Below are 72,089 nucleotides of genomic sequence, written 5' to 3'. Positions count from 1 at the left end.
AGTATGTGAATAGTATATAAACTGTGTTACATCTAGACAGTGGAATATTATTTGGTATTAAAACAAAATGAGCTGTCAAGTCGTGAAAAGATATGGAATGACCTTAAATGTATATTACCAAGTAATAGAAGGAAAAGTAATAAGGCTACATAATGTATGATTCCACCTACATGAAATTCTGGAAAAAGCAAAACTATGGAGCCATTAAATATATCAGTGATTGTCAGGGCTTGGGGAGAGGGAGGGATTAAAGGATGAATCAAAGAGGATTTTAGGGCACTGAAAATACTTTGTATGATAGTGTAACCAAGGACAGATGTCATAGATTTGTCTAACATGTAGAATGTACAATACCAAGAGTGAATCCTAAGGTAAACTCTGGACTTAGGTGATTATGCAGTAATGATGTAAGTTTATCAGTTGTAATAAATGTACCATTTTGGGGTGGTAATGTTGATAATGGGGAAGGCTATGTATGTCTGAGGTCAGGGGTATATTGGAAATCTCTGTGTCTTCCCCTCAACTTTATTGTGAACTGAAAAAATGTTCTTAAAATATTTCTTATATAATATAGGAAAGCAACAAAACAAACAACACAAAGGGACACAAGGAAAGTTTTGGAGATGATGGCTATGTCCATTACTTTTTGGTGATGGTTTCATGGGTATACGCATATGTTCAAATTCATCAAGTTGCATATATTAAATATGCACAGTTTTTTTGCTTATCAGTTATACATCAATAAATCTGAAACACACACACATGAACATTTTGTAAAAAGAATAGAGGGTGATGACTGATTTAGGCTTGGTTCGGAAGACTTCTGGTGAAAGCTCTGCAATAATTTCTTCAGGCTGCTGTAACAAATCACCACAATCTTAGTATCTTAATACAACACAAATTTATATTCTCACAGTTGTAGAACCAGAAGTATAAAATCAAGGTATCAACATGATCCACTTTCTTCCAGATGCTCTAGGGGAGAACTTGTTCCTTGCCTCTCAGCTTCTGGGTTATACAGACGTTCCTTGGCTTTTGGCTATAACGCTCTAATATCTGCCTCCATGGGTACATTGTCTCCCCTTCCTCTTATGTTTTGCTATGAATGTTTGTGTCCTCCCAAAATTTATATCTTGACAACTTAATGCCCAATGTGATGGTTTTAGGAGTTGGAGCCTTGGGGAGGTGATTAGGTCATGAGGTCAGAGCTCTTAAGAATGAAATTAGTTACCTTATAAAGATACAGAGAAAACTCTCTTACCCCTTCCATCATGTGAAGACATATCTGGAAGTTGGGAGTATGCAACTCAGAGGCACACGTTCACAGGGACTGAACCATGCTGGCAACATGATCTTGGATTTCTAGTTTCCAGAATAGTGAGAAATAAATTTCTATTGTTCATAAGCCACTCAGTCTGTGGGTTTGTTTTTCTTTTGTTTGTTTGTTTGTTTGTTTTTTGTAGCAGTCTGGCAGGGCTAATACATGTTTGAAATCTTCCTTTGCTTCTATCTCATAAAGAAATATGATTGCATGTAGGGTCTACCCAGACAATCTAAAGTGAGATCCTCCTCTTAAGTTCCTTAATCTAATCACATCTTTGGTCATACAAAAGAATATTCACTCTTTTTCCTTATAAGGTATTACTGAGAAGTTTAAAGAAATAGGAAATGGACATATCTTTTGAGGGACCACCATTCAACCTGCTCCAGGCTCAATTTTACTTCTATTTTTCTTTCATTGGGTTAGTGATAAACCAGGAGAGGCCATGCTGGAAGAAGAGAGGGGAGAAATTTTTCTCTTTTCCCCGGAAGGCATTTGACTCGTTGCTTCCCTCATTCATAACAGCATATCAGAATTGTGTGCACAAGTACAGCTAAAGGCAAACTTATAAAGTTCAAGTAATTTGTGTTCATTCTTTTATGGTATCCTTCTCCTGTTTTAAGGGATTTATTGCTATTTTTGGGAGGGAGCATTTCCAAGCAATTCATTTTGACCCCACCTTTCTAAGGTTTTTCTGGTTTTAAAGGGTTTAGAGAATGACTGATAGCAGCTTAAGCGCCTTCCCCTTCCAGTGATATCTGAATTTTAATTAGAGATTCACACACCTAGAATTTCAGAGATTGGTGAAATAAAGCTCAAGATCCACACTTTATAGATGGAGACATGGGGACTCTGAAAGGGTAAGTCCCTGTGGTAAATCCTGGAAGATAGAAAAAAAAATATGAGACCAAAAGAATGAATTTCACATTAGTGGTACTTTAACCCTCAAGAAACCAAGAGTGTGTGTGTGTGTGTGTGTGTGTGTGTGTGTGTGTGTGCATGTGTGTGTGATTTTGTGTAAGTAGTGCAGAAAGGAGAAAGTATATGGGGTTTTCCCAGGATGTTATATGGAAATTAAAGCTGGAATAAACCCTTAAAGCTGAGTCAAATTCCTAGACTGTGCAAATGAAATGACAGAGACTCATTGGTGAAGTGGCCTAACCAATATTACATAGCTGTTTAGTTGCAGAATTAGGTAAAACTAGAATTTCGTGTCTCATTTTCCAATTCAGTGTTTCTTTTTGTGTACATTGTAAATAGCTATTTTTACTACCAATTCACAATATTAGTCCTGAAAGTTGGCAGTAGGGTACCTGTTTTTGCATTGACACTTATATTTGAAGATTCAATGCTGTCATACCCTTGTCTCCCTCTACCCTCTAAATCTATCTCTGTGGTATGAGAGAGCCATTGATTATCAGTTATTGATGTCCCTCCTTAAGTAGCACTTTCAGACCTGAATATATAAGGAAGTGATCCCCATCTTGGGGGCTAAAGCTAAGTTATCTAAAGTGATTATTTCCATAGACTAAATCCTCTAGTCAGTTTTCCCTCTCTATATTATCAGAGTTGCAACAACTCTGTTGAATTTGTTTGCAATTTAAAGCATAATTGACACACAAAAAACTGTACACATTTAAGTTATAAAAGTTGATTTTTGACTAATGTATACTCATGAAACCATCACCAGAATTAAGGTAATAAACATACCCATCACCTCCAAAGTGATTTTCATATTCTGTTGTAATATATCCCTCCCTTCTTCTACTCTCCCCTCTTGCTTTCTCCTCCTGCCCTTGGTTTGGTAGTGTTAAAATCTTCCAGCCTGGATCCATATTTGAGCCAAGAGTAGGAAACTTCCCTTGGGCCTTGCTTCCTTCCTTCTTTGAATAGAAGCCAGAATTTCCCAAAGACCTTTCTTTCCAGCTGTATACAAATAACTCCCAGAATAGATCAAGGGCCTTAAGAAAGGAACTGGGACATTGGAACACTTATGTAAGTTGCAAGGAGGATTCTAAAATTGCAAATTACTTGATAATAAAGAGATATTTGGGGGAAAATGTGTTTCTTAAACTTTTTTTTCTATTATAAAATAGCATACATTTGAAAAGTAATGAAAAGAAGAAAATCCACACAGTTCTATTACTTTAGCTAAACAATGTCAGCCACTTGGCATGTTTTTATCCCTGTCTCTTCCCCCACCACAAAAAAAATCTTTATTGGAACTTACTTTGAATACAACTTTTGAGTTTGGATGGTAACCTTCTTTTCTTTACATACCCTCAGCACACATCACTATAATATAGCCATAAAAGATGGAATGTATATTTGTTCTCAGGTCTCAGAGAAAGAATCAACATGTCTTCTTAGAGGAAGTGGCTGCAATATGCTATTAAGAACAAAAGCTCGATATTGTGGCTTTGTTAGCACGCGCTAGAGAATTAGAATTTATAAAAATAGAGAAATGTTTATTCTCTGTGGAACAAAAGTTTTCAGCAAGAAAGAACAATTCCCAGTGAAATCTACCTGTTATATAGCCAAAGGCATACCTTTGAGGGGTGTGTGTGTGTTAGGGATGAGAAAGCTAACTTTTTTTATTTTTTATTTTTTAAGTATATTTTATTGATTATGTTGTTGCAGTAGATTCCATTTTTTTCCCTTTGCTCCCCTCTGCCCAGTACCCCGCTTCCTTCCAGCAATCCCACTCCCCATATTTCATGTCGATGGGTCATGCACATAAGTTATTTGGCTTCACCCTTTCCTATATTATTCTTTTAAATTTTTTAAAAAAATATTATTTATTTATTTATTTAAAGTTTTTAGAGATAAGCGAAAGGAGAAAGAGAGGGAGAGAAACATCATTGTGTAGTTGCCTCTCATGCGCCCCCAATTGGGGACATTGAGTGCAACCTAGTTGTGTGCCCTGACTGGGAATTGAACCAGAGACACTTGGTTTGCAGGGCGATGCTCAATCCACTGAGCCACAGCAGCCAGGGCTCCTTTATTATTCTTAACACCCCCCTGTCCATTTTGTACCAACTGATTATGCCTCTTAGTCCCTGCACCATTTCCCCATTTCTCCCCCTCCCAGCTGATAACCCTCCAAATGATCCCCATACCTATGATTCTGTTCCTATTCTGGTTTGCTTAGTTGGATTTTGTTTTTATTTTTTAGATTCAGTTGTTGATAGTTGCGAGTTTGTTGCCATTTTAGTGTTCATAGTTTTGATCTTCTTTTTCTTAAGTAAGCCCCTTTAACATTTCATATAATAATGGCTTGGTGATGATGAGCTCCTTTAGCTTTACCTTGTCTGAGAAGCACTTCATCTGCCCTTCCATTCTAAACGATAGCTTTGTGGGACAGAGTAATCCTGGTTGCAGGTTGCTTTTCATCACATTGAATACTGCTTGCCAGTCCGTTCCTGCCTGCAAAGTGTCCTCTGAGAAATCAGCCAATAGTCCCATAGGCACCCCCCTGTAGGCAACTCTCTGCCTCTCTCTTGCTGCCCCCAGGACTCTCTCTTTATCTTTCAGCTTTGGCATCTCAGTCATGATACATCCTGGTGTGGTCCCATCTGGGCCCAACTTGCCGAGGACCCTCCATGCTTCCTGGACCTGTATGTCCATCTCCTTCACAAAATTTGGTAACTTTTCCTCATTTATTTCAATTCTTGCTTCCTCATTCTGCACTGGTTGACTGTTTTTTTCTTCCTTATGTACCAAATCATTGCTTTGAGCCCTGATTTCCTTCCCTTCACCAGTGGTTTTGTGTGGATTTTCCTTTGTTTCACTTAGCATAGCCTTTACTTCTTCTCTTATGTGTTTGCCATACTCAGGCATATCTGTCAAGCCTGTGAGCATCTTGATCACCAGTGTTTTGAATTCTGTGTCTGTTAGGTTGGCTATCTCCTTGTCACTTAATTCTCTCACTGGAACCTTGATCCGTTTCCCCTTTTGGGTCATACTTCTCTGTCTCCTCATTCTGACAGGCTCCTGTGTTTGTTTGCCTCCATATCCCAGGTAGACAGTCGCTCCTGTTATGTTGTAAGGGGCAGAGACTTAGGGATTCATCAGTACAGGGCGACCTATTTCACCACGTTGTGGTGCTGTATGTGGGGGAGGGGTCCAAGAGGGAACAGTGCCGCCTGCCCAGCACTTGCCCCTTTTCCAGGCACCTCTCCCACTTATGCACTGGACTGGTGCCCCTCTAGCTGCTGCCCTGGCCATTGTTCCCAGAGTGGGTGGGTCTACAGATGTTCTAGGATCATGGGGGCCCTTTAAACAAGTGGACTCTGCTGAGACCGGCAGTTTCTGCCTCCACCCCAACCCCCACTGGTCTGCACAGTCAGAAGCAAAGAGGCTTGATTTTCCCTGGTGCTGGGACCGTGAGTTGCAATGTCCAGTGAGGAGCTGGGAATGCTCCCCAGGTGTCCCTCCTGACTTTTTAAAACATGTGACTGCGCCTTCCACCGGCCTGCTGCTGCCGCCGCTGCTGCCACCACCACACCGCGTCCTCTCTGCCCCGGCTTCGCCCCTCCTACCTGTCTGGATGAGTATTTCTTCTTTATATCTTTGTTAGCTGGATTTCCATGTAGTTTGATTTTCTGGAACTTCTGGTTGTTTCTAGTTTTGAGGTAGTTGTATTCCTTCTTAGTTGTGGAGTGAGACTCAGTGTGTCGGTCTATGCCTCCATCTTGGCCAGAATGAGAAAACTAACTTTTTAGTGTACTTGTCTATGTACACGCAAAACTTAGTCTCCTCATTCTTAAAATTCCCACCTTCCTCCCACTTGATTGGAATAACTTCTTTTAATGATGATTTTCTGTCTTCAACACTCCAGATGATGAGGCAATCCAATTTGCACGCTATGTAGTCCCCTCATATTTATCAGAGGCAGTGAGGTAACATTGAATATGTGTTGTCTTCGGAGTCAAGAAACATTAGCACAGAATACGCACTCAAAAATATTTATCGAATCTAGTGGATCTGAGTTCTAGTCTTAGAGATTTCCATTAACTTACAGAAGAATTGGTAACTTTTTGAAGAGAAAGAGATCTATCCATATCACCATTCTCTAATGTATAGACCTGGACTAAGAGAAAGGAATTGGTTAACTTAAACCCCTCTAGTTTATAGTTTCTTAAACTACAAAGTGGGGACAGCAACTCTTGTCTATCCCATGAGGGTATTGGGCTAAATAATATAACAGGTGTGAAAATGAATTTTAAAATATAAAATATTACACTTATAAAGCATTATTAAGTTTGTTGAAAGAAACCTCCAAACTCACTACTGGGTAGGATAGGTGAGCTGGAAAAACAAAGGGTTAAGGTTGCATTCTTAGGTAGTAATTACCCACTGGTTGGTGTTAAATGCAACTTCAATGGCATAATCAGATATCAAATGAATAGAAGGGGTGCTTTGAGTTTGAATCTATCACTGGAGACCGAAGAAGGTCATTCTTGTGTAACTAGGGGTTCTCATCAGCATCCATAATTGCCTTGCTCTGTGTCTTTGCTTACAGCTCCATTTCCCTTATCAGAAAAATTGGGCAATTGATACCTTCCTCATAAAAGTGTTGTAGATATGCATAAAAGAAAGGCAGAATATAATTCTAAGTGCTTGGATCAAATATAGAAGAGGTTTGCCCTTAAATCTTTTTTTAAGCCTTTCATAAAAACACGTATAATTGTATTTATGACTCAGCTGGATAGCCCAAGATAATCACTTCATTTCAATGTTCTTAACTCAATCACATCTACAAAAATCTTATTTTTTTCATACAAAGAAATGTTCATTCATGGGTCCCAGGGTTTAGGATGTGAATATCTCTTAGGGTGAAATTTTAGCCTATCACAAATAAGAATTAAAAGTAACCTTTACATGCCAATTTCTTATTTCATTTGATCTATCCTCACTGCTCCCAACACAATATGTACAAAACACTATGTCCATTTTATACCCCCGCTTAATACAACTTCAAAACAGACTTATTGAGGACTTCTGGCCAAGATGGAGGTGTGGAGAGACATGCTGCATCTCCCTCAAAACTACCTCAAAACTAGAAACTAGAAGTTCCAGAAAATCAAACTGCATGGGAGTCTAGCAAACAAAGATATAAAGAAGAAATACTCATCTAGACAGGTAGGAGGGGCGGAGCTGGGGTGGAGAGGATGAGGTGTGGTGGTGGTAGCAGCGGCGGCGGCAGCAAGCCAGCAGAAAGCGCAAAAGAGTGAATGGCAGGAATCAATCTTGGACCCCCGCCCCCATGCAAAAGCCCCAGTGTGGTGAGAAGGGTCACCCGTTTTGACAAGTGCACAGGGCTCTACCCCCTATAGCATAAGAGATGTGACAGCCCTGCCCAGGAAGCAAAGGTAAACACAAAACTGTCAGGATGGTACAGGTCATGATGGAGATCCCAATCACACAACTGACCAGAGAGCAGATATCTAATCTAGTGGCTCAGCAGATAGGAAATCTTTCTGAGGCACAGTTCAGAGCTTTGGTTATACAAATGCTTACAGACCTAACATCAGATCTTAAACAAGACGGGGAGGAAATGAAGGCTAGCCCTGCTGAAATGAATGAAAACACATATGAAACTAGTGGTGAGGGGAAGAAAACCAGGGATCAAATCAACAAATCGGAACACAGGGAAGGAGCAAACAGTCAACCAGTGCAGAAGGAGAAAACAAAAAGTGAGGAAAATTAGGAGAGGCTCAGAAACCTATAGGATAGCTATAAGCGGGCCAACATCTGAATCATTGGGTTGGCAGAAGGTGAAGAATAAGAACTAGAATTTGAAAAATTATGTGAAAATATAATAAAGCAGAACTCCCCTAACTTGGGGAAGGAAATAGACTTACAGGTCCAAGAAGCACATAGAGTTTCAGAAAACCTGGACCCAGGGAGAACCACACCAAGACACATTATAATCAAAATGTCAAAAATTAAAAATAAAAAGAGAATCTTAAAAGCAGCAAGAAAGAAGAATGGGCCCCAATAAGACTGTCAGCTGATTTCTCAAAAAACAAACAAACAAACAAACAAACAAAACTGCAGGCAAGAAGGGACAGGCAAGAAATATTCAAAGCAATGAAAAGCAAAAACCTACAATCATGATTACTCTATCCAGCGAAGTTGTCATTCAGAATAGAAGGGCAGAGAAAGTGCTTCCAGGACAAAGTAAAACTGAAGGAGTTCATTAGATCCAAACCACTGATATATGAAATGTTAAAGAAACTTGTTTAGGAGAAAGAGGATCAAAACTATAAACATTAAAATGAAAACTGTATCACAACAACCAACGACAGAAGCTAGGGAATCCAAACAAAGCCAAGCTAAGTAGGCAATGAGAGTGGGAAAATAATTATAGGTATGGGGAACATTTTGGAGGGAGGTAAGCGGGGAGGGGGAAGGTGAAAGTGAGGGAGATGGTACAAGAATTAGGCATAGTAGGAGGGAGTGGAGTAGATAGGAAGATGTTGAGAAGAACTATATGCACAACCAATGGGCATGGATTAAGGGGAGGACAACTGGAGGGAAGGGGGTCACTGGGTGGAAGGGAACAAAGGGAAAAGAAATTGGGACAACTGTAACAGCATAATCAATAAAAGATATTTAAAAAATGAAGGGGAAAAAAACAGACTTATCACCTGTGAGCTAAAGTATTCTCTCCTGCATTGTCATTTCTCTTTCATGACTCATTCTTTCCTTCAGCATACAAATATGTTCTAGCATCTGTCATTTTAATAAATAAACACAGAAACAAATAAGTGACTTACATGCCTCCACTTGTCCCTCAGGCACTACTTTTATTTTTGTTTTTACATTTCATGCCTTAAATCTTATCAAGACTAAATCATGTTCTCTCAAGAGCAGCCATAGGAAGAAAAACCTCTTTCTGAGATTTTCATAAGGAGAGAACATAAATTTCTTACTCCCAACCCAAAGACAGGTAGTTGTGCTCAAGATTCTAATTTTCTTAAGAAATTCAAAGATGTATCTTAAAAAAGAAAGTTGTACTCTGATTGCTTTCCTACTTTAACCAAACTTTCTTTTAAACTATCTCAATTTAAAATGATTCAGAGCCCAGCCTTTGGCCACTTCTATATGTAAACAGTATAGTGGATGAACACCCAAAACTCCAGACAACTCTGACCACCACAGACCAAGTTGTGTGTTTGTAACTAGGAAAGCATAGCTCCTTGGGCCATGCTGTATTGACATGACATAATGTAGATAAAGTTGAAAAGATTGAAGGCAATGGCAAGGAGAGGTTACAGACCAGTACACTGTCCTTGTGTTCATTGTTAAGTCTAACTGCCACTGAACTATAATAGTAAGTAGAGCAGAAAGACAGAAAGGAGGAGTATTTTTTTTTTGTTTTGGAGATCTGCCTTTCCAATTAGTCAAAGAAACTGGCCTGAATTTTTCTAGTCTGATTTCACTGTTTTGGCAGTCTTTGAAATTGACACTGCAGGTCAGAAGTTCTGAAGTAATTGATGATAGACAATTATTGCTTTTATTAACCAGTGGCAATGAAGTCAGAATCACCTCCTACTGATTTTTTAAACATTTGTCTTGTTATGAAAATGCTGTTAGCTTTTGAATGAAACACTTGAAAAGGTAGCCAAAGATAGATAAATTTCTGCTTACCTTTTCTCGACTCTCCAAAGATAACATAAAAGAACACACTCAGCATCAAATAACAAGCACAAGTACAAATATACAAATGTGCCTCCTGTCTTAACTACCCTGCTGGTATCTTAGATACCAAAAAGACAATGTTAAAGGAATGACACTTTCCATTTTTCTTTGCCTTTCTTTCATTCAGAGACTATGACTTACTGTATCTCAATAGACTGAAAATCATGGACAGTTGATGGGATGGTGAAAAATGTGTTAGGTAATTCCCCAGGGCTGATGAAGCCAGAGTCACTTTGCAGGGAGCCTCCACTGTTCTCAGATTAGGAGATTTCCTTTCTGATCATCTTTCTCTCCTTGGCTCTGCAATTCTGAAACAAGATTTTTACCTGAAACACAAAATACTTTGGATTTAATGGAGTAACATACTGAATGCAATTTTCAGTCATTGCTGATATTGTACAGAGACTTTAGCATTTATAAAGCCCTTTCACATGCATCACTTCATTTTAGTCTCACAGTGACCTTGTGAAATATGCCCATTTAACAGGTCAAAAAAGCTAAGACTCAGAGAGGGAAGTATCTTGCATGAGATGAAACTGAGATTGAGTCCAGGGCTATTGAATCTAAATACAGTGCTATTTACATTACACCTCACTCACAACCTCTGTTGTACAGGTAGAAAAAAAATGATAAAATGGCAGATTCTGAGGTGTGGTTATAAAAATGGAGGGGTTTATAGAGCAGAGATGATTATGATCTATCATTAGAGAATCTTTTGGACAGTAAGGTTAATGAAACATAGAACTGGGTGAACGAGGGTAATGAAACACTCTATCTTTTAACACTCTGTCTCTTGCTGTGAAACAAGTTTGCCTTCATACATGGTTAAAATATAAGCTGCTTGGGATAAGACAATACATTAATTGATTTTAATATTCTAGAATTCTGTGATTCCAGAATTACTTCTAGACTTAGGTGGAAAAACATCAGGTAGGTATGTATGGTCAAATACAGGTGAACAAAAACTATTGATCTCTGCTTGATTTAACATTTAATAATTACCTGTAATGAGCTAAATTTGAGGCAGGAATCATAAGATTATATAAGTCATAAAAATTAAATTTCCTACCCTGAATAACAGAAAAACTTGGTTCAAGTAGCAGTGTTGATGTTCAGTTACTGTTGCAGTTTGACTGATATGAACCAGATAATTGCTATGATTGCCAAATCTCCACTTCACAAATTCGTAGTGACTACTCGGGGAATCAGATCAAGGTTTTGAGTTGACTTATCAATTCTATGGGAGTTTTAATTCTTCTTCATGTCCTAAGTCCCCACTCTTTGCTCCCACACCTGCAAAGTGCCCACCACATTCAATTATTAATAAACCCACTTAATAATGAGACTAAACTAAGAGATCCAGTAGGATGAATGTGGGCGTTAGCAGAGCTTGGAGAATGTCTTGGTCTTCTGTGCTGCTTCCACATCTGCTTACAGACTTCCCTAAAACTCAGTCTATTTAAATGAATATATAAGACTTGTTGGATGCACTTCTGGTGTACTTGTCTTTCAGAAAGGCCCAGGTTGACTGCCAGCTCTGATTTTCTCCAAATAGCAATGTACCTATGGCAGAGGAATTCCTTCTCCAGCTCCAGCCTTTGGTGATCTGTGTAAACCACACGATACCTTTCTTTTGTACTGGTTTTCCCTGTTAAGGGAGAAAGCAGTGCATTGAATCACATTTTACTTCTTTGAAGATTGGTTTGGTTGAAGGAATCATAGCCACTGTTGATTTATGTTTGTGCCTTAAACCAATCTTGTCTTCTTTTTCTAGTTTAAATTGATCATGTTATATTATCTATTTTATATGTGGTGGAACTTTATTCACAAACATTCTGTTAAGAATTTTTGTGTTTAACTTCCAGCCAAGATGGAGGCTGAGACAGACATGCTCGGTCTCCCTCTACAACTAGAAAGGAATACAACTACCTCAAAACAAAAGATAACCAGAAATTCTAGAAAATAAAACTACATGGAAGCCCAATGTATGAAGTTATAAACCAGTGGTGGTTGTCCGGACCGGTAGAAGGGGTGAAATCGAAACCGGAATGGAAAGGTCAGGCGGTGCAGGGATAGCAGCAGGGGGAACAATCCCAGCAGCAGTCGAGTCCCGGCAGCTCGCATCCCCAGCTCTGGGAAAGGCAGCCCCCTCATTGCCTCGGATGGAGAGGCCCAGAGGGCAGGGGGACAGATCCTGGTCTCCCAGCAGAGAATAATGGCAGGAATCCATCTTGGACCCCCGCCCCCACACAAAGTGCCACAGCGCAGCGAAAAAGGTTGTGAACCGCCGCCAGTCGCTGGGTAGTGACAAGTACATGGGGCTCCGCTCCCTACAGCCTTCCCAAGAAGCAAAGTAAAACACAAATCTGTCACAATGAAGCAGACAACAATTGAAATCCAAGTGACGCAGCTCATCAGGCAGCAGATGAGGAACCTGACAGACGAACAAATAGGAAACCTTTCAGAGGCTCAGTTCAGAGCTATAGTTATAAGGTGGCTTACAGAATTAACAAAAGATTTGGAACAAGACAGGGAAGGAATGAAAGCCACTCATACTGAAAAGAACAAAAACACATACGAGACAAGTGGTGAGGAGATAAAATCCAGAGATCAAATCAACAAACCAGAACAAAGGGAAGGAACAGTTAACCAGTGCAGAAAGAGGAAACAAAAAGTAAGGAAAGTGAGGAGAGGATCAGAAACCTCTGGGACAGCTATAAGAGACCGAACATACGGATTATAGGATTGCCAGAGGACAAAGAAGAAGAACTAGAAATTGGAAAATTATGTGAAAAGATAATGAAGCAGAACTTCCCCAACTTAGGGAAGGAAATAGACTTACAGGTCCAGGAAGCACAGAGAGTTCCAGAAAAACTGGACCCAGGGAGAACCACTCCAAGACACATTATAATCAAATTGTCAAAAATTAAGGATAAAGAGAGAATCTTAAAAGCAGCAAGAGAGAAGAAAAGAATAATGTACAAAGGGGTCCCAATTAGACTATCAGCTGATTTCTCAAGGGAAATCCTGCAGGCAAGAAGGGATTGGCAAGAAATATTCAAAGTAATGAAAATCAAAAACGTACAGCCACAAATACTCTATCCAGCAAAACTGTCATTCAAAATAGAAGGGCAGAGAAAGTGCTTCCAGGACAAAAAATAAAACTGAAAGAGTTCATTAGATCCAAACCACTATTATATGAGATGTTAAAGGGACTGGTTTAGAAGAAGGGGGATCAAAACTATGAACATTAAAATGAAAACTGCATGACAAGAACCAACAGCAGAAGCTAGGGAATCGAAACAAAGGCAAGCTAAATAGGCAACGAGAGTGGAAAAAGAACTATAGGTATGGGGAACATACTGGGGGGAGGTAAGCAGGGAGGGGTAAGGGGGTAAGGGAGGGAGATGGTACAGGAATTAAGAAGCATAGTGGGAGGGAATGGAATAGACAGGAAGAGGTTGAGAAGAACTATATGCACAACCAATGGACATGGACTAAAGGGGGGGGGACAACTGGAGGGAGGGGGACCACCGGGTGCAGGGGAGCAGAGGAAAGGGAAACTGGGACAACTGTAACAGTATAATCAATAAAACATATTTTTAAAAAATGAATTTTTGTTTTTATGAACATGAGAGATACTGAGCTGTAGTTTTCTTGACATGTCTTTTGTTTCTGTCAGCATAATGACTTAGAAAGGGTTCTTTCTTCTTCAATTATATGAAAGCATATTTGTAGAATTAGTAGTATTTCTTCCAGAAGGATTTGGTAGAATTTACCAGTAAAGCCATTTAGGCCTGGATTTTTCTGTGTGCAAAGAATTTTAACTACAGAATGAAAGTTTGTAATAGATATAGGGATACAGAGTAATGTATTTATTTTTGAGAGAGCTTTGGTAATTTGTGTTTTTCAAAAAATGTGTCCATTTTATTATCTAATTTACCAAAATTATTGGCACAATAATTTTATGTTATTCTCCTATGTTTTTTCTAAATATTGTTTTTATTAAATTTATTGGGTTACATTGATTAATAACATTATATATTTCAACTGTACCATTCTAAAATACATCATCTTTATATTGCATTATGAGTTCACCACCCCAAATCTAGTCTCTTTCCATCACCATGTATTTGACCCTGTACCTTATCCAACTTCCTCTCAACCCCCTTCCCCTCTGCTAACCACCATACTATTGGCTGTGTCTATGAGCTTTTGGTTGTTTTGTTTGTTCCTTTGTTGCTTTCTGTTTCATATCCCACATATAAGTGAAATCATGTGGTTTCTGTCTTTTTCTATCAGATTCATTTCATTTAGCATGATACTTTCAAGATCCGTCCATGTTATTGCAAATGGCACTATTTCATCCTATGTCATGGCTGACTAGCATTCCATTGTATATATTGCATCTTTACCAAGTCATTCATTGAAAATACTTAGGTTGTTTCTGTGTCTTAGCTACTGTGTATAATGAAATTCTCTAATGAACATAGGGGTACATATATCTTTATAAATAAGTGTTTTTAAATTTTGGGAGTAGATATCCAGAAGAGGGATTGCTGGGTCATATGGTAACTATTCTTAACTTTCTTAGGAACCTCTGTACTGTTTCCCATAGTGGCTGCGCCAATTTACACTCTCAACATCAGTGTCTGAGGGTTTCTTTCTCTCCACATACTCTCCACCACTTGTTATTTCTTGTCTTATTGATAATAACAATTCAAACAAGTGTGAGGTGATTTCTCATTGTCATCTGCATTTTCATTATAACTAGTGAAGTTGAGCATCTTTTCATATATCTGTTGGCCATTTTTATGTCTTCTTGGGAAAAGTGTCTGCTCATGTCCTCTGCACATTTCTAATAGATTGTTTGTTTTTATATGTTGTTGAGTTATGTGAGTGCCTTATATATTTTGTATATTAGCCCCTTACCAGAAGTATTGCCTGCAAATATTTTCTCCCATGTGGTTGTTTGCCTTTTTGTTTTGTTGATCATTTCTTTTGCAGTGCAGAAGTTTTTTAGTTTGATGTAGTCCCATTGATTTATTTTTTATTTTATTTCTCTTGACTTTGGGGACAAGTTCATAAAATCTTCTCTCAGACCAAGGTTCATAAGTTTAGTACCTGTGTCTTCTTCTATGCAAGTTATTGTTTCAGGTCTTATATTTAAGTATTTAATCCATTTTTTTTCTATTTTTAGTGTATGGTTTCAAACAGCAGTCTAATTTCATTCTTTTGCATCTGGCTTTCCAATTTTTCCAGCACCATTTATTGAAGGATGCTTTCTTTTCTCCATTGTATGTTTTTGGCTTCTTTGTTGAAAATTTTTTGCCCATATATTTGTGTTTGTTTTTTGGCTCTCAGTTCTCTTTCATTGGGCTTTGTGACTGGTTCTCTGCCAACACCACACTATTTTTATTATTATTGCTTTGTAGTAAAATTTAAAGTCAGGGAGTGTGATATCTAAGCTTTGTTCTTTTTCCTCAGGATTGCTTTGGCTATTTGAGGTGTTTTGTGTTTCCATACAAATGTGATTATTTTTTTATTCAATTTCTTTAAAAATGCCATCAGATTTTGATGGGATTGCATGAAGTATGTATATTGCTTTAGATAATCTGACAATATTAACTATGCTGATTCTTCAGTTCATGAATATGGACTGTCTTTCCATTTCATTGGGTCTTCTTCAATTTCAACAATATCTTATAATTTTCAGTGTATAGATTCTTCATATTTTTTGTTAAGTTTTTTCCTAGTTGTTTTGTTCCTAGTGCAAACTAAATTGTTTTCTTCATTTATTCTTCTGATATTTCATTGTGAGTATATAGAGAAGCAATGATTTTTTGCATTGACTTTGTATCTTGCAACTTTACTGTATTTTTAACTTCTAATAGTTTTTGGTGGAGCCTTTAGAGTTTTTTATAGACTTATATCATTGACAAAAAATGACAATTTTACCATTTTATTTCCAATTTGGATGCCTTTTATTTCTTTCTCTTGCCTGATTGCTCTGTCCAAGACTTCTAATACTGTATTGAATAACAGTGGTAAAAGTGGGTATCCTTGTCTTGTTCCTGATCTTAAAAAAAGTTCACTTTTTGCCATTGAGTGTGATATTAGCTCAGGGTTTGTCATACATGGCCTTTATTATGTTGAGGTACTTTTATATTTATTTTCTTCAGTGTTTTAATTACAAATGGATGTTATATCTTGTTGAGTGATTTTTATGCATCTATAAGATCATGTGGCTTTATCCTTTAATTTGTAAATGTGGTATATCACATTTTTTGATATTTGCATGTTGAACCACTCTTGTGCCTCTGGGAAAAAAACACATTGATAGTAATATATTATCTTTGTAATGTTTTGTATTTGATCTGCCAGTATTTTGTTTAGGATTTTTGTATCTGTATTCGTCAGAGATATTCGTCTGTAATTGTGTGTGTTATCTTTGCCAGGTTTTGGCATTGGCCTTATAAAATGAATTGGAAAATATTGCTTCTTCAATTTTTTTGAAGGAGTTTCAGAAGGATAACTATTAAATTTTTGAATGTTTGGTAGAATTCAATAGTGAAATCATCTGTTCCTGGTGTTTTACTTTTTGGAAGTTTTTTGATGGTTATTTCAATTTCCTCACTGTTGATCAGTCTATTTAGATTCTTCATGATTAAGTCTACAAAGGTTATATAGTTCTAAAAACTTGACCATTTATTTCAGGTTATCAAATTTGGTGGTGTATAGCCTTTTATAGTATTCTGGTATATACTTTGCATTCTTGTGGTGTCTATTGTAACTTCCCTTCATTTATGATTTTTTATTTATTTTCCTTTTTTTCCTTAGTGAGTCTAGTCAGAAGTATATCAATTTTATTAATCTTCTTAAAGAAACATCTCTTTGTTGTATTAACTTTATTGCTTTTTTTGTTTTTTATTTTGTTTAATTCTGCTCTAACTTTTATTACTTCATTCTACTGACTTTGGGCTTCATTTGTTCTTTTTCTAATTTTTTAAGAAGATGAGTTCAGTTGTTTACTTGAAAGTTTTCTTGTTTCTTGAAGTAGGCTTGTAATGTAATAAACTTCCTTCTTATTACTGTTTCTGCTTTATTTTCCAAATTTTGATATGTTATATCATTCTTCTCATTGGTCTCTATGTATCCTTTGATGTCATGTTTTTTCTTTGCCTTAGTCTTTGTTTAGTAACATGTTATTTAATCTCCACATATTTGTGGTTTTTATAGCTTTCTTCTTGCAATTGATTTCCAATTTCAAAGCACTGTGGTTGAAGAATATACTTGGTATGATTTCAATCTTCTTAAATTTATTGAGGCCAATTTTGTGCCCTAACATATAATCTATCCTTGAGAATGTGCACTAGAGAAGAATGTATAATCTGATGTTCTGGAGTGAAAGGCTCTGTAAATGTCAATTATGTTCATTTGGTCTAATGTGTCCGTTAAGGCCAATATTTCCTTACTGATTTTCTTCTGGGATGATCTATTCATAGTTGTCAATGGGGTATTTACATTCTCTATTATAATTGTATTTTTTTCAGTCGCTTACTTCTGTTCTGTTGGCAGTTGCTTTATGGATTTTGGTGCTTCCAGGTTGGATGTATATATAGCACTGTATATATTTTAAGTATATTTTATTGGTTATGTTGTTACAGTAGTCACATTTTTTTTCCCTTTGCTCCCTTCTGCTCAATACCCCCTTTCCCTTCAGCAATTCCACCCCCCTTAGTTCATGTCCATGGGTTGTGCATATAAGTTCTTTGGCTTTACCCTTTCCTACACTATTCTTAACTTCTCCCTGTCTATTTTGTACCAACCAATTATGCTTCTTAATCCCTACACCATTTCTCTATTTCTCTTCCTTCCACCTCCCAGATGATAACCCTCCAAATGATCCCCATATCTATAATTCTATTCTTATTCTGGTTTATTTAGTTGGATTTTTATTTTTTATTTTTTAGATTCAGTTGTTGGTAGTTGGGAGTTTGTTGTCATTTTCATGTTCATAATTTTGATGTTCTTTTTCTTAAGTAAGTCCCTTTGACATTTCTTATAATAATGGCTTGGTGATGATGAACTCCTTTAGCTTTACCTTGTCTGAAAAGCACTTTATCTGCTCTTCCATTCTAAATGATAGCTTTGCTGGATAGAGTAATCTTGGTTGTGGGTCATTGCTTTTTATCACATTGAATACTTCTTGCCAGTCCCTTCTTGCCTGCAAAGTTTCATTTGAGAAATCATCTGATAGTCTCATAGGCACCCTTTTGTAGGTAACTCTCTGCTTTTCTCTTGCCTCTCTTAAGATTCTCCCTTTATCTTTAACCTTTGATATTTTAATTTTGATGTATCTTGGTGTGGTCTTCTTTGGGTCTAGCTCTTTTAGGACTCTCTGTGCTTCCTGGATTTGTATGTCTATTTCCTTCATCAAATTTGGGAAGTTTTCTTTCATTATTTTTTCACATAAGCTTTCAATTTCTTGCTCTTCCTCTTCTCCTCTGACATCCCTATGATTCGGATGTTGACATGTTTAAAGTTGTTCCAGAGGTTGCTATGCCTCTCTTCATTTTTTTCAATTCTTGTTTTCTCATTCTGTACTGGTTGACTATTGTTTTCTTTCTTATGTTCCAAATCATTGATTTGAACTTCATTTTCCTTCCCTTCACCATCAGTTTTGTGTGGATTGTCCTTTGTTTCATTTAGCATAACCTTCACTTCTTCCCTTATGCATTTTTCATACATAGCATATCTGTTAAGCCTGTGAGGATCTTTATCACCAGTGTTTTGAACTCTGCATCTGTGAGGTTGGCTACCTCCTTGTCGCTCAGTTCTCCCACTGGAATCTTCATCCGTTCCTTCTTTGGGGCCATACTTCTCTGTCTCCTCATCTTGACAGGCTCCTGTGTTTGTTTGTCTCTGTGTCTTAGGCAGAGCTATCATTACTATTACGTTGTAAGGAGTGGAGCCTTGAGGTATTTGTCAGTACAGGGCGACCACGTTGTGGTGCTTTATGTGGGGAGGGGTCTGAGAGGGAATGATGCCGCTTGCTCAGCACTTGCCCCTTTTCCAGTTACTTCTACCACTTCTCTACGGGACTGGTGTTTCTCTAGCTGTTGCCCTGGCTGTTGTTCCCAGAGTGGGTGGGTCTGTGGATGTTCTGGGACCATGGGGGCCCTTTAAACAAGCAGACTCTACTGAGACACCAGCAGTTTCTTCTGCTGCCCCAACCACAACTGGTTTGCTCAATCAGAAGCAATGAGGCTTTATTTTCCCTGGCGCTGGGACCGTGAGCTGTGCGGTCTGGTTTGGTGCTGTGAGGGCTCACCAGGTGTCCTTCCTTAGTTTTTAAAACTTGAGACCATACTTTCCGCTGGCTTGCCACTGCCGCTGCTGCTGCTGCACTCCTGCCACCACCACACCACTTCCTCTTCACTCCAGCTCCACCCCTCCTACCTGTCTGGATAAGTATTTCTTCTTTATATCTTTGTTTGCTGGACTTACATGCAGCTTGATTTTCTGGAACTTTTGGTTGTCTCTAGTTTTGAGGTAGTTGTATTCCTTCTTAGTTGTGGAGGAAGACGCAGTGTGTCTGTCTAGGCCTCCATCTCAGCTGGAAGTCTGTTATGTCTTTTTGATGTATTGATCTCTTTATCATCATAAAATGTCTAACTTGTCTCATTACATTTTTTTATCTTTAAACTTATTTTGCCTGATATAAGTACAGCTTTATTAATTTTTCTCTGGAGACCATTTCCTTGGAATATTATTTTTCTTCTCCTCTTTGAGTTTATGTTTGTCCTCGCAGCTAAGATGTGCTCTGAAGTCAGCATAGGATTATATTTTGTTTTTTGACCTAACATGCTACTCTGTGACCTTTAAGTGGTGAATTTTAAAAAAATATGTTTTATTGATTATACTGTTACTGTTGTCCCAATTTCCCTTCCCTCTGCTCCCCTGCACCCGGTGGTCCCCCTCCCTCCAGTTGTCGCCCCTCACTTTAGTGCATGTCCATTGGTTGTGCATATAGTTCTTCTCAACCTCTTCCTGTCTATTCCATTCCCTCCCACTATGCTTCTTAATTCCTGTACCATCTCCCTCCCTTACCCCCTTACCCCTCCCTGCTTACCTCCCCCCAGTATGTTCCCCATACCTATAGTTCTTTTTCCACTCTCGTTGCCTATTTAGCTTGCCTTTGTTTCGATTCCCTAGCTTCTGCTGTTGGTTCTTGTCATGCAGTTTTCATTTTAATGTTCATAGTTTTGATCCCCCTTCTTCTAAACCAGTCCCTTTAACATCTCATATAATAGTGGTTTGGATCTAATGAACTCTTTCAGTTTTATTTTTTGTCCTGGAAGCACTTTCTCTGCCCTTCTATTTTGAATGACAGTTTTGCTGGATAGAGTATTTGTGGCTGTACGTTTTTGATTTTCATTACTTTGAATATTTCTTGCCAATCCCTTCTTGCCTGCAGGATTTCCCTTGAGAAATCAGCTGATAGTCTAATTGGGACCCCTTTGTACATTATTCTTTTCTTCTCTCTTGCTGCTTTTAAGATTCTCTCTTTATCCTTAATTTTTGACAATTTGATTATAATGTGTCTTGGAGTGGTTCTCCCTGGGTCCAGTTTTTCTGGAACTCTCTGTGCTTCCTGGACCTGTAAGTCTATTTCCTTCCCTAAGTTGGGGAAGTTCTGCTTCATTATCTTTTCACATAATTTTCCAATTTCTAGTTCTTCTTCTTTGTCCTCTGGCAATCCTATAATCCGTATGTTCGGTCTCTTATAGCTGTCCCAGAGGTTTCTGATCCTCTCATCACTTTCCTTGCTTTCTGTTTCTTCTTTCCACACTGGTTGACTGTTTGTTCCTTCCCTTTGTTCTGGTTTGTTGATTTGATCTCTGGATTTTATCTCCTCACCACTTGTCTCTATGTGTTTTTGTTCTTTTCAGTATGAGTGGCTTTCAATTCTTTCTCATCTTGTTCCAAATCTTTTGTTAATTCTGTAAGCCACCTAATAACTATAGCTCTGAATTGAGCCTCTGATAGGTTTCTTATTCGTTCATCTCTCAGATTCTTCATCTATTGCCTGGTGAGCTGCGTCACCGGGATTTCAATTGTTGTCTGCCTCATTTTGACAAATTTGCGCTTTGCTTTTCTTCTGGGGCAGGCTATAGGGGGCGGTGCCTGTGTACTCGTCACAACCCGGCGACCGGCGCGTCTGCAACCTTTTTCACCACGCTGTGGCACTTTGTCGTCACTATCCAGCGACCGGTGGCGATACTATTTCACGGCACTGTGGCGCTTTGTGTGGGGGCGGGGGTCCAAGATGGATTCCTGCCATTATTTTCTGCTGGGAGACCGAGATCTGTCCTCCCGCCCTCTGGGCCTCACCATCTGAGGCAATGCTGTGGCTGCTTTTCCCAGCGTTGGGGTCGGGAGCTGCAGCCACTCGACTGCAGCCGGGATTGCTCTCCCTGCCGCTGTCCCTGATGCTATTGCAAACAGCACCGCCACTTTCGCTCTTTCTACCTGTCGAACAAGCGCCGCTTGTTTATAACTTCGTACATTAGGCTTCTGTGTAGTTTCATGTTCTGGAATTTCTAGTTATCTTTTGTTTTGAGGTAGTTGTATTCCTTTCTAGTTGTAGAGGGAGACCAAGCATGACAGTCTAAGCCTCCATCTTGGCCAGAATTCCTAAGTGGTGAATTTAGTTTGTTTAATTTTAGGGTGATTATTCATATATGAAGATTTTCTCTAACCATTTTATGTAGTTTTATGGTAGTTCTGTGTCTTCATTGTTTCTTTTCCCTTGTGTTTTTGTTATTTTAGTTTGGTGGTATTCTATGATTTTTTCTGTTTCCTCTTTTTTATGTTATGTATCTCAGTTATATATTTTTGTTTTGTTGTTACCATTAGGTTTATGTAATAAAAGTTTCATATATACAATAGTTATTTTTCTTCTGATTGCATCCTATGTCTACTTACCTGTGCAAGTTCAAATATTTTCCCCCTCCCTTATTATGTTGATGTGTTATAAATTATCCTTTTATGTGCTTTTTGTTTATTTATACATTGCAGTAGATATTGTCTTTTTAAAAAATGCTTTTACCTCATTAACCTTTATTTTTATATATTCTTAATACACTATTCTGAACAAGAGTTGTGATTTCCTTCTTCTGTCATCTTATTGTTTTATATCCTTTTTTTCTTTTTGTTTCTTCTCTGCTTTTCTTGCAATGGAAGTTTTGTGCTGGTAAATTCTCTTAGCTCTTGTACGCCTGTACAAAATCTTTATTTTGCCTTTATAGAGAAAGGATGACTTTGCTAGTATATTATTTCTAGCTGATGATTTCTTTGTTTTAATACTTTAAATATTTGATTCCACTCTCTCTTAGCTTATAGGCTTTCTACTGAAAACTTTGATAATAATTCAATGAAGTTTCCTTTATAAGTTACTATTTTCTTTTCCATGGCAATCTTGGGAATTCCTTGTTTGTCATTAATTTTTTACAGCTTGAATATAATGTGCTTTGGAGAAGACCTTTTTGGATTGAGATACTTAGGTGTTCTATTAGGGAAATTAAGCATCTATTCAAATACATGTTGGCCATTTGTATATCTTTTTTGAACAAATGTTTATTTACATCTTTAGCCCATTTTTCAAAGAACCTGAATACACACTTCTCCAAAGAGGACATACAGACGGCCAGTAGACATATGAAAACATACTCAATTTCACTAATCATTAGAGAGATGCAAATGAGAACACAACAACCCAAAATCTATGGGACACAGTGAAAGCAGTCTTAAAAGGAAAATTCATAGCATTACAGGTCTACCTCAAGAAACAAACAAAAAGCCTCAAATAAACAATCTAACTTTACACGTAAAGAAACTAAAAAAAGAATAACAAACAAAGCATAATGTGAGTGCAAGGAAAGGAATGATAAATATCAAAGCAGATAAATGAGATGGAATCTAAAGAAATAATACAAAAGATCAATGAAACCAAGAGATTGTTCTTTGAAAAAATAAACAAGACTGATGAACCTTTAACCAGACTCATCAAGAAAAAAAGAGAGGGGACCCAAGTAAATTAAATCAGAAAAATAAGAGGAGAAGTAACAACTGACACCACAGAAATGCAAAGAAAATATTGTAAGAAAATATTAAAAACAACTATATGCCAACAATTAATCTGGGAAAAATGGATAAACACCTAGAAACATAAAATCTTCCAAAACGGAATCAGGAAGATTCAGAAAAATCTGAATAGACCAATTGCAACCAATGAATTTGAAGAAGTAATTAAAAAAACCTCCCAGCAAACAAAAGTCCTGGATCTGATGGCTTCACAGGTGAATTTTACCAGTTATTAAGAGAAGAAAAAACACATATCCTTCTCAAACTATTCCAAAAAATTTAAGAAGAAGAAAGACTTCAAAACTCTTTTTCTTTTTTTTTTAATGTGTTTTATTGATTATAATATTACATTTGTGCCAATTTCCCTTCCCTCTGCTCCCCTCCACCCGGTGGCCCCCCTCCCTCCAGTTGTCCCCCCCTTTTAGATCATGTCCATTAGTTGTGCATACAGTTCTTCTCAACCTCTCTCTGTCTATTCCATTCCCTCCTACCATGATCCTTAATTCCTATATCATCTCCCTCCCTCTCCCCATTCCCCCTCCCTGTTGACCTCCCCCCAATATGTTCCCCATACCTATAGTTCTTTTTCCACTCTCGTTGCCTGTTTAGTTTGCTTTTGTTTCAATTCCCTAGCTTCTGTTGTTTCTTGTGATGCAGTTTTCATTTTAGTGTTCATAGTTTTGATCCTCCTTTTTCTAAACCAGTCCCTTTAACATCTCATATAACAGTGGTTTGGATCTAATGAACTCTTTCAGTTTTATTTTGTCCTGGAAACACTTTCTCTGTCTTTCTATTCTGAATGACAATTTCACTGGATAGAGTATTCGTGGTTGTAGGTTTTGGATTTTCATTACTTTGAATATTCTTGCCAGTCCCTTCTTGCCTGCAGGGTCTCCTTTGAGAAGTCAGCTGATAGTCTAATTGGAACCCCTTTGTACATGATTCTTTTCTTCTCTCTTGCTGCTTTTAAGATTCTCTCTTTATCTTTAATTTTTGACATTTTGATTATAATGTGTCTTGGAGTGGTTCTCCCTGGGTCCAGTTTTTTTGGAATTCTCTGTGCTTCCTGGACCTGTAAGTCTATTTCCTTCCCCAAGTCTGGGAAGTTCTCCTTTATTATATTTTCACTCAATTTTTCAAGTTCTAGTTCATCTTCCTCGCTCTCTGGCAAACCAATGATTCTTATGTTGGGCCTTTTATAGCTGTCCCAGAGGTTTCTGATCCTCTCATCGTTGCTTCCCGTTTCCTCTCTCTGCACTGGTTGACTGCTTGTTCCTTCTCCATATTCCAGTTTGTTGAAATGAACTCTGGATTTTTTTTCCTCACCATCTGTCTCGTATGTGGTTTTGTTCCTTTCGTTATGAGTGTTTTTCGATTCTTTCTCATCTTTTTCCAGATCTTTTGTTAATTCTGTAAGCCACCTGATAACAATGGCCCTGAACTGAGCCTCTGACAGGTTTCTTATTTGTTCATCTGTCAGATTCCTCATCTGTTGCCTGGTGAGCTGTGCCACCAGGACTTCTATAGTTGTTTGCCTCATTTTGACAGATGCGTTTTGTTTTCTTGGGCCGGCTGTAGGGGGCAGTGCCTGTGTACTCGTAATGACCCAGCGACCGGCGCCGTTCCGCAACCTTTCTTGCTGCGCCGTGGTGCTTTGTCGTCACAATCCAGCGACCGGCGCCTGTCCGCGACCTATTTCGCGGCCCTGTGGCGCTTTCTTTGGGGGCGGGGGTCCAAGATGGATTCACACAGTTATTCCGCTAGGAGACCGGGATCCGTCCTCCCGCCCCCCTGGGCCTCACTGTTCAAGGCGATGTGGTGGCTGCTTTCCCCAGCGTTGGGGTCGCGAGCTGCCGGGGGTTCGACTGCAGCCAGGATTGTTCTCCCTGCTTCTGGGATTGTTCTCCCCGCCGCTGTCCCAGGTGCGACCGCAAACGGCGCTGTCCCCTTTCGCTCTTATCTGCCCAAAGGGCGCCACTGGTTTATAACTTCATATGTTGGGCTTCCGTGTAGTTTTATTTTCTGGAATTTCTAGTTATCTTTTGTTTTGAAGTAGTTGTATTCCTAAAACTCTTTTTCAAGGCTAGTATTTCCTAATTCCAAATCCAGGAGAAGACACAACAAAGAAAGAAAATTACAGGCCAATATTCCTGATGAACATGATGCTAAAATCCTTGACAAAATACTAGCACACTGGATCTAACAATATATTAAAAAGAACATACACCATGATCAAGTGGGATTTATCCCAGGGATGCAAGATTGGTACAATATGCGCAAATCAATAAATGTTGTACATCACACAAACAAAATGAAAGACACAAATCACATGATCATATCAATAGATGGAGAAAAAACATTTGATAAAATCCAGCACTCATTTATGAGAAAAAATGCTCAATAAAGTGAGAATAAAAGGAGCATACCTCAACATAATAAAGACCATAGCTATATGAAAAACCTACTGCCAACATCATACTCAATTGTCAAAAACTAAAAGTGTTTTCCATAAGACCAGGAACAAGATTAAGGCGTCTGCTTTCACCACTCTTATTCAACACAGCACTGGAAGTACTAACTATAGAGTTCAGACAAGAAGAAGAAATAAAAAGTATCCAAGTCAGAAAAGAGGAAGCAAAACTGTTACTATTTGTAGATGATATGATATTGTACATAGAAAACTTTATAGCCCCTACCAAAAACAAACAAACAAACAAAAACCCTGGCCTAATAAATGAATTCAGCAAAGTAACAGGATACAAAGTCAATATTCAGAAATTGATGGCATGTTAATACACCAATAATGAACTATCAGAAAGATAAACTAAAAAATCTATCCCATTTACTATTGCAACCAAAAAAAGAACATAGTACTCAGAACACTATAAGACACTGAAGAAAAAAATTGAGGAAGATACAAATAAGTGAAAGTATATACTGTGTTCATTAATTGGAAGACTTAACATAATTAAAATGTCCATACTACCCAAAGAAATCTATAAATTCAATGTAATTCTTATTAAAATACCACTGGCATATTTCAAAAATCTAGAACAAATATTCCAAAAATTATATGGAGCCAAAAATGACCTTGAATAGCCTCAGCAATCTTGAGAAAGCAGAACAAAGTTGGAGGGATCACAATACCTGATATCAAACTATACTACAAGGTGCCTGTAATCAAAGTAATCTGATACTGGCATAAAAACAGACACATAGATCAATGGAACAGAATAGAGACCCCAGAAATAAATAAATAAACTCATGCTTTTACTGTCAATTAATATTTGACCAAGGAGTCAGAAGCATACAATGGAGTCAAGACAGCCTCTTCAATAAATGATGTTGGGATAACTGGACTAGTACAAGCAAAAAATGAAAATAGAGCACCATCTTATACCATACACCAGAATAAACTCAAAATTGATAAAAGACTTAAATATAAGTTGTGATGCCATAAAAATATGAGATGAAAACACAGGCAGTAAAATTTCAGACATCTCACATTAGCTATATTTTTGCTAATGTATCTCCTAGAGTAAAGGAAACAAAGGAAAAAATAAACAAATGGCACTACATCAAATTAAAAAGCTTCTGCACAGCTAAAGAAACAATTACCAAAATGAAAAGGGAACCTACTGTATGGGAGAACATATTTTCCAATGATACATCTGATAAAGAGTTAATTTCCAAAATATATAAAGACAGAAGACAAACAATCCAATCAAAACATGGGCAAAGAACCTGAATACACTTCTCCAAAGAGGATATACAGATGTCTCCTAGAGATATGAAAAAATGTTCAACATTACTAGCCATCAGAAAGATGCAAATTAAAACTACAACGAGATACCACCTCACATCATCAGAATGGTCATCATTAATAAATCAACAAACATCAAGTGTTGGCAAGGATGTGGAGAAAAGGGAACCCTCGTGCACTCTTGGTGGGAATGCATACTGATTCAGCCACTGTGAAAAACAGTATGGATTTTCCTCAAAAAATTAAAAATAGAACTGTCTTTTGACCCAGTGATTCCACTGCTGGGAATATATTCTTAGAATCTTGAAACATCAATTCCAATGAATATAGGCACCCTTCTGCAATTTAACATAAAAGACAAATCTTTGAGGTGTGTGTTCCAGGACCCCTTCTGGAACACCTTATAGGGGACCACTCCTTGTGGTTTTGGGAATTGTAGCCCAAGCCATGAGCCAATACCCTCAGGTAAGGCCTCTAAGTCTCAGTGGAAAACTGAAAGGTTGTGTGGCAGACAGGACCGAAGGTCACTCAGAGGGTTCCCATGGGAATTGGATTAAAAGAATGCATATTATGCTTTAGAGCTTGCTCCACTTTTCTTATCTCTTAGTTAACTATAAACAATCTGTAGCTAAAAATGTATGAAGTCTTGCACGTGATGTCAGCATGGCGTCGGGATGTTTAGCAGACCCTGACACAGAGTGGTCACTGTGTTCTCTATATTGATATCTGTAATCAGTAACTGTCAACTGTAACCCAAGCGTCTGAAAGCTTATTGATGATTCATAAGTCTTGACCTTATATCTCCCAAATCCCCTCCTTAATAAAAGGCACGGAGAATGGGAACCTTGTGTTCTTTTCCCCTAGATAGATTAGCCACCTCCCATCCCCTCCAGACAAAATAGTGTCCTGGATAAATCTGTTTCTCTGCCATGGTCATGAAACCTCTGTGGGACAGAGTTTCCAACAAAGCCAGGTGGTTGGAGGCAGGACAACCTCAACACCACAAAGTTATTTTTTCTTATATTGACATTAAAACCCAATTTCTAATGAGAATTAAGAAGTATGAAAACTCAAAAAACAAGTGTAGCTATTATTATGACTAATATCATAAGTAGATAAGTAAAAACAATTGAACAAAATGATTCCTTTTTGTTTTTTGTTTTGTTGGGTTCAACATCAGTCCATAGGTATACAGGTCTTTTCTTTTTTTTTTTTTTATTATTTTTTTAATGTGTTTTATTGATTAAAATATTACATTTGTGCCAATTTCCCTTCCCTCTGCTCCCCTCCACCCGGTGGCCCCCCTCCTTCCAGTTGTCCCCCCCTTTTAGATTATGTCCATTAGTTGTGCATACAGTTCCTCCCAACCTCTCTCCGCCTATTCCATTCCCTCCTACCTTGATCCCCAATTCCTATATCATCTCCCTCCCTTTCCCCATTCCCCCTCCCTGTTGACCTCCCCCCAATATGCTTCCCGTACCCACAGTTCCTTTTCCACTCTCGTTGCCTGTTTAGTTTGCCTTTGTTTCATCTCCTTAGCTTCTGTTTTTTAAACCAGTCCCTTTAACATCTCATATAACAGTGGTTTGGATCTAATGAACTCTTTCAGTTTTATTTTGTCCTGGAAACACTTTCTCTGTCCTTCTATTCTGAATGACAATTTCACTGGATAGAGTATTCGTGGTTGTAGGTTTTGGATTTTCATTACTTTGAATATTTCTTGCCAGTCCCTTCTTGCCTGTAGGGTTTCCCTTGAGAAGTCAGCTGATAGTCTAATTGGGACCCCTTTGTACATAATTCTTTTCTTCTCTCTTGCTGCTTTTAAGATTCTCTCTTTATCTTTAATTTTTGACATTTTGATTATAATGTGTCTTGGAGTGGTTCTCCCTGGGTCCAGTCTCTTGGGAACTCTCCTTGCTTCCTGGACCTGCAAGTCTATTCCCTTCCCCAATTCTGGGAAGTTCTGCTTTATTATATTTTCACTCAATTTTTCAAGTTCTAGGTCATCTTCCTCATTCTCTGGCAAACCAATGATTCTTATGTTGGGCCTTTTATAGCTGTCCCAGAGGTTTCTGATCCTCTCATTGTTGCTTCCCATTTCCTCTCGCTGCATTGGTTGACTGCTTGTTCCTTCTCCATATTCCAGTTTGTTGAAATGAACTCTGGATTTTTGTTCCTCACCATCTGTCTCGTATGCGGTTTTGTTCCTTTCGTTATGAAAGTTTTTCGCTTCTTTCTTATCTTTTTCCTGCTCTTTTGTGAATTCTGTAAGCCACCTGATAACAATGGCCCAGAACTGAGCCTCTGACAGGTTTCTTATCTGTTCATCTGTCAGGTTCTCTATCTGCTGCCTGGTGAGCTGTGTCACCGGTATTTCTATAGTTGTCTGCCACATTTTGACAGATGCGTTTTGTTTTCTTGGGCCGGCTGTCCGGGGCAGTGCCTGTGTACGCGTCACAAATCAGCAACCGGCGCCTGCCTGTCCGCGACCTATTTCGCAGCCCTGTGGTGCTTTCTTTGGGGGCGGGGGTCCAAGATGGATTCACACAGTTATTCAGCTAGGAGACCGGGATCCGTCCTCCCGCCCCCCTGGGCCTCACTGTTCAAGGCGATGCGGTGGCCGCTCTCCCCAGCGCTGGGGTCGCGCACTGCCAGGGACTTGACTGCCGCCGGGATTTTTCGCCGCCCCGCCCGCCGCTCCGCAAACAGCTTTGCCCTCTTTAACTCTTACCTGCCCGAATGGCACCGCTGGTTTATAACTTCATATGTTGGGCTTCCGTGTAGCTTTATTTTCTGGAATTTCTAGTTATCCTTTGTTTTGAAGTAGTTGTATTCCTCTCTAGTTGTAGAGGGAGACTTAGCGTGTCCGTCTAAGCCTCCATCTTGGCCGGAAGTCCCCGGTATACAGGTCTTTTCGATGTCTTGGATGGCTGTCTACCTCTGATGTCAGTAGCTTCTCATCTTAGAGGAGTTTTTGATGTCCATTGCAGGCAGATGTGAGTATAAGAAACAGGGGTATATTCATGGTCTATTCATGGTTAGGCAATTTTTTAGATGAGAAATATGAATCTATGAGTTAACCCCCTTAAATTCAGCTGCACATGGATTAATTAGTAACACTTGATAAGGTCTCTTCCAGTGAGGTTGAAGAAAGTCTTTTATACCTTTTCCAATAGACAAAATCTTCAGGTTGTAAACCATGGTATTTGAGCTCTTTGTCTTTTGGGAGTGCATTATGAAATGAATCAGTTACTAATCTATTAATTTATCTAAGCTGGTTAATAAGTACTTGACAATAATGCAGAATGTCATCTCTTAATAATTGATTGATATGCCCTTTCATCCAGATGCAGAGGGTGACTAGTGACTATTTCATAACAGCAAATGCTATGTTCACCAAAAGGGGTAGATCTCAGGTTGAGGAACACTATAGGGAGAGCTGTTGGGCAAGGGAGATTAAAGGCTTCTGGAAAGTTACTTAGTTAAATTTTAATTGTACCTTTTTATGTTCTAACAATCTAGAAGACTGCAGGTGACAAGTGCAATTTAAAAATCTGTAGAATAGGCCAAATGTTACAAATGAATTGCATCATTTGCTTAGTTAAATGAGTCTCTCAGTCACTATGTTATTCAGAGGGAATAGTCCAATTGGAAATGTTTTTTTCCAATAAAAAGTTACATACTATTATGGTTGTTGATCTCCCGCAAGGGAATACCTTAACCCAATGAGAGTGCATATAAATTATAACTAACACATATTTATATCCTTAAGATGATGGCATTTGAATAAAATCCAATTGCCATACTCAAATGGACCTAACGGGAGTGGGAGATGTCCCTAGGTTGTATGGAATGCTTTTCCAGGGTTATATTTTCGACAGAAATAACATCGGCTACATTGGGAGAAAGTTTCCAGTAATATTCCATGAAATCATCATTTCAGCAGTTAGTTCATGTACATGTTGAACTATAAGCAGTTGAGCCCTTATGGGTAAGTTTGGTTTCTCATTAGGATCAAACATATCTGTTTGAGTCAAAGAGTCCCCCTTTTTGTTGCAGTATCTTCTTTTGCTCCTCTGTAGCTGTCTTTTGAAACTGTAAATGAGAGTCTTGTATTGATTTAGCAGGGAGCAAAGAATATTCTCGGGTCTGGATAATTTGATTGCTTAGTGCTATTTGATCTTCTTTTGCTTCCATAGTGGTAGCTGTAGAATATCCTGGAATTTTGATAATTTCCAATTGTCTCAGTTGCTGCATGACATCCAATAATTCTCCACTCCGTTTTCCATTCTTTATAAACTTCCCTGAGAAAGTTAAGAAGCCTTGTTACTTTCATAACATTCCAAAGTCATAAGCTACACCAAAGGCATAACAACTATTAGTGTAAACATCAGCTATTTGCTCTTTGGCCAATTGACAAGCTTGAGTTAGAGCAATTAATTTGTCCTGCTGCATAGATCTTACTTCAGGTAAAAACTTTCTATTGCATCCACTATGATAGTTACTGCGTATCCAGCTCAGTAATGTCCTTGTCTTTGAGATAAGATCCATCTATAAACCAAATCATTCCTTAGAGCAAGAAGATTGTCAGTGAAATGCAGTCATGGATGTCTACATCCTGTACAGAAGGTAGTAAATTTGCTGGTTTAAGAGAGTCACACTGAGCTAGAGTAATATTAGGCACAGAGAACAAGAGTAATGCTGAGGATGGTGAAAGTTTAGCAAAGATTCAAGAGAATGAAGAAGACAAATAGTTAAAGAAGAACCCACAGCTATCTTTTCTGTTTGCACAACATGGCTACAGCAGAGATGACGTTCATACAGAGAGGGGGTCTTTTTGCTACTGAGTCTAATTGCTGGCTACAGTATCCTGTAAGGCTATAATGATCTCCATGTTTCTGAGTTAGAACCCCTGGAGCATTTACTTTATATTTATGTATGAAAATAAAGAAAGAAAGTTTATAATTAGGGTGCTCCACAGTGGGAGCTTTAGCTAATTCTTCCTTTAGAGCTTCTACATCTTGTTTCTTTTCATGGTTTTATTGGATTGGATCAAGTAGTTCTGGTTTTAGTAAGGCATATAGAGGTTGAGTCATTAATAAAAATTTTGGAATCTAGTTGCAACGGTATCTACTCAACCCTACAAATACTCTAAGATACTTCTTAGTTCCTGGAAGAGGAAAGATAAAATTCCTCTGAAACTTTCATAGCTAATTAGTAGCACATTTTTAGATATAAGATGGTCATAGTATTTTACTTGGGGCAACCAGACTTAAAGCTTATCCTTTGAGACCCTATGTCCTTTTAGAGTTAATGGTGGGGGACTAAATATTGGAAAATTTTAGTTTCAGGTAACAGCTAATAAGCTTCGTAATCAATGTGTTTAAAAAGTTATTGTTTTAGGAGTTAGAGATATGACCCACCTTGACTCCAGGAAACCATAAGCAGTCCCTCCTTCGTGCCTCAGGAGAACTGTAAGCAATCAGGATGGTATCTGAGCCATTATACCCCAGGGTGAGATGACCACTTCATAGGACACAAAGACCACCACCCAGGACACAGATGAAAGAACGTTGCAGTTTTCGTCTGATTAACTTTCCCCCCAAATTTCAAACCTCTTACCTACACTTTTTCTTCTCCTTATAATAAGGGTCCATTTGTAATGGAATTTAAGATGTTCTGTTAGGGTGCAAACCTACCATTTTCTCAGATCGCCTACCATCTGAATAAAGCACTTATAAAGATTTAATTCCTGTCTCTGCTTATTGGGTTTGGTAGATGACAGGCAGCATGAACACCAGCTTTTCCAGTTTCAATAGTTGGGACTCTGTATATCCCTGGAGCATTACAGTCCAAGTAAATTGGTGTTCTTCCCAGGTGAAGGCAAAAAGGTATTTATTGTCTTTTTCTATAGGAATGTTTAAAAGAACACTACATAAATCTGTTACTGAAAAACATTGGCAGCCCACAAGAAAGGCTTATAGTGGCTCATAATGGCTATGTGGATTTGGAACCACAGAATTTCTGGGAATAACTACTTTATTTGTAGCTCTGAGATTCTGAACAAATCTCCATCCTTTTCCATCAGGTTTTATTTTTAATTTAATTTTATTGTTTTTCTATTACAGTTGTCCCATTCTCCCCTCCCATTTCTCCCCCCTCCACCCAGCTCACCCCTTCTCCCACAGTCATTCTCCATCCTGTTGTTTCCATTAGTTTTTTTTTTGTTTGTTTGTTTTTTTGTTTTTTACTAGAAGGATAGTATTACAGGGCCTCATATTTCAATAGATAGAAGTTATAAATTCCCTTTTAAAGTAATCTTGTAAAATGGGCTTAATTCCAGCTAGTGCAGCAGGTCTTAAAGGATATTGGTGAATATTAGGTAGAGGCAAAGTATTGTCAATAGTTATTTTGATATGAGTGGCTGACTTGATCTTTCAATATCTTTACTGGGGATAGCCCAGAGCTCCATAGAAACAGAGTGCAGCAAACGTTCAGTCTCAATATCAGTTTCCTTTGGTGGAATTTGCTTCAAAATCGTGATTTTCTCAATTGCTTTAGTATCTGACCCATTTAGTTCTGAGAAAAAGATATATGAGTATCATAGGTTTCAAGAAAGTCTCACCCTATCTGGTGAATTGGGGAAGATTTGGCTAGCAAAAATGTATGCTCTGTAAGAATTTCTAACTAAAACAAAAGAGGTTCTGATTTTAAAATGTAATTGGTTAATTAGTTATACTTACCATTTGTACAGAAGTTTTAGTCTGAGGGAGAGGACAACCTAATTGGTATGGTGCAGAACAGATAAAGTAATCCCAGTATCTACAAGGGCCTTAGCAGTTGTCCTTCTTATGGTAATTTCAGTGTATCCTAAAGCATTGGTAAGGAGTAGGAGAAACACCCCCTTGCAATCCTTGGAGCAGTGGTATGTTTGTTCCTGTCTCCTTTCTTTATTTAAATCCCATTTCAGTTTCTACAATCCTTTTTAAAAATATTTTATTTATTTTTAGAGAGAGGGGAAGGAACTGAAGATGAGGAGAGAAACCGGAATGTGCAGCTGCTTCCTGCGTGGCTACAGCTAGGGACCAAACCCGCGACTCAAGCATGTGCCCTGACCAGGAATCAAACCAGCGACCCTTTGGTTCGCAGACCAGCACCCAATCCACAGAGCCACACTGCCAGGGCTCCTTTTTGTTTGTTTGTTTGTTTGTTTGTTTGTTTTATTTTTAGAGAGAGAGGAAAGGAGAAAGAGAGGGAGAGAAACATCACTGTGTGGTTGCCTCTCACTCACGCCCCCAACTGGGGACCTGACGTGCAATCTAGTAATGTGCCCTGACTGGGAATCGAACCAGCGACTCTTGGCTCGCAGGCCAACGCTCAATCCACTGAGCCACAGCAGCTCATTTCCTTTTTTTGTATATTTGTAGTTATTTTCTTAGTTTTTTATCTTGGGGATTATAATTACCATCTTAAACTTATAAAACAGCAGCCAGGGCTCCTTTTCTTTTTCTTTTTCTTTTTTATTGTTGTTCTGTTACAGTTGTCCCATTTTCCCCTCATTGACCTCCCCTGCCCCGCCCACCTCCCCCCTCTCCCACAGTCAGTTCCCACCCTGTTGGTCATGTCCATGGGTCATTTATACTAGTTCCCTGACTAGACCCTTCCCCTTCTTTCCCTCCTTTTTCCTCTCCCCAATCCCTGCTAGTCAATGTCAGTGTCTGTTCCTTGTTTCCATGCCTCTGGTTCTATTTTGGTCGTTCGTTTGATTTGTTCATTAGGTTCCTGTATTAAGTGAGATCATATGGTATTTGTCTTTCACTACCTGGCTTATTTCACTAATGATAATAGTTTCCAGTTCCATCCGTGATGTCGCAAAAGGTAGGAGTTCTTTCTTTCTGCTGCAGAGTATTCCATTGTGTAAATGTACCACAGTTTTTTGATTCACTCATCTACTGATGGGCACTTAGGCTGTTTCCTGCACTTGGCTATTGTAAACAGTGCTGCTATGAACATAGGGGTGCATAGGTACTTCTGAATTGGTGTTTCAGGATTCTTCAGGTATAGTCCCAGCAGTGGAATCGCTGGATTAGAAGGCAGTTCCATCTTTAGTTTTTTGAGGAAATTCCATACTGTTTTCCATAGTGGCTGCACCAGTCTGCATCCCCACCAACAGTGCACTAGGGTTCCCTTTTCACCACATCCTCACCAGTACTTGTTATTTGTTGATTTGTTAATGATGGCAATTCTGACCCATGTGACGTGGTATCTCATTGTGGTTTTAACTTGCATCTCTCTGATGGCTAGTGATGTTGAGCATCCTTTCATATGCCTATGGACCCTCTGTATGCCCTCCTTGGAGAAGTGTCTGTTTTCCTTGGAGAAGGTCCTTTGCCGATTTTTTCTACAATCCTTAATATGACCTAGTTTTCTATAGTAGAAGCAAATCCTCCTTTCTCTTTGTCAAATAGGCCTTTGGGGAGATCTGATTTTATTGTTTAGTTGCTGGATCTGTAAATTCATAATTTTGTAGCTTTATCTTTTTGTTCCTTTTGAATGATTTTTAAAAATTGAACAGCCATAGTTGCTGGCTTATCAGAATTTGTGGTCAGCCAATTTAATTCAAGTTGTTTAATGAGCTCATTATCTAATCTTTCCAGATGTGCCAAATTTAGCACTGGATTACTTGATGTTTCTTAAAACTGTCTGGAGAAAATCCTGAATATTGTTTGAAAGTTTTTTCAAAATATTCAAAGAAATCAAATACAGGTTCATCAGGTTTTTGGTGAAGCCAGTGGGCTAATTCCTTGTATTTTGCAGGTTTGTTTCTCTTTGTTTAAAAAAATTCTCTGTAGGAGTTTTTGAGCAGATCTTATTTAGCCATTCTGCTGCTTTTCTCTAAGAAACCAATAGGTGTATTTATTGGAACAGGTCAGAGTAGCCAAGATCATATATTCTAACAATTAAATCACATTGCTTTGCAAATCCAACAGGGTCCTGGGGAGGATCAGGAAAAAATCTTTAGTTAGATTTCTTAATTTTGCTTTAGTCCAAGGGTAGTAAGTTATTACTGTTACCAGAGAAACTCTGGTTCTTATCACCGATGCAGTAAAGAATTACAGATCAGCAAGCCTATTAACATGCATGCAAAATTTATTAGTGAATGGGAGAGCAAAAGCAAGGGTGGCTAATGCAAGGGTAGCAAAAGCAAGAGTGGCCAAAGACCGGGTGACCAGCACCAATTTGGCCAGAGCCCAGATGGCCTGAGGGCCAATAGAAGAGGGAGTAGCCAGAGGCTCTCTGGCCAGAGGCTGGGAGTCCAGGACCTGCCACTGGCCTTGTGGCAAAAAGGCTAAGAGAAGTGAGCGAGTCCTTTGTTCTGAGGACTTATATAATTGGTAGGATGGGGGTGAAGGAGTTACATACTAATTGACAGGTAGAGGTGGTGCCAGCTTTCCCGGGGAGATGGGACTACCCAAACATAGGTATAAGTGGGTATGAGTGGGGCTCTGTTAGCCTGAATCTTTATCTTGCTCCAGACTATTTGTTCATTCTACATATAAGATGGGAAACAGACAGTTAACCAAAGTTGTTTTAGGGGCTTTTGTTTGGGCACTTCAGTCTACCTCTCTGCCCTTCCAGCCCTTGGGATGAATACACAATCTCAAGGTTCTCCTTTTCCCAGCTAGTGGAAATGGTACACACAGACTTTCAAGGGCTCCCTCCTCCTGCACTATCATAGTTTACCTGTGTTGTTAAAAATGCCTGGCAGCCTTATTGGACCAGGCTCAGGACTACTGGTCAATGGGGAGACATGTCTTCCTTTGCTTTGAGACTTCTATATTAAGTTCTTTGTTAGATTGCAATGGTGAGGGCCCTGCCTTTGTTTCCCTTCTGGCTGCTCATTCTACTGTAAAATTACTAGTTGCTCTCCTTCTGAGACTGGCTTTTCTCTAAAGAAAGCTGATAGAATTTCTGTTTTTGTTTTTGTTTTTCTCGCCTATCCTGGTCTGGCTTTCTATTCTTAGTTTCCTCTAATTCAGTAGAAGATGATGGTAGAGGAGGTATAGAGGATAGAAGAGTAGGAGGATGAAAAAGGAAAAGCCTGGAAAATGGTGCTCAGAAAGTAGTAGAGCGATTAGAGTAAGGGGAAAGTGGGTGTTGGCATTGAGAAGTTTCAGAAGCCTTCTTTAATCCAGAGACAGTCTCTAAAAGTTTCTTATTAACTTCCCAAAGAGAAGAACATTTATCTGTGCTCCTTTTAGAAGCTTCTCTTTTCCAGTCAAGGTAAGCATGCCATTTATTCAGTTTGATTTTAGAGTCTGCTTCTTTCAATTGAATGGACCAAATATTTTATTTAGAGATATCAAAAGAGCCCCTTTTCAGCTATCTTAAACTGATATCACTTTTAGTTAGATTTTCCCATTTCTGCAGATACAAATTGAGGCTCCAGACAAATTGTATATAAAAATTGCCGGAGTACTAAAGAAAGTTTGTTGTGGGACTTGTTGGCAAGATTTTCCACTTTAATTTTAATGTGGGTTTTGAAGCAATTAAAAAAATTTAAAGTAGCCACATAAAAACAACTCAGATAAAGCCAGGAACCACTACCTAATGCAGGTATGTTTGTGATTCCAAGAAAAGACTAATCCAAGTTCACTTGGTGCAAAGCAGGGAGCCGTTGGAGCACAATGTGCCCCTGCTTGTACCTAGCACTGCGTCTGGATCCATGGGTGGTCCTCGGTGGGCTTCTTCAGAATCCAACCATACTATGCCAAGTAAATATCAATGTAAGAACATCCAAATCTATACAGAATTTTGTTGTACATAAGTTAAAAATTTTTTTGATTTGAGTCAACTAGAAGATACACCTGGAAACAAGATTGCAACAGACTGAGAAAAGTGCTTCTTACAATGGCAGTTTGAAGCTTCTTTTACACATTTGGAATTAAGGATGGAACATAAGGGAGATTATAGCAAAGGGGGATAAAGCAAGGCTATGGATGAATTACATGATACTTGACAAGATTAATGCTTTCTTCAGTGTGGTTTGCTTCTGAGGCATTAGAAAGGAGGCATTTCAAAGGTGTATTAACCCAGATGCACAGAAACGAAGGACAGGGCTTGCTGAAGGCAAAGATAACCATTTTACTAAAGCCCTGACTGATGTGACTCAGTGTGTTGAGTGTTGTTCCACAAACCTAAAGGCTAACAGTTCTATTCCATGTCAGGGCACATGCCTGGGTTGTGCGTCTGGTCCCTTGGTTGGGGTTCATGCAAGAGGCAACAACTGATGTTTCTCTCCCTCTCTTTCTTTCTCCTTCCCTTCCCTTCTCTCTACAAATAAATAAATAAAATCTTAAAAAACGGATTTTCTTTTAAAATTACATTCTTGGAAAATATTTAAGGACACTGGAATACATTCATGAGAGAAAAAAGTTTATAGAAGAGTCTATCCAATTTTATTTTTAAAAATTCCAGCCTAAACACAGCACATTTATAAACAAGTTAGACTAAGAGGACCAAAATATACATTGGTTCTCTCAAGGTAGTGAGATTGCTACTGATTTCTGTTATACTCTAAAAATGTTCTCATTTTCCAAATTAAAAAGAATGAGCATATATTGTATTTTTTGTCATAAAATTACAAGGAATATTGCAACTACAGAACCAGAAGAATAAAACTTGGAATGCAGGGGACTCAATTATGGGACTACCAGAATGATATATAGGCCTGAAAATTAAAGCTTGCAATTCAATGTTCTTTTTAATACAAAGACAAAATAAGTTAAAATGGAAAATTTAGCTACAAAATAAAACAATCTGTAAAGATATACAATAATATCAAAACGGGATTAATCCCTGCTATTGTTACACAATATAGGTTGTTTACATATGAAAAATAGTTAAAATATTAAAAATTGTTCCATTAATCAATAATCAGCATTTGTAATGTGGGAAAAATAAACATCACCAATGATTCCTACCCAGAGGGAATTTTGTTATGACTGAAAAGTATTTCATCTTAGGAATACTGTATCATATATTTAACCATGCCTTTAATGCTGACATTTATATTATTTTCAATAACTCAGAAGTGTTAAGCAAATGTTATTTTTTTAAAAAAGCATTACTTTATATTTGAGCCTTTCTTTAAAAAATTCCCTAGAGCTTTAAAGCCAGCAACAAGCAAGAGTAAGTGTCAAGTCAGTATTAGTACTGGATTACTAATAAGCCAGGCAACTGGTTTATAGTCTTCACTTTTTAAATTTTTAAATGTATGTTTATTTTTATTGTTTACTTCTTTATTGTGTTCACTTGTCATACAGTTTGATACAGCACTTTGATTCTTAATCAAAGAACCTCTTTCACCCTAATCCCCATCTACCCCCCAACTAGCCACCAACCCAGAGAAATGTTTCAAGAATTTCCTATTCTAAATTATTGCTCACTTATCATAGAGCTTGTGAAAAATACAGAAAAATAGAATATAGGATATTTAAATCACTGGCAGTTACACCACCCTGAGACCAGCATTGCTAATTGTTTACTTTTTTCCTTTTAGCCTCTCCTTGTAAGCTCCTCCACCACCTACTGCTCCTTTTCCCAGAGCCCAAGGCTAAAATCAATGGGACAGAGTTAGGGTGAGTGGATGCCTTGTCCTCTCCCCTTGTCCAACATTTTAGTTACAATTTTCTTTTAGCTCTTTTGAAATTATAAAAATATAATACCAGTTGAAAATTGAAAGGATAAACTAATAAAATATGGGTTTCCAGAAAACTCGGGGTGGGGGCTGATGGAGGATAAGGGGGAAGTGAATGAATCAGCCATATTCTGGGAAGGTGAGTGGAGTTGGAAACTTGAAAGATCTAATAATTTATTGGCTCCGGGTTTGTCAATTACTACATCCCAGCAAATGAGATTAGAGCAGAATCGTAGGGGTGGGAGGGAGTGACGCAGTAGTAAACTCTTGGCACCAACAAAATCTAGCCGAGAGATAGCTGCGTTATCATACTGCAGCACCATTTTTTTTTATATTGGAACCCGCTGCTTGTTTGCAGAGGTCCACCCACTGCAGCTCTCTGCAGTCTTTGGCCCTCTCCTGCAGGACGTGTCACAGAGCCCATCACGATCCTCTGCACCCCAGCCCAGGCCATCGCTGACTCTCCGCTTCTCACAGCTTCAGCACCGCCTTCATCAGGCAGCAGTCTCAACCACCGCTTTCACAGACCAGCCGCTACCTCTATTTCAACCTCCACCACAGGTACCGCCGCTTCTGATATTCGGTGAGTCTTTCCCTGCGGAGGTCCGATCTCCTGATTTCGGAGGTAGCCACATTAGGCGTGTACGGTTCTTTGAAAAATGTCCAAGTCAGCCGACCACAAGGAATTTTTAGAATCCAGGCAAGAAGAGGCTGGTAATAAGGTGATGGTGGAGAGGCCAGGGATACAGCTGGAGAGTGGTGAAAATGCCGTAGCTCGGTCTGGAGATGACGGGGAGCTCAGTGAAGAAGCCGCCTCTTGGCCTGGGGAAGAAGGGGGAAAATGTGAAGATGCTGCTGGGTCTGGGGAAGGCAGGGTAAAAGGTGAAGATACTGATGAGAACTCAGACCCAGACCGTCCAAAAGGAGTTATCGGTTATCTTTTAGATACAGACTTCGTTGAAAGCCTACCTGTGAAAGTTAAGTACCGTGTGTTAGCCCTCAAAAAGCTTCAAACTAGAGTGGCAAATCTAGAATCCAAATTCCTGAGGGAATTTCATGGAATTGAGAGAAAGTTTGCTGAAATGTATCAGCCCTTGTTGGAAAAAAGACGTCAGATCATCAATGCAATCTATGAACCTACAGAAGAGGAATGTGAATATAAATCAGACTCTGAGGACTATGATGAGGAGATGTATGATGAGGAAGAAATGTGTGGTAATGAAGAGGGTCTGGTACATGAGTACATGGATGAGGATGACGGTTATGAGGAAGATTATTATGATTACTCTGTTGAGGAGGAGGAGGATGACGACGATCATGATGAGGAGGAGGAGGATGACATCGGGGCTACTGGGGAAGATCATAAAGAAGATCCTAAAGGAATTCCTGATTTTTGGCTGACTGTCTTAAAAAACATTGACACAGTCACACCTTTGATTAAGAAATGTGATGAGCCTATTCTGAAGCTCCTGACAGATATTAAAGTGAAGATTTCAGATCCTGGTGAGCCTCTCAGTTTCACACTAGAGTTTCACTTCAAACCCAATGAATATTTTAAAAATGCACTGTTGACAAAGACCTATGTGCTCAAGTCAAGGCTAGCATATTATGATCCCCATCCCTATAGGGGAACTGCGATTGAGTATTGCACAGGCTGTGAGATAGATTGGAATGAAGGAAAGAATGTCACTTTGAAAACCATCAAGAAGAAGCAGAAACATCGGATCTGGGGAACAGTCCGAACTGTCATTGAAAATTTCCCCAAGGATTCATTCTTCCATTTCTTTACTCCTTATGGAATCAGCTCAAATGGAAAGGATGGAAATGATGATTTTTTACTTGGTCACAATTTACGTACTTACATAATCCCAAGATCAGTATTATTTTTCTCAGGTGATGCACTTGAATCTCAGCAGGAGGAGGTAGTTAGGGAAGTTAATGATGCAATTTATGACAAAATTATTTATGATAATTGGATGGCTGCAATTGAGGAAGTTAAAACCTGTTGCAAAAATCTTGAGGCAATGGTAGAAGACCTTGATCGCTAAGGCATAGTCTAACAGCCTTAGATATAGTTATTTAAAATAAAAGAAGTTAATTAGTCTTGTGTTCTGAATTTTTCTTAGTGTTAGTTAAAGCATACGTCTCATAAATATAAAAGATGTTCAAATAATTTTGACTTTTCACTTTAGTAGTAGAATGCTTTCAAGAAATGTAGAGTTGGTAAATGATTTAAGATATTAATATAATGTGGTGTACTTTAATCTTATGAAGTCCTTTTCTCATGTAACTTAATCTGTGGCAATGAATAATACCCAGACTGCTAAATGAGATAAATATCTATTAGGAAAGGAAATCTAAGAGAACTCACCCAAGGTTTTTTTGCTGCTGCTGCTGTTGTTGTTTATGTATTATTGTTTTCTCAGTCCTTTAGCTAGTGGATTTAATTTTGTTGTACCTGTTTCATTTTGCAATAAAAATGCAATAGAATTTAAAACTTGAATGCTTAAGAAGAATCCCGCATATGGTTAAGAATTTCAGGCAAAACCAACTTTATTGTTAATAACAGCTTGTTCATAGGCTCTTGTGTTATGTGATCATAATAAATGAAACTTAGTCATATTGAGGTTATTGTTTATCAGTGAAGTGTCAATCACAGTATTTTCAAAAGATTGCCACATATTGTTCTTTGTAATTGTGTAAACTATAATTACAGTGTGTAATTTTTCTTTTCCTATAGTACATTCAATCATTCATTGAAAGTGATTACCACTTTGGAAAGATATTTCATGTTCTTTAACTGCAAAATAGAATGAATAAAAAATTTAATGTTTTATGTTTTTAAAATGATATTTTTTTCTGATTATAAAAGTATTACATTCATTGGAGGACATTTAGAAAATACAAAAAAATACATAAATTAAAATTAAAATGCATACTCCCACTCCTCAAAGATAAGCCCTGTTACGATCTTTACTTATTTTTACTGTTATTTTTCTGTGTGTACATACACATTCAAATTTACTAACACTATACTTTATTGTTTATAACTGATCTAGTCTTAATCCTGAGTCCACCTCTATCATCCAGAATTGTAGGAAAACGAAAGTCTCAAATTTAACTAATTCAGTAAACTTATTGCTATTTAGTAATTTAGACACTCTGTAGAAATAACTAGGTCCCATGTGTTAGTCTGTATTTCAGATTTATTTACCATGTTATCTGGATGCATAGGGTCTTATATTGCTTTTGGCTTGGGGCGAGGGAGTGTACACTGACTGGGGTCAATGGAATGTGGTTGATCAGAGAGCTGATTTTGTTTCAGAGCTGACTTTGCTGTCATCAGGTGTAAAAAACCCAGAAATCTGGCTTTCTCCTTCGGCAGACTCTGTGAAAGTCACATCTATCCCTCTGGGACAACAGGGAACATCTTTGTGCATGGGTACATATACACACTTGTGGTTATTTTTCTTTTTAAAATTTGTCAAGTGCAGTTGACATTCAATGTTATATCAGTTTCCACTGTACAGCATAGTGGTTAGGCAATCACATGCTTTACAAAGAGGTCCTCAGATATTTTCAGTACCCACCTGGCACTATACATAGTTATGACAATATTCGTTGTCGTCGTCGGCAGCCGTCCGTCTCGAGAGACTGTGGTGTAGCTTCTTCAGAGTCTATCTGCACCGCCGAGAATGGTTGTGCAGTCCGACTCGGGAGTGACACGGTATCTGTCTCCTCCCGTGTTGAATCGACATCTTGCGATGACGCTGGAGTGTCCTCTCCAGTGAAGCTGAAGCTACAGAGCCTGGGCAGGGTGATATGGAGGGTCTGCTGTTGCCCATGCAGCAGACCCCCCCTCTCTTCGCAGCTGAAGGGTCCAAGGGAAAGACGGAGTCAATACAGCTTGGCTTCAGGTGCGCCGCAGAAGTTGCCGGTGTTGACTACAACGTCAAACCGCCTTAGGGTCTCCGGCTCCGGATTTTCTGTCGGGGTTCACTCCCTTAGCTTTTCCCCTGAAGAGGTATGCCGCAAGGCAGCGGAGGTTTTTTGGAGTCAGAGTTTTCCTTCTCTGATGTGCCCTGACTGGAAGATCGAACCAGCGACACTTAGCTCGCAGGCCGACGCTCAATCCACTGAGCCAAACCAGCCAGGGCTATGACAATATTATTATCATTATTATTATTATTAAATTTTATTTATTTTTTAAAGAAGGGAAAGAAGGGAGAAAGAGAGAAACATCAATGTCAGAGAGAAACATTGATTGGTTGCCTCTCATATGCACCCCGACAGGGGGACAAAACCCCAACTGAGGCATGTGCCCTGACCTGGAATCAACCAACAAACTTCCGCTTTGCAAGATGACGTCCAACCAACTGAGACACACTGGTCAGAACAGTTATTATGATATTATTGACTATATTCCCTATGTTGAATTTTTACATCCCCATGAGTATTTTGTAACTACCAGTTTGTACTTTTTAATCTAACAGAGAAGTTATTTATATTTTAATTTTTTTATTGTTGACACTGTCATGAATATTACTGATTTCCTCCCATTTTTGTCCTCTTCCATCCAGCCCCTGCATCACCCCAGCCTTCACCACATTGTTGTCTGTGTCCATGGGCTATGCATATATGCATATATGTTCTTTGGCTAATCTCTTCCATGTTCTTTGACTAATCTCTTCCAGTCCCTACCTCCTCTCTGAGATATGTCAGATTGTTCCATTTATCCATGCTTCTGGTTTTATATTGTTCATCAGTTTATTTCATTTATTAGATTCCCCATATGAATGAGATCATATGGTATTTCTATTTCTCTGACTGGCTTATTTCACTTAGCATAGTACTATCCAGGTCCATCCATGCTGTTTCAAAGGGTAAGAGTTCCTTCTTTTTTTTTTTTTTTTTAAAGCCGTGTAGTATTCCACCGTGTAAAGTGTACCAAAGATTTTTTATCCACTCAACTGATGGGCACTTGGGCTGTTTCCAGATCTTGGCTATTGTAAATATCATTGCAATGAACATAGGGGTGCATATATTCTGATTGGTGTTTCAAGATTCTTAGACTATATTCTTGTAAGTGGGATTGTTGGGTCAAACGGCAGTTTCAGTTTTAGTTTTTTTAGGAAACACCATACTGTTTCCACAGTGACTGCACCAGTCTGCATTTCCACCAACGGTGCATTAGGGTTCCCTTTTCTCCACATCCTCACCAGCACTTGTTGTTTGTTGATTTATTAATATAGTCATTTTGGTGGGTATGGAGTAATATCTCATTGTAGTTTTAATTTGCATATCTGTGATGGTTAGTGATGTTGAGCATTTTTTCATATGTCTATTGGCCATCTGTATGTCCTCTTTGGAGAAGTGCCTATTCAGGTCCTTTGCCCATTTTTTAATTGGGTAGTTTGTCTTTCTGGCATTGTGTTGTATAAGTTCTTCATATATTTTGGAAATTAACCTCTTATCAGATGTTTCATTGACAACTATGTTCTCCCATACAGTGCGTTCCCATCACATTTTGTTGATGCATTCTTTTGCTGTGCAGAAGCTTTTTTAGTTTGATGTAGTCCCATTTGTTTATTTTTTCCCTTGTTTCCCTTGCCCTAGGAAATATGGTGGCAAAAATATAGCTAATGTGAGATGTCTGAGATTTTACTGCCTATGTTTTCTAGGATTTTTATGGCATCACAACTTATATTTAAGTCTTTTATCCATTTTGAGTTTATTGTTATGTATGGTGTAAGTTGGTGGTCTATTTTCATTTTTTTGCATGTATCAGTCCAATTTTCCCAAAATCATTTGCTAAAGAGACTGTTTTTACTCTATTGTATGTTTTTGCCTCCTTTGTCAAATATTAATTGACCATAAAGGTGTGGGTTTATTTCTGCCTCTCTGTTCTGTTCCACTGATCTATATGTCTGTTCTTATGCCAGGCTGTTTTTATTACAATGGTTTTTTACTATAGTTTTTACATGGTATTATGATCCCTACAACTTTGTTCTTTTTTTCTCAAGATTGCTGAGGCTATTCAAGGTCTTTGTGGTGGCATTAAAAATTTTGAAATATTTGTTTAAATCTGTGAGATCTGCCATTGGTTTCTAAATAAAAATTGTGTTGAATCTACAGACTGTGTTGGGCAGTATGGACATTTTAATGATGTTAATTTTTTCTATTCATGAACATAATATATGCTGCCACTTGTATCTTCCTCAATTTCTTTCTTCGGTATCTTATAATTTTCCTAGCAGAGTTTTATTATTTGCTTGGATAAATTTATACCTAGGTACCTTATTTTTTTTGTTGTTGCAATAGTAAATAAGATTGTTGTCTTAATTTCTCTTTGGGAGAATTCATTATTGGTGTATTAAAATGCCATTGATTTCTGAGTATAGATTTTGTATACTGCTATTTTACTGAAATTATTTCAATTCTAGTAGTGTTTTGGTGGAGCTTTTAGGATTTTCTATATACAATATTATGTCTTCTGCAAATAATGACAGTTTTACCCACTCCTTTCCAATTTAGATACCATTTATTTATTTATTTAAATTTATTTATTAATTTTTTCTCTTACAGTTGTCTCACTTTTCCCCCCATTGATCTCCCCCCACTGCCCACCCCTTCTCCCACAGTCCATCCCCACCCACCCCATTACCCTGTTGTCCATATCCATGGGTCATTTATACTATTTCCTTGACTAGACCCTTCTTCTTCTTTCCCCACTTCTCCCCTCCCCCCTCCCTCCTGGTCACTGTCAGTCTGTTCCTTGTTTAGTTGCCTCTTGTTCTATTTTGCTCATTTATTTGTGTTGTTAAAATTAGTGCCCTGTGTTAGGTGATATCATATGATATTTGTCTTTCACTGCCTGGCTTATTTTGCCAAGCATAATACTCTCCAGTTCCATCCATGTTGTCGCAAATGGTAGGAGTTCCTTCTTTATTTCTGTTGCATAATATTCCATCGTGTAAATGTACCACAGTTTTTAATACAGTCATCTACAGATGGGCACTTAAGCTATTTCCAGCACTTGGCTATTGTGAATAGCGCTGCTATGAACATAGGGGTGCAGAGGTTCTTTTGAATTGATGTTTCAGGGTTCTTCAGGTATAATCCTGGCAGTGGAATTGCTGGATCAAGAAGCAGTTCCATTTTTAGTTTTTTGAAGAAATTCCATACTGTTTTCCACAGTGGCTGCACCAGCTTGCACTCCCAACAAGAGTGGACTAGGGTTACCTTTTCTCCACATCCTCTCCAGCACTTGTTTGTTGATTTGTTAATGATGGCCAATCTAACTGGTTTGAGGTGGCATCTCATTGTGGTTTTAATTTGCATCTCTCTGATGGCTAGTGATGTTGAGTATTCTTTCATATGCCTATGGACCCTCTGTATGTCCTCTTTGGAGAAGTGTTTGTTCAGGTCCTTTGCCCATTTTTTCATTGGGTTGTCTGTATTCTTGGTGTTGAGACATATAAGTTCTTTATAATATTTTGGAGATCAATCCCTTGTCTGAGATATCATTGGCAAATATGTTTTTCCATATGGTTTTTTCCCTTTTCATTTTCTGATGTTTTCTTTTGCTGAGCAGGAACTCTTTAGTTTGATGTAGTCCCCATTTGTTTAATCTTTCTTTTATTTCCTTTGCTCTAGGAGATATATGGACGAAAATATTGCTACATGGGATATCTGAGATTTTCTTGCCAATGTTTTCCTCTAGGACTTTTATGGTGTCATGGCTTACATTTAGGTCTTTGATCCATCTTGAGTTTATTCTGGTGTGTGGTGTAAGTTGGTGGTATAGTTTCATCTTTTTTTTTTTTTTTTTTTTTGCATGTCCCTGTTCAGTTCTCCCAGCACTATTTGTTGAAGAGGCTATTTTCTCTCCATTTTATGCTCCTTTCCCCTATTTCTTCTTCTTGTCTGATTGCTGTGAATGAAATTTCCAGTACTATGTTGAATAAGAGTGGTGGAAGCAAACATCCCTGTCTTCTTTCTGTTGTTAAGGTAAATGTTTTTAGTTTTTGTCTATTGAGTATGGTGTTAGCTGTGTGTTTTTCATATAGGACCTTTATTATGTTGAGGTATAATTCCTCTATTCCCACTTTGCTGTGACTTTTTATTGTAAATGTGGGCTGAATTTTATTGGTGCTTTTTCTGTATCTATTGATATGATAATATGATTTTTAGCCTTCATTTTTTAATGTGTTGTGTCACATTTTTAAATTTTTGAATAAAGTACCAAACTTGCATCCCCAGAATAAATCGCACTTGATCATGGTGCATGATCTTTTCATTGTGTTACTGCATCTGATTTGCTAATATTGTGTTAAGGATTGTAACACTTATGTTCATCAGGGATATTCGCTATAATTTTCTTTCTTTGTAGCGTCTTTATCTGGTATTGGAATTAGGATTATTCTGGCCTCATAAAAAGAGCTTGGAAATCTTTCCTCCTCTTGAATTTTTTGGAATACTTTGAGAAGGATAAGTGTTAGTTCTTTGAATGATTGGTAAAATGCCCCTGTGAAGCCATTTGGGCTGGGATTTCTGTTTGTTGCTATTTTTTAAATTGCTGCTTTGACTTCTATTTAGTTTTTTGATTCTTTCTGATTCACTTTTATAAGATTGTATATCTCTAGGAATTCATCTCTTTTACACAGGTTGCCCAATTTAATGGCCTATGTTTGTTCGTAGTATTTACTTACAATAGTATTTCTGTGGTGTTAGTTGTTACTTCTCCCTTTTCATTTCCCATTTTATTTATTTGGTCCTCTCTCTTTTTTTCTTGATGAGTCTGGTTAAAGGTTTGTAATCTTGTTTATTTTTTCGAAGAACCAACTTTGGTTTTGTTGATCTTTTGTATTGCTTTTTTAGTCTTAATATGATTTATTTTTACTATAATCTTTATTGCTTATTTCTATCTACTTACTCTGGGCTTTGTTATTTTTTTCTTGTTCTTTTATGTGTAGCATTAGGCTGTTTACTTGAGTTTTTCTTGTTTCTTGAAGTAGGTCTGGAGTGCTATGAACTTCTTTCTCAGTACTGCTTTCATTGTATTCCATAGATTTTTGGTTACTGAGTGTTCATTTTTATTTGTTGCATGGTAATTTTTGGTTTCTTCCTTGATCTCATAATCCATTAATTGTTTAATAACATGTTATTTAGCTTCCATGCATTTGAATTCTTCTGTGTTTTTTATTGATATTGATTTCTAGTTTCATGCCATTGTGATCCAAGGAAATACTTGATATGATTTCAGTATTCTTGATTTTGTTAACATTTATTTTGTGTCCTAACACATGGTCTATCTTTGAGAATGGTCTATGTGCACTGGAGAAAAATATATATTCTGCTGCTTTGTGATAAAGCTTTCTGTAAATATCAATTAAATCCATTCTAGTGTGTCTTTTAATGTAACTATTTCCTTGTTGATTTTTTTCTTGAAGGTCTACCCATTGATGATAGTGGGGTGTTAAAATCCCCTACTATGAGTGTATTGCTGTCAATTTCTTCCTTAAAGTCCACCAAGATTTTCTTTATATATTCAGGTACTCCTGTGTTGGGTTCATATATGTTTACAGGGCTGTATTTTCTTGTAGGATTGATTCTTTTAGTATTATGTAGTGCCCTTCTTTGTATCCTTTGTTTTGAATCTTATTTTTGTCAGATACAAGTATTGCTACCCCAGCTCTTTTTTAATTTCCATTTGCATGGAATGTTTTTTTCCATCCCTTAATTTAAGCCTCAATTAAACCTTTTGTTCTGAGCTTGGTCTCTTATAGACAGCATATATATGGGTCATGTTTTTTCAATCCAACTATCCCATGTCTTTTGATTAGATCACCTAATCCATTTACATGTAAGGTTATTATTGTTAGGTACTTATTTATTGCCATTTTCCTTTATGTTTATATTCCCCTCTCTCTCTGTTTCTTCTTCTCAAAGGAGACCCTTTAATATTTCTTGCAATAGTGGTTTGGTGGCAATGAACTCCTTTATCCTTTTTTTGTTGTTGTTTGAGAAGCTTTTTATTTCACCTTGAATTATAAACAATCTTGCTGGATAGAGTAGTCTTGATTTCAGGTCCCTGCTTTTCATTATTTTGAATATATCATGCCAATCCCCTCATGGTCTGAAGTGTTTCTGTTTAGAGATCATCTGACAGCATTATGGGAATTCCCTTTTAGGCAAATAACTGTTTCTCCCTGGCTGCCTTCAAGATTCCCTCTTCATCTTTGAACTTTGACATTTTAATTATGATGTGTCTTGCTTGGTGTGGGTCTCTTTGGGTTCATCTTGATTGGGACTCTCTGTGCCACTTGAATATCTGCGACTTTTTCCTTCACCTGATTAAGGAAATTTTCTGCCATTATATCTTCAAACAAGTTCTCTATCCCTTACTCACTTTCTTCTTCTTCTGGTACCCTTATGATATGAATATTGTTATATTTCACAGTGTTCCAGAGTTCCCTTAAACTATCCTAATTTTTAAACACTTTTTTTATGCTACTCTTATTGGGTGTTTCTTGTCTTCAAAACCTCTGATACGATCATTTGCTTCATCCAGCCTACTTTTTATTTCTTCCAATGTGTTCTCGTTGTCAGACATGCTATTCTTCATTTGCAACTCGTTCTTTTTCATTGTTTCTATGGTTTGTTTTTTTTTAGCTGTTGTAGTTCTCAGTAAGTTCTTTGAGCACCTTTATAACCATTTCTTTGAACTCTATGTTCAATAAATTGTTTACTTCCATTTCATTTAGCTCTGTTTCTGGAGATTTCTCATTTGCTTTTATTTGTGGCCTGTTTCTTTGTCTCCCCATATTGGCTGTCTCTTTGTGTTTGTTTCTATGTATTAGATAGATCTGCTATGACTCCCAGTCTTCATGGGGTGGCTTTATGTAGTAGGTATCTTGTGGAACCCAGTGGTGTGAACTCTTGGTGAATATCCCTTGTTTGTGTTTTGTGGGCCTTCTTATTATAATTGAGCCTTGATTCCTGTTTTCCTATTTCTGCATGGGATTAATGCTTAGGCTGACTGACTGTGAGGTTACTGCATGCAAGCTGCTGTGTGGGTGCTGATCTAAGAAAGAAAACTATAAAAAATAGTATATAAAACATATATAAAAATAAAAAATAGGAAAAGAAATAAAAATAAAAAGGGAATAAGAAAATCAGAAATAAAAACAAAAAATAAATAAGAAAAGAAATAGGAAATAAAAAATAAGAAGAAAAGAAAAATAAAGGAAATGAAAAAAGATATAAAACTGGAAAAGAAAGAAGCAAAAAATAAAAATAAAAAGCAAAAAAAATTTAAAAGGGAAAAACGGATTTCCTTTCTGCACAATTTGTTGCCTTCTGTGATCTCCCTTTTGATATGCTGTTTTTGAAGTTTGTTGGGTTCTGCTCTGTTGTTGTCTGGTATTTGCCACTGACACATTTGTTCTGTGTCCCTAGGGAGAGAGTCTAGCTCAGACCAATGACAGTTGCTTGTTTGTGCCTTGCCCTTGGAAAACTGCTTGAAGCTACAAGTAATCCACAGTTTGTGGCTGCCTCTGCTGGACCTGGCTGCACCTGGGAAGGACCAGGCTGCTTTCCAACACCAGCTTTTATCACCACTGGGCCCAGGGTTGGGCCCGCAAAGTCCCACGGCACCCTGGATTCTGCCCCTCTCTGATTTCATAGACCCGCCAGCTGCCTGCTAGGCTTAGTCACTGAGAGAGCCTCTGGCAGAATCAAAAGGATGGAGCTAATAGGTCTTTGGTGAGGGGGTGATGCTGTTCAGGCTTCAGGGAAGATGGGTGGGTGTGGCGCCTGACACAGAACCAGAGTCTGTCCTAGGCTTTGCCCTGACTTTGACAGGGCCTAACCTCTAGTATTCAGGTGAGTGGAATCTCTGGAACTCAGAGGTTGGATCTGCTGGAAACCAGGACAGTGTTTCTATGGTATCTCCTGTGAGAGGGATAGCACCAGTCAGGTTCATGGCAAATTGGGGAGAATGACCCCTCCCTATAACTATCACTAATCCCCTCTCAGTTTGCCCAGACTGTTACACCTTGCCATGGACTATGCCACTAGCTCCTTGAGTGAGGCTACAGAAATTCCTATGGATGAAGCATGTGAAATTCCTAAGGGCAGGGTGTGAAGAATTTTTAAGGGTAGGGTAATTGCTTTTCTCCAGGCCACTTGGAGGGCATTTCTCTGCCCAGAAAAACATCTGTACTGCCTGTGTCTGAGACCAACTTAGCACTGGAATCCAGGCAGTTGTTCCCCCTACTCCATGCCTCTCCTCAGAGCCACAAACTCTAGACGTTCTTCATGAGACTCCAGGTTGCACTGCCCTTTCTCTGTTGAACCCAGGGTGAGTGGCTGTGAATGCAGTTTTGCATGTTGTCCCTTTAAGAGTGTGTCGTGCCTCCAATGGATTCCGCCTGTTTTTGGCGAGCAGGAAACCACCCTCCTTCCACCCCCACCCCAGATTTTCATCCCCCTATTCTATGTGAGCATCTCTTCCCAGCTCTGATACTCTGGCCTCGGGAGCCCCTCCTGGAATTTAGACCCTGTGTCTCTCCGAGGGAACCTCCTGCAGCTGAAATATACCTCCAGCGGAACAGGGCCAACGTTTTTCACTTCTCTGCCCTTCCTACCAGTCTCAACATGGCTTCTTTTACAGCTCCTTGGTTTTGTATCTTTTCTTCAGCCAGTCTTCACTTTGTCAGGGTATTTTCCACTTGGATTTAGTTGAATTTCCATTTGGGTTCCGAGAAGAGGTAAACACAAGATCCACCTACTCCACCACCATCTTGAAAACTGCTGGGTGGTTTTCTTGAGTACAGAAAATGGCATGCTTTCAACTGTTGATTTGCAAGATCCTTGTGATACAGAGAGATCTAATCAGATCACTGGGGAGGAGTAGGGAGGGGCTGTAGAAGGAGATTGCCTAAGTCAATGGTAAACACTTTAGGATGGGATTGGTTAAGAAGCTGAATGCCTCCAGAGTGCAAGGAATTATGGGCCAGAAGATTTAAAATAAAAAGAGGGCAGAGACTGACTCTCAGGCTCTCTTCCTTGAAGATACCTGGATGACTGTGTTGCAGCTACCAGCAGATGGTATTTTGGATGGTAGAAAGAACTCCAGGTGCAGCCCAGGATTGCATTGGCCTGGCAGAGGGTGGCAGAGTTATTCTTCTTTGGGTGTTCTAGAGGGGATGGGCTCTGAAGCAAAAGCCTGCCATTCTTTCAAAATTGTATAGCTTTTGTATATTACGTTGTTTTAGTTTGTAAACTAATCCTATAGAAATAAGGTCATTAAAAACTAGCAGGGGAATGATGGGGGAATTTAGGCGTTAAAGACTTTAGCCTTAATTGATAGCCTTAAGTGATTAAGCTGTAATTAAAGAGTTAAAGATTTTAGCCTTAACTGATAGGCTTCAATGACTAATGCATATGGAAAGCAGTTGTTCCAACATTATGCAGCTTTTGAATAAAGACTTTCCTTTTTCACCAAGCCTCTGCTTCTGGAATTTTGCTGAGAGGGTGGTGGTGGACAACAGGACCCCACTTGCTGTTTAGTAACACTTGGACCTCAGGGAAAATAAATAAGTAGATCATACAAATGTTCTAGGATCAAGAGAACCAAAGAAAAGCTAAATGATGGTATAAATTAAGTGAGTGCAGGCTGGGATGTAACCCAGGAGGTTGGACTCCCTGATCCTCCCAAAAGTAAACTGACACTTTGCTCATGGTTAGCAAGAAAATGCCCAGCTTCCTTGGGCACCAGATAATAAAGAGGCTGGGCCTTCAAAAACCAGCCAAACAAGGGTATCCTCAGGACAGAGGGAAATAATATAAATAAGGACTCTCTTGTGTTGGGTACTGAATGTATGCCAGGCACTGTGCAAAACATTTACCATACATTCTCACTTCTTTTCATTTTTACAAATATTGCTTTATATAGATGAGGATTCCAAAGCTAAGGAAACAAACAAAAAAGGTAAAGCAATTTAACCAAGGTAATCACAGCTAAGTCATAGCCTGAGGTATATCTGTAGGCATATTTTTATAAGATCATGTCTGTAATTTGCCTAAGGTTATGACAAATAAGGGTGCTACTAAAAATTTTAAGCATAAGTTGAAGGATAATTGGTTCTCAGAGAGAAAAATATCTGAAATGTCATGTATAAACCGTCAGTCAAGACAGTCCTTTCTTACTGGTTCCTAAGCAGGGTTGGGGCAAAGTACTTGTTATAAAGAAAATTTCTTATATTTGACCCCCTTTATGTTTTATTAAGATCTTGTGATGGAAGGCCCTAGCTGCTGTGGCTCAGTGGATTGAGCGTCGGCCTGCGAGCCAAGTGTCACTGGTTCGATTCTCAGTCAGGGCACATGACTAGGTTTCACGTCAGGTCCCCAGTTGGGGGTGCGAGTGAGAGGTAACCACACAGTGATGTTTCTCTCCCTCTCTTTCTCCTTTCTCCTCTCTCTAAAAACAAACAAACAAACAAACAATTAATTAATTAAAAGAATTTGTGACGGAAGAAGTTTTGACTTTGGGTGGTGGGTTCATTACTATATACAGATGATGTCTGATAGAAGTGTGTGCTTGAAACCTATATAACCTTATCAACCATGTCACCCCAATCAATTTAATTATAAAAGAAAATTCCTAAGAACCTTAATAAGGTTTTTAAAGTTCAAACTCAAAGCACACCCTGAGGTTCAGAGTGGTTAAGTGTTCTGCTCTGGAATTCTATCTACTTAGCCATTTAACTCCAAGGTCCATCTTCTTTGAAGAATTTAGGCCCAGAAACGTAGGCATGTGTAAGGGCTACTGGGAGAATAGCATCTTCATTTCTCACACCCATCCTAAGCACAAATATCACCAATTATGTTTCCTTGTATGGATCCTATCTGCTTCTAAGAGTCGAGTAGCAAGACCAAAGAAATTCTCGACCTCAAGGAAGGAGTGAGGGGAAAGAGACAGAGAAAAAGGAGTTAGATAGACAACCAAGGTCTTGCTTGTCTCCTGCCCTCAATCACACCTAGAAATACCCTAGGTGTGTGCCCTATAAATTGGGGAGAAGAGAAGGGAATGGGATTGGGGAGGGCTCTAATGGGGATGGCAGCTGTATTTTGTATTGTTTTATTGCCATAAATATCTAAACATCAGAAAAAAAAACAGGAAAAATGTTATTTTTTGGTCATTTTGAGTGATGTGTACTGGAGTTTGTGTTCTGTGACTCACTGTTATGTTCAGTATGCTTTAAAATCTGTCTGTGAATTTAAAAAGATGGAGAAAGACAGTTTCCAGTTGGTGAAAGACCACAGGAAGGCTTAAACTTGGATCCTGGAGTATTCAGAGTGTTCAGAGAAGGCCCACAATGACCAGGATATACAAGCTGACAATAGCAAGGTTGGCAAGGGCTAAGTCATACAGTTCATTATAATTAAGCCACGTTGAGGAGTGTGCACTGTACTCGAAGTAAACTTGTGTATTGTGTAAGGGAAGCAAAAAGAACCATTCATTTTTCAGAAAGGCAATTTGGCTACTGGCGGGAGAAGGAAAGGGGTTTGGTTAAAGTGGGCTATGGCAGGAACGCACGAGAGGCATAACAGTGGACTCCTGTGGAGGTGGAGGGGATAAGTGTTACTCAAAGGTGAGATAGTGGTCAGAGGAAGATGTGGGAATGTGGCAGGAAGGAAACAAGGGTGCCCCTCCATTTTTATTTCCCTGGAATACCCGGAAAGATGGTGATGCTATTCATTGAGAAGGGAAGACTTCTCTGGGAGGAACAAAGTAAGGGGGAGTAGAGGGCAGGAGGTGAAAGAAGCTCAGGGATTCCAATTTTGCCATTTAAGGATGGATGCCAGAGACAGCCAGGTGGAGGTACCAAACAGGCACACAAAAAAGTATGAGATCACAACCTCATAACATTTCCCACCACACCCCCAAAGTAGAACTTTATACTGTTTCCTTCTCTGCAATCTGCTGTTCTCAATAATAGCATATTTGGCCTCCCCCCTAAATCAACCCATATAGACATAATTCATACTTGTAATGGTTGTATAATAACCCATGAAATGGCTGCACTACAAATTTCTCCATTGATCCCCCAACTGCTGAGTGCTTGCTCTGTGTCCTAGTTGGTCCAGTATGAATCCTGTGATAAGCATGCTCATGCGTATGTCCTGATGTCCTGAGCTCTCACGTCTACAGGCCCAGTCCCCATTCCTCTGCCCCACATATCTGTCTTCAAAGGACCACTTGCTAAATGTGTTGCATTTATTCAAGACAATTTAATAATTATTGTTATCATTTGCTAAGTAACAGAAGTACACCCAAGCACCTTCCCCATTCTTCCTAAATAAATGCCTAAGGCTGCTTTTTCGTTGGCCTGTATTCCGTGATTTTCTTTTCGGAGAATCTGTGGGCACGATGTGAAATAACAATCTCCCGACTCCAAACGACAGCTAAACTTTTAATCTCTATTCCTCTGAGCATGCTTCCTACAACTATGTCAATTGGGAAATTCATGGAAAGCGTCTTCTTCATGCAGACCCCCCTTTTCAGTGTTTTGATTCATTTTTGCATATGGAGTTGACCGGTCCCTCCCCCCACGGGTACCCCCCAGCCCCTACCTTCTTCCACTATTTTGTACTCATTTCCCCTGCTCTCTGAATGGCATCCCCATGCCTTTCTATTTCTCCCTCCTGGTAGGAAGAAGGAGGTGGGCCATATGAAATGGAAGAGGAGTGCCAGCTCCAAACACTCTTTGAGTGTCTCAGTAACTGAACCTATCCTTTTTTAAAGCACCACTGAAAAATGAACAGAAAGAGAAGTCCAAACCCTAACACACAAAGTCTTTCTTGTCCCGTTTTAAACCACTTCCATGCACATGCAGCCAGGAGCAGCGGAAGCAAGACTGAGTGAGGACATTGAGGTGGGACCACGCAAGCCTTGGAGAGAAGTCATGTTTGAGTTCGGTCTGTTCAACTGCCCAGTCCTTCTCAATGTCTTCTGATGGTTCGTCATTGTCGACCCAACTTCCAATTATTGTCCTGTCTCAGGGAATAGCCCTGCACTTTCTACTGACTATGCTCTCGCTAGGTGCTCCTGCCTAGGCCCATGGCTTTAAATACTATATCTCTTTCCTGTTGTCTTGATAATTCTATTTCTGCACCCTACATCAGTAACAAAAAGACTTCAGACACTAGTGTGCACAAATAAGGGCTCTTGACACTCACCACCCCACAACTTTCTTTCTCCCTTCACCACATCTACAACACCCATTCTCCGTATTATGTGTGACCATACGTAACACCTCCATGACCAAAACTTTCAAGAAAATACCCTCATAGTAATCATTCATTTATTACGTTTGTTCACTGACTGCCTTCAATCCATCCTCAAGTGATGTCTCTTCTCTTTCTAAAATAACATGTGAACCCATGCATGATTTTCCAGATTTGTGCTGCCACTGTGGGCCAAGCCACTGCCATCTCTCACCTGGACTACAGCAAGAGGGTCCAAGTTGGTCTCCCTACTTTCCTTTGTGTCCTGACCACTTGTGATATGATCCACAGGGAGCAGTCAGGGAAAATTATTGAATATAATTAGATCTTAGCACTTCCTTGATTCTGTCCTCTCTCTGGCTCCCCAGAGCACTTTGAGTAAAAATCAAACTCTTCACCATGGCTCTTTCCCACCACTGCTCCTTCCCCTGTTCCCTCCATCTCCTCTTTCACTGGGCTCCAGCCACACTGGCATCTTTTATGCCTCTCTGGTGCCCCTCTTTTCTGCCACAAAGCCAGGGGTATTGGGCAGGTTTTCCCTTGGTTCCAAGCAGAACTGGCCACGTTTCATTGTCCTCAAAAAGGCCATCCCTGAAGTCTGACACTTCTCTTGGGTTCTAGATAACCTGCACCGAATAATCTTGTTTATTTCTCTGAGGGCATTTGTAGGAACCTTTAAGTATGTCTATATTTTCTGACGTGTGCATTGCCTGTCTTCCCCACCAGAAGCTAAGGCTCCTGAGTAAAGGAACCCTCTAACTAGAAGAATACCTGGTATGCTGTAGGACTTCCATAACTGCTTGTGGAATTGTTGAGTGGGTGGAATGAATAACACTTTCTCTCACAAGAGAGAGACCTCTCCCTCTCTCCACTGAAGCTGCACAAAGCTCTTCATTTTGCCTCTGTCACAGTGCCTACTAGTCAGAACACCTTTGATTGCAAATGGCAGAAGTTGACTGGGAATTAGTAAAAAAAAAAAGAGGAGGGAGCCCCATGGAGGTGTCTGGGAGAAAGGACCTGGAGAGTACTGCCCCAGCTGCTCTCCTTCTCACTTCAGTAGCCCTGTTCCTGTTGCTGGAGATTCAGGAGCCTAGGGATTGTTTTCAGGACTGACCAGCTTGGGGACTTGCTGGTCACAGCATAACTTCCTGGAACCTCATCCACCTGCTCTTTCACTGATCTCTATTGGCTCTGTGGGCTGTAAGTCAAAGCCAGGGAAGGAGATCTTGTTGAGTCCTGGTCCTTGAATTGGTCCCCCTTGTCATTTCTGTTCCCTAACAATGGGCCAAGAGGTTCTTGTCATCATCCCCACATCCCCTCATCCCTAGCAACCATGGCTTACCCCTTAGCCTATGCCTCTTCCGGTCCCTCCTTGGATGGCCACTTGGATCGGTGAGGTACAGCTGATGTGCTTACTGTGTACAAGTTACTTAGACTTCCTGTCCCCCTCCCAGAGATGCCTCCTAACAGCAGTGACAGTGATCATGTTGGTGTAGCTAAGTGGCTTGGGTATGGAGTCCAAGCACTGTACCTTGCTTTTCATGGCCCAGACCTTCCAGCTCAATCTCATGCCATAGGGCCCCTGGAGACCATGAGCTCTGTCCAGTCCAGGTTTTAGGCACCGACACAAATAACCATGCATGTGCTAGTATGCTGCAGGGTCTTGGACACAGACTGGTCCATCTGTCTGGAATGCCTTCCCTGGTGCCTCAATATGGTGAACTGCTTTCTACTCATCTTTCTGAGCTCACATTTGGGGTTTCATCTTCGGTGCAGCCTTGCTTGATTCCTACCAGGAACAGTTAGTGGCTGGGTTCTCCTTTCTAGAAGAAGTGGGACTCTAGTCTCTTTTACACTCTACTAATGGTTTCTCACCTGTTTGTCCCCTCAACATTTGGCCCTGCGTGGCCTCTCTGCTCCCACAACACACACTGCTCACCTTTTCTTACCCCACCTCACAGCTCCAACACAGCAACACACACTACTCACTTATCACATGGCTTGTCCCTTAGCCCCAGTGCCAAGTACTTGGTAAGGCTTCCATAAATACTAGCTGGTGAACTGGGACCAGGCACCTCCTTCTAGAGAGATTTCAGGTTTGAGTTTTGTTTTGAACATGGATGTGCATTCCTTGATTCGTGTTGGGAACTGCAACACTTGAGGTCAGGGCCAAGGTCAAAGAAGCGCTTGGCTCTGGACCAGGCCATGTCCCCAGTCCTTGGCCCATCTTTCCCCAGGGTGTCAATGAAGACATCAGTATGGTCAGCGGGGCTGTGAATTCCTCCACTTCTAGGATACATTTGTTGAAACTGGGGAGTGGGAGGAGGTGGAGGGCTGAAGAACCCAGGTGCCTAGTTCTCTTAGTCTGGAGCAGGGGCAGGGTTTCCAGGCCAGACTGTGTGCTCCCAAGGACAAGCTCAAAACCAGAATGTGTCCTCCTGCCTGCCAGGCCCCGTATCCCCAGGGACCAACGTGCAGCACGCTCCATAGATACTTGCGGCATGTATATGGATACATGTTCATGTGTTCTCTAGTCCCTCTTTTGCAAGTATTGCAGAGGAAAAGAACGGTAAAAGGGAAAGGGATCTCTGGGAAAATGGGTCAGCAGGCTGCCAGAGAGCTTGCCCCGCTTGCCCCACTTGCCCCAGCTCCGCTCAAAAAGGGAGTTGTTTCCTTGTGGCAGTGATGTTGGAGAGTGTGTGCGCGCAGTTGATGTGGGAAGAAACCTAGAATGTGAGAAAAACATTTTGCTTGGCTTTGTTCAGGCCAGGCGAGTGTATTCACACCACTACCCAAATCCCTTAAATGTTCTATTGGGAGAGGAGGGCTAAAACACCCCAAATCGAACCTGTGATTCCCTCAGTGCACCGTGGAGCCCTTTCCCTGCTTCCTCTTTATACTATTTAGGCGACCTGAGAGGCTGAGGAATCGCACTCACGTCACCCTCGCCCCAACCTTCCTGGTCCTGCCCCCTCTCACCGCCTGCAGCCCCGCAGCCCCGCTGCCCCGCAGCAGCCACAGGGGGAACCAAAGAGACAGAAGCCTTCCTAGCTGCCCGGACCGCAGACGCCAACACCCCCTGCCCCCCACCACGCGCCGCCCGCCCGCGCCCCGCACGCTTGCCCATGACTGAGCGGCGGCGGCAGTAAACTGGAGGCTGCGGCGACTCGCAGAGCTGCGCTCCTGCCAGGACTCGCCGTCCCAGGTGGCTTGGTCTCGCCAGGTCTGCTGGCCCAAGGTCCCCTTACCCTGCGCGTTGCGGGCCCGGGGACCGGCGCCCACCTGCCCCCCTGCCCTCGCCCACCACTCCGCCCCCCGCCCCCACCGTCTTGCGGGAAGGGAGGTCGCGACAGCGGCCCGGCAGCACCGGCAACCGTGGCGACAGTGGCGACCGTGGCGGCTGCAGCGGCGGCGGAGGCTGCGGCGGCGACCGTGGCGGAGGCTGTGGCGGAGGCCTCCGTGGCGGAGACCGAGGTGGAGACTGAGGCCGAGGCCTCAGTACAGAAGGCAGTGGCAGAGGCCACCCTGGCGGAGGCGGCAGCCGCCCTGGCCGGGGAGGAGGCGGAGGCCGCTGTGACGGCGGCAGCTGAGGCGGCGGCAGAGGCCAGCGCGGCCGAAGCCGCTGCAGCGGCAGCAGAGGCTGAGGCGCCCGCGCTGGAGGAGGAGGAGGAGGAGGAGGATGCGGCAGCGCAGGCGGCGGTCGCGGAGGCGGAGGCGGAGGCGGTGGCGGCGGTCGCGGTCGCGGAGGAGGTGGCGGCGGCTGCAGCCACCGCGGATGCGGAGACGGGCGGGGTCTCCGAGGAGAACCCAGACTTCCCGATGGCCTCGCTGTATGTGGGAGACCTGCATCCTGAGGTGACTGAGGCAATGCTGTACGAGAAGTTCAGCCCGGTGGGGCCTATCCTCTCCATCCGCATCTGCAGAGACAAGATCACCCGCCGCTCCTTGGGCTATGCGTATGTCAACTACCAGCAACCGGTGGACGCCAAGCGGGCCCTGGAGACCCTGAACTTTGATGTCATCAAGGGCAGGCCCGTGCGCATCATGTGGTCCCAGCGGGACCCCTCGCTGCGCAAGAGCGGGGTGGGCAACGTCTTCATCAAGAACCTGGGCAAGACCATCGACAACAAGGCGCTGTACGACATCTTCTCGGCGTTCGGCAACATCCTCTCCTGCAAAGTGGCTTGCGACGAAAAGGGGCCCAAGGGCTATGGTTTCGTGCACTACCAGAAGCAGGAGTCCGCCGAGCTGGCCATCGATATGATGAACGGCATGTTCCTGAACTACCGCAAAATTTTCGTGGGGAGGTTCAAGTCCCATAAAGAGCGAGAGGCTGAAAGGGGAGCTTGGGCCAGGCAGTCCACCAGTGCTGACGTCAAAGATTTCGAGGAGGACACAGACGAGGAGGCCACCCTGCGATGAGCATACCCCAGGGGCGAGCCAGCCAGCAGAGCCAAGCCTTTGGCTCCCACCCGGTTTACAAGCCCCTCTTTGTCCCCCCTAACCCACCAGCAGTGTATTGTATTGGGGGTGCAGCTCTCCCGAGCGCTCTCTCTCTGTCTCCCCCTCTTTCTTTCTTTCTCTCTCTCCCTCCTACCGCCCCCTCTCTCTTCCCGCCCTCCCTTTCACCCTCTATCTTCTCCTCTCTTTCCTTTCCTCCCCGCCCCACACACCCAACAAGGGCGCTGTGAATAATCTTGCTAATCTGTGCCATTTGATAAATTAGAGGCTGCCTGTGCTCCTCCTGGTTCGGTTTTTAAAAAGCACCTTCCCGCTTTGTTTACTGCACAGGTGATACAGTTTCATGGTAGAAAACTCAGAAAGGAGAAGGAAATCAGATGAGGAGAAACCAAGAGAGTAATTGCTCCCCTTTATCCTGCTACCCAGTTCTTTTGGTGTGCTGTTTTTCCAGGCTCTTCTCTTCCTCCCTCTCCCTCCTGTCCTCGCCCCCACCTCTCCTTCCCCTTTAACACACTGTTATAGACTGGTTCATGTATGTGGTGTTTCTTGACCTGCTTTTTCACAAACTAAAACCAAACAAAAATCAACCCGCTGAACCTCTTTCCATGGTATTCAACAGGCTCCCAAAATGCCGTATTCAGTGCCTGTATCGATGGATCTTAACATTTCTGTAACCATTCCCGTAACTATTCCCACATTGTTGAACATTCAGGTGGTGCCTAGCTCTTTCCCTTTGTTTAAACCCAACACTGTGTGCTCTGATGAGTGACTCCTTCCTTGTCAAGCCAAATCTTTGCTGGCTATGGGACAGTCATATAACTGTAGACTTGCAGGAACCACATATGGACATTTTTAAGACTTTTCCTGTCTGTTGCCAAAAGACCCCTTCATGAGTATTGTACTGATTTGTATTCATGCCCGCCAGCACAGCTAGTAAAAAAGAGTATGCCCATTTCCCCTGCATAGTCTCCTGGTAACTCTAATTGATTTGTGTGTGTGTGTGTGTGTGTGTGTGTGTGTGTGTGTGTGTGTTGGCCAGCTTGATGAGCTGCAAGTGGCATTTTGCTGTCTTTAATTGTTTTGCTGGATTTTAGTACTGTTTATCACCTTCTTCCCCTGTGCCTACTTTCTGCCATTTTCCCATTGTCAAAAACATAACTCAGCTTCATTAACGAAAAAAAAAATCACAAGGTAGACAAGTTAGCAGAAGAGAATTATTGTCACTAGTAATCAATCCTAACAATCAGCCATACCTTCATGAAACATTTTCATCTGTACTTGTCTAGTATTTTCTGAGAACTACCTGAAACATTTTTGGCTGTACCTCTCTAGTATTTTTCTTATAAAAATGTTATATGTGTATATAATAATGTACATAATGTTTTATATCTGCTTTCCACATATAAATGTGTGTATGCACATATACATGAACATACATACTCTTGAAATTCATTTTATGTCATTAAAGATACTTTTAAAATATTTACTCTTGCTGTTAGTATTCCATTGAAATGATGGCTCAGTAGATTAATGTGTGTACATATATATCATTGTCTGTATATCTGTATGTGTGTGTGTATATTTTAAAGTAGTTCCTATATCCAGGTTGTTGCTAGATTTTTCTTTATCCAAACAGAGCTTCCCAAGTGCATCATAGGGCACAAATCTTGCTGACTTTCAATAGCATTTCCTGAACAAACATTGCTAAAAATTTTTTTTAAGTGTCAAATGATATGGGTAGTTTGGCTAAAATGTTCATTATTAAATGATCATCTATAATTAAAGGATGTTTATCTTTGTAAGTTAGACCAGTATTTTAACAGGATCTGAATACCGGTATTACTTTCTTCACTTGGTATTAAAATTATTCTGCATTTTCTCAATATTTTTTTCCTGGGAAACAGGAGTGTTTTGTTTTTATTTGTTTTAACCATTTTATACAAATTGTATATGATTATAATAGAAAATATTTAAAGAAATATTTGATATTACAAAAGAAAGTCAAAATCCAATACAAAACCGGATAAGAGTACTTGATAAAATACAATTTGCAGCCCATCAAGCTGGCCAATAAATACATACACATTCACATACACTCACACACACTCATACACATCAATTAGATCTACATGCCTCATAATTATAATAAACTATGCAGTGTTTCATTGGGGGGTATTATCACTATCACTGTTCTCTGGGACCTTATTTCTAAATCATTAAATATATTCTTTTCAGTGTGTTGTTTCATAATATTCCATCACAGGGTGAACAATTTCTACAACAAAGATTCCTTGAGATATTTTTTAAATGGTTTAGATTTTTTGCATGTAAGACCAATTGTATAATGAACACCTTTGAACCTGAATGTCTTGGGATGTTTTACTGCTTTCTATTCCTTACTATTGTAATATAAGGATGATAGAAATATGGATGTATTAACTACGTTTCTATGTCTGTTGCCAAATGTTTCTCCTTTAAAGTTTATGTCAACCTGTACTATAGAAGAGTGCACATCCCTGCCCAGCTATTTAAATTGACCAACATATTTTTGAGTACTTTTTTATTTCTACAAAATTTCTTGTTTTAAAATCATTTTTTATTTTTCGATCATAGTGGGCATACAATATTATATTAGTTTCAGGTGTATACCTCAGTGATTAGACATTATATAACTTACTAAGTGATCATCCTGATAAATCCTGTACCTATCTGACATCATACATAGTTATTAGAATATTATTAACTATATTTCCTATGCTGTATTTTATGTCCCCATGACTATTATGTAACTACCAATTTGTACTTCTTAATCCCTGTGCCTTTCCCACCCATTCCACCAACCCCCATCCCATCTGACAACTGTCAAAGTGTTATTTGTATCTATTTCTGTTTTGCTTGTTTATTTTGATTTTTAGATTCAATTGTTGATAGGTATGCATTTATTGCCAAGTTATTGCTCATTTTTTTAATCTCTGTTTTTATCTTTCTCCAAGAAGACCCTTTAACTTTTCATGTAGTATTGGTTTGGTGGTGATGAACTCTAGCTTTCCCTTTTTCTTTCCTATAAGATTTATTTTTTAATTTAATCTTTATAGTATTTTTTCCATTATCATTTAGTCCCCTTATACCTTCCTCCCTCCAGCAATCACTACACTGTTGTTCATGTCCATGAGTCCTTTTCCTTTTTTGCTCAATCCCTCCACCCCCACCCCCACTAGCTGTCATTCTGCTCTCCATCTATGAGTCTTTTACCATTTTCCTTGTTAGTTCAGTTTGTTCATTAGATTCCACATATGAGTGAAATCTTATGGTGTTTCTTTTTCTCTGACTGGCTTATTTCACTTAGCATCATGTTCTCCAGGTCCATCCATACTGTTGCACAGGGTAAAATTTTCTTCTTTTTTATAGCCGAGTAGCATTCTGCTGTGTAAATGTCCCATAGTCATTTTATCCACTCATCTACTGATGGACATGTGGGCTGCTCCCATGTTTTGCCAAGTGCAAATAATGTTGCAACAAACATAGGGGTGCTTTTGTTCTTTCGAATTAGTGTTTTTGGTTCCTTCAGATATATTCCCAGAAGTGGGATTGCTGGGTCAAAAGGCAGATACATTCTTAATTTTTTGAGGTATCTTCATATTGCTTTCCACAGTGACTACACCAATCTGCATTCCCACCAACAATGCAAAAGAGTTCCCCTTTTTCCACATCCTTGCCAGCACTTGTTTATTGATGTATTGATTATAGTCATTTAGACAGAAGTGAGATGATATCTCATTGTGGTTTTAATTTGCATTTCTCTGATGTTTAGTGATGTTGAGCATCTTTTCATATGTCTTTTGGCCATCTGTATGTCCTCTTTGGAAAGTACAGGTCTTTTACATCCTTTCTGTCAGTTCATTATAGGCATATAAAAATGGAACTGATTTCTTGATACTAATTTTGTATCCTGCTACTTTGCTGAATTAAGTTATCAGTTTTAGTAGTTTCTAGGTGGAATCTCTGGGGTTCTCTATGTATAGTATCACATCATCTTCAAATAATGAGAGTTTTATTCTTCCTTTCCAGTTTGGAAGCCTTTTATTTCTTCTTCTTGTCTGATTGCTGTGGCTATGAGTTCCAGTACTATGTTGAATAAGAGAGGTAAAAGTGGACATCCTTGTCTTGTTCCAGATCTTAGGGGAAACACTTGTAGTTTTTGCCCATTGAGTATGATGCTTGCAGTGGGTTTTTCATATATGTTCCTTGTAACCATACTTTGCTGAGAGTTTTTATCATAAATGGTTGCTGGATTTTAGCAAATGCCTTTTCTGCATTGATTGACATGATCATGTGTTTTTTATCCTTTATTTTGTTTATGTGGTGAATCAACAAGTATTGATTTGTGAATGTTGTACCAACCTTGTATTCCCAGAATAAATCCCACTTGATCACGGTGTATGATCTGTTTGATACATTGCTGTATTTGGTTTGCTAATATTTTGTTGAGGATTTTAGTGTCTATGTTCATCAGGGATATTGACTTATAATTTTCTTTCTTTGGAGTATCTTTATCTGGTTTTGGAATTAGGATAATGCTGGCCTCATAAAATGAGTTTGGGAGCCTTCCCCCCTCTTAAATTTTATGAAATTGTTTGAGAAAGAGAGGTGTTAATTCTTATCTGAATGTTTGGTAAAATTCACCTGTGAGGCCATCCTACCAGGGCTTTTGATTATTGGGACTTTTTGATTAGTGCTTCAATTTCACTAGGTGTAATCTGTCTACTCAGAGTCTCTTATTGTCTCTTGTAGATGCTGCCACCACCCTAGATAGTCCCACACCCAGCTATGGTCAACCCCACCACGTTCTTCAACATAGCTGCTGATGGCGAGCCCTTGGGTTGTATCTCCTTCAAACTGTTTGCCGACAAAGTTCCAAAGGCAGCAGAAAAATTTCATGCTCTGAGCACTGGGGAGAAAGTACTTGGTTATAAAGGTTCGTGCTTTCACAGAATTATTCCAGGATTTATGTGCCAGGGTGGTGACTTCACATGCCAAAATGGCACAGGCAGCAAGTTCACCTGCAGGGAGAAATTTGGTGATGAAAATTTCATCCTGAAACACACAGGTCCAGGCATCTTGTCCATGGCAAATGCTGGACCCAACACAAGTGGTTCCCAGTTTTCCATCTGTGCTGCCCATACTTTTAGTGGCTGGATGGCAAGCATGTGATCTTTGGCCAGGTGAAAGACAGCTGATGTTGTGACAGCTATGGAGCTCTATGGGTCCAGGAATAGCAAGACCAGCAAGAAGATCACCATTATGTAGACAACTCTAATAAATTTGATTGTGTTTTATCTTTAAGAAATTCTCTATTCTTCCTGATTTAGTTTCAGAAAATGGTATGTTTCTAGGAATTTATCCATTTCATCCAGTTTGTCCAGTCTGTTGGCATATAGTTGTTCATAATATTGTCTTACAATCTTTTGTATTTATTTGGTATCAGTTGTTATTTCTCCTCTTTCATTTCTGATTTTATTTATTTGGGTCCTTTCTCTTTTTTTCTTGATGAGTTTGGTTAAAGGTTTGTCAATATTGTTTATATTTTCAAAGAATCAGCTCTTGGATTCATTGATCTTTTCTACTGTTTCCTTTTTAGACTGTATTTCATTTATTTCTTCATCACTAGAAGTCCAATGCGCTATCCATCGTGCAACAGAGCCCACTTGTATTTCATTTATTTCTGCTCAAATCTTTATTATTTTTTCCCTTCTACTCACTTTGTGCTTTGTTTCTTTTTCAAGTTCCTTTAAGTGAGAAGTTAGATAATTTATTTGAACTTTTTCTTGTTTTTGTTTGTTTGTTTGTTTTGTTTTGTTTTGTTTTGAGATAGGCCTGTAATGCTATGAATTTCCTTCTTAGGATTACTGTCCCAGTGTCCCACATATTTTGGAATGTTGTATACTCATTTAAATTTGTTTCAAGGTATCTTTTGATTTCTTCCTTGATCTCATTATTGACCCACTTATTGTTTAATCACATGTTATTTAGCTGCCATGTCTTTGTGTGTTTTTCAGTGTTCTTCTTGTGATTGATTTCCAGTTTCATAGCATTGTAGTCAGGAAAGATGATTCTAATCTTCTTAAATTTATTGAGACTTATTTTTTGTCCTAATATGTGGTCTATTCTAGAAAACATTCCATGTGCACTTGAAAAGGATGTATATTCTGCTAATTTGGGGTAAAATGCTTTGAAGATATCAATTAAATCCATTTGATCTAGTGTGTCATTTAAGGCCACTGTCTCCTTGTTGATTTTCTGTCTGAAAGATCTATCCATTGAAGTCAATGTGGTGTTAATATCCCCGACTATGACTGTATTTCTGTCAGTCTCTCTTTGTCCATCAAGATTTGCTTCACATATTTAGGTGCTCCTATGTTGGATGCATAAATATTTACTAGGGTTACATCCTCTATCATTATGTAGTGTCCCTCTTTGTCTCTAATTGTAGTCTTGGTTTTAAAACCTGTTTTGTGAGATATAAAAACTGCACCCCCAGCCTTTTTTCCCTTTCCATTTGCATGAAATATCTTTTTTCATCCCTTTACTTTTAGTCTGTGTGCATCTTTTGATTTGAAATGGGTTTCTTGGAGGCAACATATAAATGAGTCTTGTTTTCTTATCCATTCAGCTATCCTATGTCTTTTGGTTGGAATATTTAAGCCATTTACAGTTAAGGTGATTATTGATAGATACATGTTTAGTGCCATTTTATTGTTAGACTATTTTACCCTGTTTTTTTCCTTTCTCTTTTTCTTCTTCTTAAAGCAAGCTCTTTAACATTTGTTGTAGTACTGGTTTGGTATCAGCAAACTCCTTTAGCTTTTTCTTGTCTGAGAAACTCCTTATTTCTCCTTTGATTTTAAATGATAACCTTGTTGAGTAAAGTAGCCTTGGTTGTATGCCCTTGCTTTTCACCACCTTGAATATTTCACGCCACTCCCTTCTGGCCTGAAAGTTTCTGTTGAGAAATCAGATGACAGTCTCATTGGTGCTCCATTGTATGTAACTACCTGCTTTTTTCCTGCAGTTTTTAGAATTCTCTCCTTGTCTTCAAGCCATGTCAAGTTAATGATTATGTGTCTTGGTATAGGTCCTATGTAGGTGTCTCTTTGGGTCCTATGTGTCTGGGACTCTCTGAGTTTTCTGGATTTGTGAGTCTTTTATCTTCACCAGATTAGGGAAGTGTTTAGTCATTGTTTCCCTAATAGGGAAATAAGTTCTTGATCCCTTGCTCACACTCTTCTTCAGTATTCCCATGATGTGGATGTTACACTTCATGTTGTTCAAAATGCTTCTTAATCTCTCCTCATTTTTAAAAATTGCTTTTCATTTTTGCTGCTCTGCTTGGCTGTTTTTTTCTACCTTGTTTTCCAAATCACTGAATTGATCCTCAGCTTCATCTAATCTCTTATTTATTCCTTCCTGTCTATTATTTATTGCAGATATTGCATTCTTTATTTCTGACTGATCATTTTTTAAGGTTTTTGTCTTTTTTTCATGCTGTTGAGTATCTTTATTATCATAACTCTAAACTATCTGATAAATTACTTGCTTCCATTTCATCTAGTTCTTCTCCTGGAGAATTCTCTTGTTCTTTCATTTGGAGTCTGTTTCTTTGTCTTCCAATTTCGGCTGCTTCTTTGTATTTGTTTTCATGTATTAGGCAGATCTGCAAAGACTCTGGTGTAGGCGTTTGTCAGATGCTGCTTGTGACTGGCCCTTGTCAATCTTTTTAAGGCTATTGGCAACCCACAGCTTCTGGCTTTCTCTGCTGGGCCTGGGAATGTGCAGAAAGAAACAGGCTGCACACCAAGGCCAGTTTAACTAGCACTGGGCCCAGGGGATGGTCAGCTGAGGTCTCAGACTACCCAAAATTCACCTTAGTTGTTAAACTAATTAGTGATATAGCTTCATACTATACTCAGCAGATAGGCTTAAGCTCCACAGGGTGGGCCAGAGTAATCCTGCAGGTGGGTCTATTGCTTCCCCTTAGGCTGATGCCACTTGGAGGGGAGTGCTCTGCCTGAGAAAGATGGCTTCTGCAGTATGGGGAGTGGCCCAGGGGTCCTGGTGGCTGTTCCTTCAGTTCTTTCCTTAGAGCCACTAACCTCAGACTCTCCTCAAGCATCTCTATTCCACTCTCTCCTCCCTCTGATTGAGCCAGGGTAAGCGGCTACAGATGAAATTTTGTGTTTGCCCTTTAAGAGGCTCTCTCTGTGTCTCCAGCTATCTCTCCCTTGTGGACAGAAAACCTGCTGCTTTTCACAGCTGAATGTTATTTGGGTTCTTTTCCTGGCTCTGGTGCTATAGGCTGGGGAACCTAGCTTGAGGTTTAGATCCCATACTTCTCAGGGGGAACCCGCTGGCTGTTGAAATATCTGTTCAGCCCTTCAGCTGTCACCTATGGCAGCCCAACAAGCCCTCTTGCACCTCCTCTGCACTGCCTACCAGTCACATTGTGGTGATATGGCTTCTCCCATCTGTCCGTGGTTATAAGGTTGTCTCCAACTAGTGTTTAGCTGGTTATTCAGAATGATTTTTCTATAATTTAGTTGTAATTCCCATTTGGTCCTCGGAGGCAGTTAGTGTAGCTTCCACTTTCTCCTCTGCCATCTTGGACTGGGGTTTCCTATTACCTTAAAAAACATATTTCTTGATTCCAGACAGAGAGAGGAAGGGAGAGGTAGAGAGAGAGAGAGAAAGAGAGAGAGAGAGAGAGAGAGAGAGAGAGAGAGAGAGAGAGAGAGAGAGAGAGAGAGAGATGTGAAAGAAACACCAGTTGGTTGCCTCCCACACACACCCCAATCAGGGACTGAACTCGCAACCTACGTATTTACCCTGACTGGGAATTGAACTGGTGACTTTTCAGTCTATGCGACAATGCTCCAACCAGCTGAGCCACAAAAGCTGGGCTCAGTAAATGAGTTTAAGTATCAAAAGTAAGCTGATGCAAAATTAAAATTTGTTTTTTTTTCCCTCTCGTAAAAAGACTTTTTCTGTACTACTTATATACTCTTTTTTTTTCCCCCTGAATGGAGTACTTTATTATTATTTATTTATTTATTTTTGGTTTTTAATTGTTGTTCTACTACAGTTGTCCCATTTCCTCCCCTCCCACCTATCCCATCTCCCACAGTCAATCCCCACCCTGTTGTCCATATCCATGGATCATTTATATTAGTTCTTTGACTATACCCTTCCACTTTTTTACACCCTTCTCTACCTTCTTCTTCCCCTCCCCACTCTCCTCTGGTCACTGTCAGTCTGTTTCTTATTTTCAGGCCTCTGGTTCTATTTTCCTCATTTGTTAGTTTTGTTCATTAGGCTCCTATATTAGGTGAGATCATATGGTATTTGTCTTTCCCCACCTGGCTTATTTCACTAAGCATAATACTCTTCAGTTCCATCCATGTTGTTGTAAAAGATAAGAGTTCCTTTTTTCTTTCTGCTGCATCGTATTTCATTGTGTAAATGTAACACAGTTTTTTGATTCTCTTATCCACTGATGGGCACTTAGGCTGTTTCCAAAGTTTGGCTCTTGTAAATAGCACTGCTATAAACATAGGGGTACATAGGTTCTTCTTAATTGGTGCTTCAGGATTCTTTGGGTACAATCTTAACAGTGGGATTGCTGGATCAAAAGGCAGTTCCATTTTTAGTTTTTTGAGGAAATTCCATACTGTTTTCCATAGTGGCTGCACCAGTCTGCATCCCCACCAAGAGTGTACTAGGTTCCCCTTTTCTTCACATCCTCACCAGCATTTGTTGTTTACTGATTTGTTAATGATGGCCATTCTGACTGGTGATGGTATCTCATTGTGGTTTTTATTTGCATCTCTCTGATGGCTGGCGATGTTGAGTATTTTTTCATATGCCCGTGGGCCCTCTGTATGTCTTCCTTGGAGAAGTGTCTGCTTAGGTCCTTTGCCCATTTTTTAATTGGATTGTCTGTCTTCTTGATGTTGAATTGTATAAGTTCTTTATGTATTTTAGAGATCAATCCCTTGTCTGAGATATCATTGGCAAACAGTTTTCCCATACAGTTGTTTCCCTTTTCATCTTGCTGATGTTTTCTTTCACTGAGCAGAAACATTTTAGTTTGATGTAGTCCCATTTGTTTATTCTTTCCTTTATTTCCCTTGCCCTAGGAGATTCATTGGTGAAAATTTTGCTGTATGGGATATTTGAGATTTTCCTGCCTATGTTTTCCTCTAGGACTTCTATGGTGTCGCAGCTTACATTTAAGTCTTTGATCCATCTTAGGTTTATTCTGGTGTATGGTGTAAGTTGGTGGTCTAATTTCATTTTTTGCATGTCCCTGTCCAGTTCTCCCAACACCATTTGTTGAAGAGTACTTATATACTCTTAATGAGAGACTTTAAAGGAAAAGCAAAGATTTTGTGTTTTATTAAAATTATTTCTTGTGCTCTGTATGATCATGTCTTTGATTCCATAGATAAACTGAGTCTTCTTAATATTAAAGAACTATATTTTGCTTACAGCAATTTAACCCTTTGTATATGTCTGTGAAGTCTTTAATTAGCACCATGATTAAATAGATACCTAAGTATTATTTCACATAGTAACCTATGATTCTGTTTGACCAAGGGTTTTAAAACGTTTGATATATTTGACAAACCTCCTAAAAC

The 72,089-nt window shown here is 39.5% G+C and overlaps 2 protein-coding genes, 1 long non-coding RNA gene and 1 pseudogene across 3 annotated transcripts; all 4 read left to right on the top strand.

Annotated features, from left to right (window-relative positions):
• The first annotated feature begins 39,917 nt into the window (after positions 1-39,917).
• On the top strand, positions 39,918-44,644 carry LOC149990547 (uncharacterized). The gene is made up of 3 exons (XR_016508587.1): positions 39,918-40,225; positions 43,936-44,031; positions 44,561-44,644. It is a non-coding gene; the product is annotated as an uncharacterized LOC149990547 (long non-coding RNA).
• Positions 40,224-42,396, top strand: NAP1L2 (nucleosome assembly protein 1 like 2). The gene has a single exon (XM_090264644.1). It carries the CDS (start codon positions 40,302-40,304, stop codon positions 41,688-41,690), a length of 1,389 nt encoding a protein of 462 aa, XP_090120770.1. The 5' UTR covers positions 40,224-40,301; the 3' UTR covers positions 41,691-42,396.
• Positions 44,645-60,651: 16,007 nt separating the features above from the next.
• Positions 60,652-61,359, top strand: LOC149990546 (polyadenylate-binding protein 1-like 2). Its single transcript, XM_090264572.1, has one exon. It carries the CDS (start codon positions 60,757-60,759, stop codon positions 61,357-61,359), a length of 603 nt encoding a protein of 200 aa, XP_090120698.1. The 5' UTR covers positions 60,652-60,756.
• A 4,866-nt stretch (positions 61,360-66,225) lies between these two features.
• Positions 66,226-66,705, top strand: LOC149990545 (peptidyl-prolyl cis-trans isomerase A pseudogene; annotated as a pseudogene).
• The last annotated feature ends 5,384 nt before the right edge of the window (positions 66,706-72,089 follow it).

Source organism: Furipterus horrens, unplaced genomic scaffold (assembly GCF_987537825.1).
Source record: "Furipterus horrens unplaced genomic scaffold, mFurHor1.1.pri manual_scaffold_17, whole genome shotgun sequence".
Classification (NCBI taxonomy): domain Eukaryota; kingdom Metazoa; phylum Chordata; class Mammalia; order Chiroptera; family Furipteridae; genus Furipterus; species Furipterus horrens.
The sequence above is the reverse complement of the archived record's forward strand: the minus strand, read 5'-3'. Positions and strand labels throughout refer to the sequence as shown.

What these genes read in the sequence shown, in the direction of transcription:
- NAP1L2 (XM_090264644.1), top strand. Translation starts at nt 40,302, where the DNA reads ATGTCCAAGTCAGCCGACCACAAGGAATTTTTAGAATCCAGGCAAGAA.
- LOC149990546 (XM_090264572.1), top strand. Translation starts at nt 60,757, where the DNA reads ATGGCCTCGCTGTATGTGGGAGACCTGCATCCTGAGGTGACTGAGGCA.